This window comes from Coffea arabica, chromosome 4c (genome assembly GCF_036785885.1).
Source record: "Coffea arabica cultivar ET-39 chromosome 4c, Coffea Arabica ET-39 HiFi, whole genome shotgun sequence".
In the NCBI taxonomy this organism is placed as follows: Eukaryota; Viridiplantae; Streptophyta; class Magnoliopsida; order Gentianales; family Rubiaceae; genus Coffea; species Coffea arabica.
In genome coordinates this window covers 32,554,316-32,626,404 of record NC_092316.1, presented here as the reverse complement: position 1 = coordinate 32,626,404, position 72,089 = coordinate 32,554,316, and the positions used below count along the sequence as shown (strand labels likewise).

Here is a 72,089-nt window from a genome sequence, read left to right as displayed (position 1 = left end):
AGAAGGCTCAGCCGTGAAGGGAGAGGAAGAAAATTTGGAGCTGACGGCTAAGAGAAAACTAGAGAGAACTGGAGTTGGAGGTGGAGTGAAAGAAAGGCTGAGAGAGTGAAAAAGGAGAGATCGAGAGAGGAGCATACGGAGGAGAGAGAAAGAGTGAACGGCAAAAGTAAAAAGAGAGGTTTTTCATCAAGAAAAAGGGGTACGGCTGTAGAAAATTTCAAGGAAGCTGCGGAGCTTGAAAGGTGACGGTTGAGAATAGAACAGAGAGAGAGGAGAGAGATTTCTGGGTTGACATCTGAACCAATAGAAAGGGACGACGGCTACAAAAGAAAAGATTGAAATCTGGAAGCAAGGAGGGGAAACGCAGCGAGAGAAGATTGAAAAGAGAGGGTTTTCAAAATTCGGCTGAGGAAGAAAGCTTTGGATAGGAGAAGATCCAGCTGTCGCAGTAGCAAAAACAGGTAACCCTTGATCCATTTCTGGTCATATTGCTTTCTATATGAAGATCATGAGGATAGCTAAAAAATTTGAAGAAAGCTTTTGACTTTGTGTGATTTATATCTGAGTTTGGGGTGGGGGGTTGATATTTTACATATGGGTGTTTTGGCCGAGAGAAGATGGTTAAAGTTTCCAACTTTGGTTGGTGGTTTAGGTTGAATTTTGAGTTGCAAGTCTAGATTTTTCTTGTAAGTTAGTGTCATAGATTCTTATTTTGAGTATTGCTGCTGTCCATGTGAGGAACAAGAACCAAACCAGAAAAATGGCGTGCTTCTTCGGCAAGTTGAATTTCTGACTTTTAATTCATTGATTTCCCTTTTCGTTCTGTGAGTTTGTATGCTGTTTTTGGGTAGTTATAGGTATAAAATGCATGTTTTGTATGTTTGGGGGCTGAAATACCTGAATTGAGATCCAATGCTTGCTGGGTAATGAATGAAATCTGCTTGTTGGTTTTGCTAGATTCCTGTGTTGCACGCATGCTTTCCAGAATCCTTCTGTGATATTTTTCTGAGTTGCCTGCTTGTTTGGATCATGGTGGTGGTGTAGTTAGTGGCTTGGTTTAGGATTGTGATGTTGAGTTTAAAAACATCTAATCAAAGTTGAGATAAAAATCTGAATCTGTAGGAAAATTGCAGCAGCTTTCAAAAGTCAAATGTTTGCATGTTTTTCCAAATTTTTTTTTTATATAATATTTTGCTAAAGTTTTTTTAGCCTGTTTAGATGCTCAACTTCTTGATTTGGTTGCTTAGTTTAAAGTTTTGATGTTTGGTGGATCAAGTTTTGATCAAAGTTGTATTAGATTCTGAAGTTCATGTTCGAAGATGAAATGCAGCAGGCTTGCACCTTTGACTGCCGAAGTTCTTTTGGTGTTGTTTGAAATGTTTGCTTTGTCCGTTGTGAAAGTGTTGGGAAGCTTAGCAATAGGAGCCAGCAGGTTGCTTGGCCTGTGGTTGTCAAAATAAAAAATCTTGTTGCGGTTTCCTTTCCTTCTTTTGTTACTGATCAAAACAGATTTGCTGTCTTAATCTTGCAAACAAGTTTTATGTTTTGATTTGGGTCAATAATTTATGGGTTGATGATCTTGTTTGTTTGATGAAATGGAGGTAGTTGCACCTGGAAATTACTGAAGTTTTTGAAAACAAAAGGGCCGCAAGCTTCATTCTCTATGTTTAGTTGCTGAAGTTCTCAAACTTTGGCTGGCTGCTGAAAATCTGTTTTGAAGCCATGCGTTCCTTGATGCAAAATGAAAGGATTGTGTGTTTGTTTGCTGGGATCTAATGTTATTTGAAAGCTGATTTTGGTGAAGTGATGGTTGCAGAAGCTCTTTGTCTACGTAGCTTGCATGAAGATTGCATGAATATTTTCCAGAAAAATTACAGTCCAACCCCCCAAGTTTTCCTTTGCTTCACTATGACCCAACAAATAGAATAATTCCTTCAATTGGATCCCTGTGATTTTTGCAGCAATGCATTATGGCCCAATTACATTCCATGTTCTTGCAATTAGGTCCTAAGGTGTTTGCATTTGAATCATTAATTGATCTTTATTATTTTGGGGACCTTTGAAGCTCTTTGATGATTCATTTTGACGTTGATTGTGATTGATTAGTGGTCATTATTGGGTCCTAGAAATGCAAGTTTAAACCATTCATGGACCTTCATTCACTATTGGATTCTTGAGATATAATGTTTGCTTGGACTTTATTTTTTTACTTGGGGACCTTTGAGTTTTTTAAATGCTTCAATTAGGTTCAAATGATTTGAGTAGTGCTTGCATTTGGGTCTTAGTAGATGTTATGTTTGGAGGTTGGATGATCATGCCTTTGCTTGGTCTTTAATTAGCTTTTTACTTCATTAAGTTGCAATTGGGGGAAAATTTGATGATTTGGTGGATTCCAATTGTTTTGTTTATATCTTATAACTAAATTGGTGCGTTAATCCTTTGCTTTGAATGGTTTTAGCACATGTTATCCCGTTAGTTGGTGACTAGCCCAGTTTAAGTCTCGTCCATTTAACACTACAAAAGGGAGCGGTATAATTCCTTTTATCTTTTTTTGTTTCTCTTATGTGACTCAACGTGCTAAGTGAATTGCATGTCTACTTTGCTTTCTTAGCTTTTCTTTAATTCCTTTTACTTATGTCATTTACTTTTTGTTTTCATTAAGTTATTCTTTTAATGGGGTATGTGTACACCTCTTGGCTTGTAATAGATAGGGCTGTGGCGAGCAATTTGGTCCATTTTCCCCTTCCCTTTTTGTTTTAGTTAGTGAATGTAATAGGTTCATTAGTTTGGTTGCATGCCTACGTGTTAAGTGTTTAATCGCTTTATTAGGTCCTTGCATCTAGTCAAGCATGCTAAGTGTTATGTGCTACGTGTTTATAAGTGATTCGCATGTCTACTCGCTTTTTTATAGTGTGGATGAATGGAATGGATGAATGTACGTCACCACACTAGTCCAACGCTAGTTGTGGCTTCTTTTATCGTTTCCACTAGTCCAACGCTAGTCGGAATTCATAGAATGGGCTAGTCCAACGCTAGACCCTTAGGGTTTTTCCCTTGTTAGTACATCATTTGCTTGTTCACCACATATCACGCATTTTCCTTAGTTTTATCATTTGACATGAGCCTCGAACCCCTTTTCCCCTCACTTTAGGTTTTGCATCTCATGCTAGCTATAGGGTTCATTTTGCTTGAGTGTCCCCTTCCGATAAGGAAAACGAGCGAGTGTGGCTACTCGATAGCCTTAGCACGCTAGTTTTGCCTTCTAATCAAAGGGAAAATAGAAGTCGAAAAGTTAGGAGTCAACCCCCGTACCCGACTTGTTGCATTCCCCTAGGGTCATACTTTCATTTTTATCACCTACATACTCTTTTAACCACATTTTTCACATTTCTCAAATCATACTTTCTCACTACATTTTTCCTATCACGTGATCATTTTCACCTCACAAATGGAATTCCACTTTACCTTATATATCTATTATTCTATTTTCACACACTTGCACACAAAAAACACTTGAATTTTATACAATTTCACACATGCACCTTTTTATACATTCGCACACTTGCACTTACATTTCTTACATCTTTCATATACTTTCACACTTGCACACTTGAATTTGAACTCTCACTTGCATTAATCGACCTCTATGAGGTTTTCCTTTGTTGGCCGCCACAATTCATGTGGTTTGGGACCAAAAGCCTCACAAGAGACATCGTAGAATTTAGGATTGCATTTTCCTTTCCGTTTTGCATTCATATAGTCATATCCAACGTGCGATACATACATTGGGTAGAAGATTAGGAAAGGTAAGGTTAAGTCGCGCAACTAGCCTTGGCTAGGTCAAAGGGGTGCCTTGGATTCTATCCTTGCCTTCCCCTTTGTCAAACGTGACTCCCGAACCTTTTTCTTTGGCTTACGTGGACTAGGAGTCGTTTTTAAAAGGGTTTTACTACTTTGTCTTTAAAAATATATTTTTAGGTGACTTGGTACATCTTAATCATTACCAAGTGGCGACTCCAATTTCTCATTCAAAACCCTTTTTAAAAACTATTTTTTGGGTCAAATCGTCGCTTTCTTCAAGTCCCATATTAGACCCATATCTTTTTCAACTCACAAAAATCATTTTCCAATCAAAATTGAATCACAAAAACATCTTTCTCAAACCATTTATTTTTATTTATCAAAAAATGGGGCGCGACAGTTGGCGACTCCACTGGGGACTTCCTAAGTGGGTCCAAGCATTTTTGACTTAACCATTTGTTTCCTTTTTCTACCCTTTCTATGCATGGCATGTGGATATTAGGATGGCATTTTTCATTTTTAGGACCTTTTGTCTTATATACGTAATCAAACCAATCCCTCGACTCACGAATGTATGTTTGAATGAATGTTTATTTGTTATCTCGCGCTTGCATTGCATTTTGGGAGGTATGGGTCACCCTAGAGCCTCGCGTTGGTTCTTGACCCTTCCCCTCCAAACGAGCACTAGCATACGAGCATACGCTTTACTTCTTTTATCCCTTTTATTTTTCTTTAGTGGCTTGTCACGCCACTCTACCCTACTAGGATTAGGAGACCCACTTGAACATGTGATCACGACACGATGTGTGCGTAGCATGATCCAATGGGTCACTCAATCTTCCGCTTTAAGCTATGGGTTGATAGCCTTTAGCTTTTAGTCGAAGGTTGGGGATTTTGATAGATTCACTCAAACACGTAGCCGTGACACGATGTGTGCGTAGCGGTGTTTGGGGAATCGCTCGAGCCACCGACAAAGAACCTTGGGATTGATGACCCTTGGTTTCTAAGTCTGAAGGCTCGGGGGCCTATAACCTATCGAGTCTAGATGCATTAGTAAACCAAGCCTCATGCATCCATATTAGAATTGCCTAGGGTAGAGTCGGTCTTATCCTAAACTAGGGACACTATTCACGAGGGGAGGGGTCCCAACCCTCTTTCCTTATTTATCTTTATTGCCTTTTATATTATCTAATTGTCCAAATGTGTTATGTGATTATGTGTTGAGCTCACGTTTCCTTGTCTTTTGTCTTTTGCATTCACAAACATTAAGAGATAAAAGGTCTGGCATGACCTTCTTTTAGGACCTACCCTTGTAGATAGGCTATTGCACGTTTGACAAATTATGATTTATTTTGTTCATAAATTCATAATGCCATACCATTTTAGGCCTACCCTGGCAAAATAAAGGGTTCCTTAGGTCACGTTTCATTTCAAATTGCATATTTTATTGTTTTAATAAAATGGCATCATGCATAAACCCTAGAAAGGGAACGCCACGTAGGGAATCCCGTTTTAGGAATAAAACCAACCTTTTTGTGTCCCATGGGTATTTAACCCTTCAAGAGACTGCACGTTTAAGTTATCGCATAACTGGAGGAATGAGACTCGTAGGTAAGGTAATTGACAAACTACCTTCTTCATTATCAGATGGCTTGCCCTCGCCGCATCTACCAATTGTTAATACCGTCAACTGAGGTTCAACAATGGCCCACCTTCATGTTACCTAGTGAACTGAATCAAGTAGCCCAATTTTTAGGATCAATTGGAGACTTTAAGCAGATCAAATCCAACAATTATTTGGTAGAGGCTTTAGTTCATCTTTGGGACCCCGAGTGTACTGCTTTTAGAATAGGCAATAGGCAAATGACTATAACACTCGAAGAAGTAGCTGGCCTCCTTGGTTTACCCACACGTGGAACTGCCTTGGTGTTTCCATTTGCTTCCGACAAGGCCGAATTTTGTCAAATTATAGGATTGAAAGAGTTCGTGCTACGAGGGTCAGATCAGGGCGTCGCCGTGAATATTCTGTTTGAACGATTTGCGCCACGCGATGGATTCGAGAGGCATGTGACGGATTTTGTGTTCACTTCCAAAGCCGTATGGGAGCGCAAGAGGCTACTAGTATATGGGGTAGTTATGGCTGGGACCTATCTCTTTCCGCGAAAAGATCAAAAGATAGCCTTTAAATCAGCAAAAATTGTGAATGACCTTTTCTTAGGAATTCAGGGTAAGCAATGTTCTATAGTCCCGACCATTCTCGCAGATATTTTCTTAGCTTGTACTGGTTGTCGAAAGGGAGAAAAGTTTTTCCATGGGGCGAACTTGGTTTTATACATATGAGCTACGGGACATTTTAAGAGACAAGCATCAGTTGCCGATAGTTTGCCGGTGGTTGGATATAATTGGGTAGTCACACATCCCAAAAGAGTCAACGAGGGAGATCTACCAAAGAACGCATCCAAATGTGTGGACTACTTGGAAACATTGCAAGATTTCAACATTAGGTGGGTATTAGATTGGACAGACTGCTTTGAGCCGATACTTCGCACTAAGGAATCCGAACGTGTTCTCTTGCTGGGTACTCAAGGAATCATCTCATATACCCCGAAGAGATTTCTCAGACAACTAGGTCGCATTCAGGGGCCGCCACCGATTTCCGAGTTTAGTGAAGTCACCATTTTCTTTGATCAGGGGGTATGCCCAAAAGAGATCCCTATGAAGAGCCAAATCACTGAATCTTGGAGAACAATATCCGACGATAGAAGCATTCGTTATCTTCCGGAGCTCAAACAGAAGGGGGTAATGACCGCACCATACGAGGATTGGTTGAAAGATTCCACCACACAAGGGCTGCAACATGAGCCGTATGAGGAAATTGAGAAGCTGAGAGCCATCATTAAAGCCAAGGACATGGAGGTGGTACAGTTGAAGAAATCCATCGAAGCGCACAAAGGAAAGGCAGAAGAAAACAAGAGGTTATATGAGAAGGAGCGAGAAAGGCGCCAAGAGATGAAGCGGAAATGTGGGGAATTATATGATCAAGCCGAACGTGTCAAGATACCATATGCTAGAGAAAGTAAAGACTCTGTACTAGATAGGCTTAGGAACTTTGGTGATCTTGTACGAAATCGCCTTCGCGATATGATGTAAACAGATGTATCTGGTTTCTGCAATGAAATGAATCTCTTCCCTTTTTCACAAAGTATTTGTCAAATAACAGGTTTGATTAACGGGTCTCATTCCGAAAGTGTTGCATCATGCTAGGCCTACCCTTGGCACAAAAAGGGCCCCCCATAGGACATGCATCCGAATTGTTCGAATAGTTACTAACTCATGTCTTTTTCTTTTTCTTTTTCTTTTTTTTGAATAAATTGCAGAAATTCAGTAATCATTGGTTTATCTAAAGAAGTCTTTTGCATTCTCAGGTAAATTTCAAAATAGCTTTTCGGAAAAGCCCCATTATTACGCGATCTCGAAGTAAAGCCCAAGAGAATCGTGTAAACATGAGTACTAAGCCTCAATCATCTGATAAGACCATCGCAACTACTCAGCCGGAAGCCACAAGTCCTGGAATTCAGTTGGCCGAACTACTTACCAAGTTTGAGGAAATGGCATCTACAATGGCCGCCCAAAAAAAATTGATCGATGAGCTCGTTAGTAGTGGAGTGCAGCCTGAGCTTGCGCCCACTAAACAACTGGAATCCGAACCATTTATCATTCCTACAATTCAAACCACTTTTCCCACACAAGGTCCACCCGAAGGAACTTTCACCTACCCCACCATAAATTTGCCATACACTTACCCTCCTAATCCTTCATTTTTTCCTACTTACATGCAAGGTCCACCACCTCCAGTTACTGCAAATATACCACCTAAGCCACATACCTTTTATTACCCTATAGCTGAGCCTTTTCTGCCAGGCCATACTGTTCAAACTAAGCCAGAAATGGGAGAATCTTCCGCTCCCATTGACATGAAACTGCTCAAACGCCTTAACCGTTTTGATGAGTTTATGAGGAAAAGTCAGGGGTTGAACAAACAAGGAGTCCTGGATTACGATGAGCTGTGCCTTTTCCCGAATGTGCAATTGCCTGAGGGGTTCAAAACCCCTAAGTTTAACAAATACGATGGGACGGGTAATCCCAAGACCCACCTCCGACTATTTGCTAACAAGTTGGGAAAGCCTGTAGACGACGAAAATTTGCCTTTAAGGTTGTTCCCCGAAAGTCTGGAGGGGGATGCACTTGACTGGTACTCCAACCTGAAGCCTGAGGAGGTAAAAACTTGGATTGACTTGTCCAAGGCTTTTGTGAGGCAATACGAGTATAACTGTGAGCTGGCTCCGACACGAACCACGTTGGAAGGAACGAAGAGAAAACCCTCTGAGGATCACAAGACTTATGCCAAGAGGTGGAGGAAAATAGCTGCAAAAGTTGAGCCACCAATGACTGAGGATGAAATCATACGTACTTTCATTAAAGCACATGATCCGCCGTATTTTGAAGAAATTTTTCGTATGACTGGATGCTCGTTTGCTGCCATTGTCAATAAGCTTGAAGAATACGATGATTTCGTAAAAGCTGGGAAGATCGTTAATGTCTCTGCTCTCAAATCGCAGCTGGATGCCTTGCAAGGACAAGGGAGTAATGGGAAAAGCTGCCATTTAAAAAGAAAGAGGGGGAAGCTGCCTTCATCCGGGATCCAAATCATGTCCCAAGACCCAGACCTCGACAATACCCTACCTACTCAAACCCTTACTATTCAAACCCTCATCCTGTTTATCACACCAATATCATTCATCCTCGACCCCGGCCAAATTACCCAAACACACCCACTACACCATATCATACTTTTCCACCTAACTTTCAAACTAGACCTCACCCTCCTTATCATCCAAAATCCACTTTACCCGTCAACCCGAATTACAACTATCACCAAACCACTGGCACCCAAGACCCGGCTCGATATAGAACTTTTACCAATCTAGGTCGGCCCTTTGATCAACTATATGAGCAGCTCAAGGCCGCGGGGAAAATTGGTACAATACCTCCTAAAGTCTATACTAAAGGATTTCCCCTCGGTTATGATCCCCAATCTTTTTGTGCCTATCATTCTGGAGCACCTGGACATTCTACTGCGAATTGTCGGGTTCTTAAACATAAAATCCAAGACATGATTGAGGCCGGAGACATAATTTTGAGAGGGAGAGAAGAACAAGGACCAAGTGTTAGCAAAAACCCTTTTCCTGCGCATGAAAATACTGTAGAGGCTATTATCATTGGTGAAGAGTTTTGAAAAGTCTGTCAAGTACACTGTGAGGGAGAATGAAGTAATCCAAAAGCCTTTTGCGCTTGGAAAAGCTGTCTAAAATTGGATTACAACGAAGAAATTGGATTGCCGCCCAAAAGCTATCTAAAAGCTATCTAAATTTGGATTGCAAATCACATTCCCTCCCGAAGGGAATTTTGGTAAATCTAGGGGATTGCCATTGATTATGAATTATGGGAGAAACTGTTTTCGGAATCATTTATGTGGTTCAAAATCATTTCATATTCAAGTAGATATTATAAACTTCATGAAAAAGAGGAAGGACAAAAATACTCAAGAAAACCCTAAACCATTCCTCTTTATTTGGTAAGAGTAAGTAAACATTTGAAGTTTCCAATTGAAGAATGATCATGTTTTAAGAAGGAAAAACGGTTATAGTATTTGCCAAACAAAAATATACAAGTTCAAATAAAAACTTAGCCCTCGAGCGAAAATTTGGGCAGCACGCCCTTTGTATTTTCCTATTTCCAGCCATTTGTGGCTTCATTCTTTTTCTCAATCAAACCAAGGTTACCCACAACACAAATTCATTTCAATAGCTATTCCATAGGCTCAAAACAATACAAGTATAGAAATCGAGCTAATAACAAATGCGAAAATGAAAGTTAACAAAAGACAGATTTGACGGGTTTTGCGTAACGGACACATCCGACGCTACACTTATCGGATTGGAATGTAATTTATACCGCGTCGAAGCTAAAACAGAGGGCTAGAATTTTGATAAAGACCACTTAGATCAAATTGTGATGCCCCACATCTCCCTTAGGCGGACCAAAGGGTATCCGCGGACGCCTGTCCAGCTCTCGCCAGGACTCAAGCAATACCATTCAATTTAAATCCGAACTAAACATTTCGAAGAGAGTAACATGAATACAAACAATGCGGAAGCATTCGAACTTACCAAGTCACTTAACATGTAACCAGTACATCGGGTAATCATAATACGACTTAAATTCAAAAATACACGTCAAGGCCCAAACTTTTACATTTCAATTCCAAAAGTACAACTCAAACCAGGGCCTAGTCAAAATATAGCAGGAGTCTTAACAAAAGTACAACGAAGGGTTTCTCCAAACTTCTCCGAGATTCGGTCCTGTTAAGGAAAACAAAACTATAGGGTGAGCTAAACGCTCGTGAGGCCAAGAACACACATGCAAGCACTTTGTTCAAATAGCAATCCCAAATTTTATAAATAAAACCATGTCCTTACAATAATCAATCATTCGAACAGGAAAAGTAATCATAAACAATTCAAGGATATAGTAGCTCTCAGGAGCTAAGTTCCACTCGCTCTGCCGATGTCATTCGTATACCTTCCCGCGTTAACCCTCCTGTCAACCGGGTCGGTATTTCCATTTCCGTAGATCACCACTTACTTCCCTCCGTCCACCGTACACCACAAGGGCCCACAAGTCATTTATAAGGCGATACTCCACGAGTATGCCAAGCAAGACCTCTCATTAGGTCGAACTTATATATATCTCATGGCTCGCCCCAGTCCCCGACCAAGCCCATTGCCGGCGCGAGTCCAAGGTCGGCCTATGAGTTTGGGCGTCCCCCATTCATTTGAAAGTCGAGGAGGTTCACTCCAACGACATATGTAATCATAACATAACATTGCATTTCATTCATTCATTCAGTACATTTCAATCATTCAGTTGAAATTAGAACGAGTGCGATAAAGTACGCACCCGCCCTTATTTTTTTTTAAACTTCCAACAATTACCACAAATAAGCAAGTATTAAAGATCCACACACTTGACACTCACCGAGCAATTCAATAAGAATTATTTTCTGGGAGTTCAAGTGTCCACTGTGAGATCCTCTTGAAGGTCTCATTGTGCGCCTGGCAATTAATAGCGGATAATCACACAAATAATCCACTTGTCAAGGAAGATTGTACACTAGTACAATCTAAGGGATTTTTCACAAAATGAACCTCAATTACTCATAAATCGAGGTTCAACTTGCCTTTTATTATGTACAATATTATTTGAGTTTTTATCATGAAAATCGAGGGCAAAACGTTTGAATAATACTAAGAGAATTAAGAGTTTTGGAAAAACTCCTTTGCCTTGAAAATTGAGAAATTTCAGTTTTATCCTAAATCTTTGAAAATTCGAATCTCTCTCGATATAAGCCCAAAACTGGAAAACTTTATACCGTTGGAAACCTTTTGGAAAGTGGTAAAAGTTCTTAGAAGATGCCTTTCCATGAATCTAAGTGGAAAGTACTCAAAAATGAGCTTGAAGATACAGACTCGACGTACAAAGCAGAATTAAGTTGGATTTCGGCCAACTTTGAAAATTCGGCACGATTCACACGTTGCGAACCGGCCTCTGAAATTTGTAACTCAATTAGTGTTGCAAGTGAGGTTTACAAAAAAGCAAGTGGATCAAGAATCGGAGTTTCGAGTACCGAGATACGGTAGCTCGAAGTTGGGGAAATTCAAGACTGGAGAAGAATTTTCAGATTTGAACCTCCAACACTAGAAATTTAATTAGGTATTGAAACGAACTTGGATTGGTACCAAAATTGGCAGTATTTTACTCCTATATGAAAGGTACCGTTCTATCAAATTTCAGGGAAAAATACCTTCGGAAAGATAGATAATTGGTCAACCAAAGTTCAGGAAAAATTCTAAGGCAATCTGCCTTTTGACTTTCATATCCCAATTTCAAATCGTTTAACCAAGAAAGCTATCCAACCATGGTTCATTGGTGAAATAAAGGTCTAAGATATATCCATGATACCTTTGGTAATGGTTTAGCATCAAGAACTTCAAGTAATAAAATCATTCCCAAGTTTTGCCCCAAATCAGTCCAAATACTACGTTTTTCCAAAACAGGGCAGTACTCTTGTTTTAGTCACAACTCAATCAATTTAACTCGGAATGAGGCATGGTTTATGGCGTTAGAAAATACATTCATAGGAGTAAAAGTTCACAGAAGAAAAATTCTGAAATTTGGCAAGCAACCAGCTCGAAATTGAGCCTCAAGTTGCTGCCTCTACAAACCATTCCAGCAAATCCGAGAGACAGGACAGCTATCTTAAAACGTTCGGTTCGGCTCACTCACAGAGAATCAGAACATACATTTTATCTCAAATTAAAGCCAGGAATGTCTAGTTTCAAACGCCGCTGACGGCACTTGATTTCGACACCCGAGGACAGAGTTATGGTCAAAATGCTACCGCTGGACAGGGTTACCCGAAAATAATTTTCCAGCTTGTCTAGTTCACAAATAAATTCATTTGCCCATCCAAACATTAATGTTTTCAAATGAAAATTTTTACATATATAACATATCATATAAAAATCAGGTTCAAACCAATAAATCACCAAAAATGGGCCTTATCATGGCCGAACAAAACAGGGGCAGTTTCGAAAAATTCTTGTCATGACCTCAACTTTGAGTTTCCAACAATAATACTCCATAAATCCATCATTATAACCACTAAACTACCATTAAATCCAACATTAATCCTCTAATCAGCAACAACAACCCAAGTGTGGGAATACAAAGAGCCCACTTTCGCAATTTCCAACTATATCAAGCCATCCATACACATGCAATAACTTAAAGATGCATTTCTACCATCATAATCCAAGTTTAAGGTGTAGGATGAAGTTATACCTCCTTAGTGCCTTAACCCAGAAATTTTCGGCCCTCAAGAGCTCCAAGAAACCGTGAAATGCAGCCCTTTTTGTTAGCTAAATCCAACCTCCAAGTAGTTTGCTAGATGATCTCCAAGTTTGGTGAAGATTGGTTGAAGTTTTGGGTTGATTTGGTGAAGAAAAATGAAGAGCAATGAAGCTTAAGAGAGAGAGATGTTGGCCGGCTGTCTTGGGAGGAAGAGAGAGAGTGATCAGATTTCTTTTAAGCTTCCAAGAGAAGATTAAATGAGTGGTGCACATTCACTCCAAAGTCAACTCTTATTAGGGCTCGTTTGGCACGTTTTAGGCTCGATTTTCTCGCGCGTTTGGTTCACTAGTGCACTGAACCTCCAATGCATTTATATTCATGTAAGTATTATTCACTCTTAATTGTCCCGAAATAAAGGTCTAAAGTCCCTCAAATAAAGTCGCGCGTGTGAAAACGCGTACCGTCAATTTTAACGCTATAACGCGAAACTTCCGAGAAATTCTTATAACGATTGTACTACTAACTATCACTTGAGTATTTATTCATAAGATTACCTATTTTAGGACCATAGTACAAGTCTCCAATATTCCAAGCTTATTGTGCTCCTACGCGGATAAAATCTCCAAGTACTATTCACTATTTTTACTAAACGCGCTCCAGGAAATTAATTTTTGAAACGAATCATTTTAAAAATATAACGAAGTTATATTACCATGTATTTAGGTCTAATAAGACTAGAAAATATTCCTCATGGCAAAAATCTAATTAAATAATTTATTAAGCCATAAATTAGGCATAAAATAATAGTTTTTACGAGTCCTCACACAAATTCCAGTGTAACCTAGTCAAATTCCCAATTCCCAGAACCAAGTTCCAACTAATCGGCTAATTAACCGTACTACCTTTAAATGGCCATATCGCAGGATACCAAAGTCCGTTTAAGGCTTTCCTGGAGGCGTTGAAAAGCTAATACAAAGACCTACAACTTTCATGAAGACCACTCAGTCTAGTTCTCACCCTAACTAGGTCAAATTTACCAAAAGAAACTCCAGATTTTCCAGTTTGAAATTCACTGCAGAAATCAACTAGCAGTCCTGCTTTATTCACTCATATCTCAGCACACACAACTCCAATTCAGGTAATTCCAAAGCCATTAGAAATCTAAGACACAAGGCTATAAGTCTTAAGAAGACATCAACAACCAAATCAGTAGTATTCCTGGTCAAAACATCCAATTACAGAAGCTGATTATCAGTTTCGGATAAATACAGGGAAGCAAGGGTATTTTGGTCTTTTCACAGGCTAAGTTGCTCTGATTGAGCTGAAATTTTACAGGAAACTATAAAACATCATTCCCTACAACTTTCATGTTTTGTACTATGGCCAAATCAGCTCCCAACATGTTCGAATTTTCAGACTAATTTCGGACAGAAATCTTGACAGAAAAGGAACACTTGAAGTTCATTTGAATTTCCGGCCATTCAAATCAGTTCCTAGCCAGTTAGATTCAACTTCCAATCATCAATCATATGTTTTACCACAAGAATCAAGAGTTGGGAAATCGGTTTACCTCAAATCCTTAATCATACCCCCTAGCTGGCCGATTCTTTGAGGAGATGTATCCTTGAGCTCCAACTCTCCAACAAAGTTCCCTTGGTTGGTTGCAAGCAAGGTTGGATGAATAACCCCAATGATTCCCTTTCTTTTTTTTTCTTTCTTCTCCTAGCTCACCCGATGCTGCCTTTCTTCTTCTCCAAGCTCACGATAACTTGTTCTTGGTGTTGGCTTTGTTTGTTTTGTCTTATGTCCTCCTAACTTAATAGCTAAGTCTATTAATAGTAAAACAAAACAAGAGATGGGTCATGGGCTTGGGTAATTAATGGGTTTATGGCATAGGCTTCTAATGAAATTAAAACTTAAAGGCCCAACACTAAAACTCTACTTGATCCAATGTAATTAACCCATTGGTTTACTTAGTTTAATTAAAACTAACTTAAGCCCACCAACCCAAGGTACTAATCACTCAAACCCCCGTACTAAACATGCATGGATGCACATACAATCACGAAAATATGAATTGGTTGAATTTAATTTAAACTTAACGGTTTAGTTTTGAAAGTAGGATTTTAATGATTCAATTAAATTTTTCACTTTTTGTATGTAAAATACTCTTTGAAAATTAAAAGACATGGTAAAATACATTTTTCACACAATAGCTACTATAAATATCCATATTTAATTTATTTGAGACAATTTGGAATCCAGGATCTCACATCCATAATGCACCTCAAATTTAACATGTATGCACTTATACTAAAACAAATGATTTAAAAACGATACTCACTTATAAAATCTCTGAAAATTAAATGATTAATTGATTGAAAGCAAGGAAAATACAAGCGGAAAAATAAAATAAAATAAAACAAGGAGAATTTTGCGGGTCCTCACACAGTGATTGCAAATGTTTGATTTCTTCGTTGCTCCAAATTCAGTTTCGATTGCTGATTTTTGTGTCCAACTCCCCGCTTTTTTTTTTTTTTTTCCAGATTTGCAGGATATTTTTTCTAAGTTTGTTTTTGTTTGTTGGGTTTGTAGTAATTATGTGGTTGTTGCTCAGTCTAAGGCTCGGATGTTGGTTGAAATGCTTTTGTTGTGTTTGAAGTGAAACTTGTGCGCGAAATGGAAGCTGCAGCTGCATTTTTTTTTGGATGGCAGAAGGCCTTCATTAGATGCTTCAATCTTTGTTGCAGAATGTTTCTCACGTCATTTTGCGTGAAGATTGCATGAAAGAACTTTCAAATTTGCCTCTTAACCCCCTAAGCTTCCATTTATCTTATTACGACCCAACCAATTGAATAATTTCATCAATTTGATCCCTTTAAGCTTTAACAAGTTTAAACAATTTTGAAGAATTTATGTTTTGATTTCCATTTGGTTAAAGTTTTGGTTAGTTTTGTCGTTTATTCATAATAAATGGGTTTTATCTTGAGTTATTAAGTTTTTTTTCTTTCTTTTCGATACCTCTAGTATTTAAATTAACCTCTCAAATATTTTTTAAAAATTTTTGCAACCAAGTCATTGCTTGTTTAATTTTACATGGGTTGTTCACCTTCCTTTAAACGCCCTGGATTGATTCAATTTCATGCTCATCCCCGTTTCATGTGATTATTTATTGATTAAAGTGATGCCTTGACTCTTTTATTATTTTGGATGGTAAATAAGTAATTTCACTCCGTTAGAGCCCCAACTCCAGGGAGGTACACCTTATCCCTTATTTTTTTTTCTTTCTTCTTTTCACTTTATTTGACCCTATGTGGCTATGTGATTTATGTGCTTAATTGCATGCCTTTTGAATGTTTTCATTTTATTTATTTATTTATTTATCCACTTTATTTGTTTTAGTTTTGTATAGTTATTTTCAATTTCGATCATTTGAAAGGCACTTGAATGCCAAAGTTGTAATAGCTAGGTTATTATTTTATTCATTTTATTCCGTTTCCCCCTTAGATTGTAGTAGGCTTCCCTCGAATGTAATAGTTAGGGCTTTATTTGCTTTATTTGCCTTATGTGTGTTTTGCATGTCTATGTGCTATATGTTACCGCTTTCTTAGGGTCTTGCATCTAGATATCATGCTTATGTGTTATGTGCTATATGTGATTTATATGTTTACATGCTTTTATTAGGTCTTACATGATTTATTTGATTGTAACCGATGTGTGACGTCACCACACTAGCCAAATGCTAGTTGTAGCCCTTTGTTTCGACTTTTCTCACTAGTCCAATGCTAGTGGGACATTGTAGCCATGGGCTAGTCCAACGCTAGACCCTTAGGAACCCCTCGAGCATTAGATTATGGTTGTGTGATAAAATCACTTCATCTCATGCATGTTTTCATTTTTTAGGATTTTTACCATGTTGCATGACACTTTCTTATATATGTACATCCTTTATCCCATATTCCCTTCTACTTATATCCCCTATTCCACATTTTCCCTTATATATATTCCTTACCCCTTTGTATGAAAACATAACATTAGACTTGCATTTCATCTAAGCATTAGAACTAGGCTAGTACATTTGTTTGATTAGATTAGGGAATAACCCCTTGGATATGGGATATGGACGAGTTTGGCTTCCCTAACCTTAGCACGCTCGTATTCCCTCTATTAAAGGGAACATTGAAAGTCACGAGTATAGTCCCCCGCACCCATTATGATGCATTCCTTTAGGTCATACACATTTGTATATTATTATTTTCTTTACTTTTCCTTTCTTTCGAGTCTCATGACTTACATATTCGTTACCCCTCCAAAGAGTCCGCATTGGGCGTCACAATTAATGTGATTGGTACCAAGTAAGCTTTGAAGAAACATTTCGACCCCCCGACACCCTCCTAGGTCTACGGTATGCATTCATATAGTACATCCAAATGTGATAAATCTTAATGGTAAAATAAGAAAATCATTGACTAAATCGCGCAACTAGTCTTGGCTAGGTTGAAAGGGTGCCTTGGATTCTTATCCTTGCCTTCCCTTTCTTCAAATGTGACTCCCGAATCTTTTTCTCTGATTTTCGTAGATTTGGAGTCGTTTAAAAAGGGTTTTCTACTTTTTTCTTTAAAAATTCATTTTTTGGTGACTTGGTACACCTTAACTCTATACCAAGTGGCGACTCCATTTTCATTCAAAAAACCCTTTTTAAACTATATTTTGGGTCAAATCGTCGCATTTTCAAGTCCCATTTAGACCCATGTTTTCATTTTCTTTTTAAATCAAAAATTCATTTTTTAATCAAAAAATTTTTTTGAATCAAAAGCTATTTTTCTAAACCCGTTTTTATTTATTTTTATTTTCAAAAAATGGGGCGAGACAGCTATGATAGCACGATAATTAAGAACGGGAGATGGGAAAGATCGTAACCCAGAAGATCCTTGTGTTGGGATTGAAGTTGAATGTGTTAGGGAACGGGAATCATCTAATTCCAGTTAATCTAGTGAAGCTCTACTTGTAATCTTTCGTAGTGGGACGATAGGAGTAGAACTTAAGAATTTGTGCCTTAGAGATGGATGCACTTTTAATAATCACTTGTTCATTTTTATTTATTGACTTTGACTTGGAATGTACTTTACTTGACTTGTTTATGACCTCTTGATTCGTATTATGACTTTTGATATATGTAAAGAATCATGCTTCTAATTCTAAATGTATTTGTAACTTGTATATGCTTTAAGTTCTTCTATGCCTAATTATTCTTTTTTTTATGCATATAGACTTATATTAAGTATGGCTCGGCAAGGACAATGAATGGGTTGTGGTATGGGTTTAGGCAACCCGTATTCTTGAGAAAGAATGATAGCCGGTCTTATATAATCCAATGGGATCTTAGTGATAGATATGAATCGGAATGAACGAGAAGATTAGACCTACTAGTGATATAAAAGATTGATCTAGTTGGGTACCTGGAGAGGTTCTCCCCTGTGTAATTTTAATAATTGTTCTACCGTATCTTGTGGTTGGTCCGGTGGACATGTTTCAACCTTTTATGAATGTTTGAACTTTCAAAGTATTTCATTGGTTATTTGTGAAATGACTTGAACTCATTACTTATCTGCTGTACTTAAAAAAAAAAACCTTATTTTTGTCTCGCATATTATGATTGACTTGATTTGAACAAAAAATTTGAGTGGTCATTTGGGACCAAAGAAATCCGGTTATTTCTAAAATTGTTAATTTTGAAGATCGAATGCCAATAAATGATTTTTAGACAAATTGAGTCAAAAATTTTGGTAAAGTTAGTTTTCTATCGAAAATATATCTTCCTATTCGAGTTTCAAACCACCAGATGGAATCATTTAACTAGACTTTTAATTGACCCTGGAGTTGACTATTCGTGTGAAAATCCTATTTTCGTGAGTGGTACAAGTAAAGTGTGATTGTCGCCCTATAGTTTGGAGGGTAGGAGTCCTATGAAGAAATCAGTACTTAATTGTTAGTACGAATTATAGAAGTTGTGAATTTTGGTAGATCTAGTGGACCTGGCAAATAAGGGGTACGATATTGTCGTAAGTGTGAATTTCGAGGACGAAATTCTTTTAAGGAGGGGCGGTTGTGAGGACCCGAATTTTTCTCATTTATAATTCTATTTTTATGGCTTAATTAATTATTTGCCCTCCCGTTTTCTTCGAATATTATCTTCTAACCTCTTTAGACCTAATTTCATAAATCTATAGTCTTGTTATATTTTTAAAGTGTTTCATTTCAAAAATTAAATTGTGGAAACCGTTAAGTGAAAATAGTGCACGTGCGTTTGGAACGATAACCGATTTGAGGATACACTGAGCTTGAAAAAAAAAATGTAGAGATACGTACATTAGTCTTACAATAGATATTTTTATATTTAAGTATTCAAGTATTAGTTAGTGAAGTTATCGTTATAAGAATTCTTGGAGATTTCGCCGTACCGCACGAAAATTGAAAGTTCACATATACCGAGGCGGAGCGGTAAATTGGAGATTTGAGAAATTATTCTAGACTATTAAGAGTGAATAATATTAACATGAAAACAAGTGCATTAGAGGTTTAGTGCACAAGTGAAACAAACCCGAGGGGAAACGAGCGCTTACGCGCGCTCTCCTTAGTTGACTTTTGGAGCATTTTGGGCCACACATTCTTAGGCTTCTCATGGGAGCATCACACCAGATCAAAACCCTCCACTTTATCACCCCAAACAGCCGTACAACTCTTTCTTTTCCTTCTTCATTCCAGCCGTGCAACTCCAAGGAAAACCAAGACCAAGTTCTTCATTTTTCCTTCATCGATTCTTGCTTCAAATCTCCACCAAATCACCTCAAATTTTAACTACACTTTACTAAACACTTGGTGATCATCTTAAGATAGAAAAGAGGCTTCATTTCCACGGTTTTCTTGAGTTTCAAAGTGACCAAAAATTCTGATCTAGTCATCAAGAGAGGTAATGAACGATCAACCTCTTAAACCTTTGTTTATGGAAGTTATCTAGCACTTATAAGTTCATAATTTCATGTGGGTAGCTTTATTTATGTTGAATTTTGTTGTGTGGGCTCTATGAACTCCCACTTTTGATGGAAGGACTGATTTGATGATTGATGATGAAATTAATGGTGGTTTAGTGCTTAAATTAGTGGATTAATGTTGTATTGTTGGTACAAAATCAAAAGGAGTACTTGGACCAAAAGTGACCATTTTTCCCCTGCTATATTCGAGCACTTTGGTGCACATTTTTGGGGTTCTAATGGCTTGTTTATGTTATTTATACATTATAGTGAGTGTGTAAAAGGTTTCAGTGAAAAATAACATGATTTGGTTGGTCAAATGTGTTGAATTCCAAAGTTCACCAAATCTGGAAAATTTTCCCGGATTTCCCAAGTAGTCATTTTGTTTCGGCTATATCTTTTTACTCCGATGTCAGAATCGAGTGCCGTTTGTGGCACTGGAAACTAGACATCCCCAGATTTCCAAAAGTATAAAATATGAATCCTGATTCCACCCGAGGAAACTGTACCACTCATTTGAACTTGACTGTTCTGTTTCTTGGGTTCACTGGAAGGCAGAACAGGAACTACAAGTTGATCCTCAAATTGGAGCTAGTTGTGGACAGATTTCGAAAATGGTTTCTTCTGAGAAATTGTAACTTTATGAATGTGTTTTCCAACGCCACCAACCATGCTCAATTCGGAGTTGAATTGAGTGAGTTGTGGCCAAAGTTTGAAACTGACTCAGTTATGAAATTCTTCATTTTGGACTGATCCTTAACTAATCTTAGTTTGGGGTTTGTTATCCGAAATTTTTGGTGTTAATCACCTATCCAATGTAACTTATACATTATCTACTGAAATGAACCATGTTTGAGGTGTTTTATTGGCCAAACGTTTTGAAAACGGAAAAACGGAAGTCCAAGGCAGATTTGCCGAGGAACTTCTTGGGATTTTAGTAATTTTGTTAACCAACTTTCCGAATGAATTTTCCTATGAAATTTGGTAGAGGAATAGCCCTTATATGTTAGGATAATACTGCCAAATTTGGTGCCATTTCGAGTCCATTTCGATGTTCAATCAAAGTCCCAAAGTTGTGAATTAAACCTGGAATTTACTTAACAGTTTCACATTTTCACTAACTTTGAGCTACCATATCTTGGTGCTCAAAACTCCGATTCTTGCTCCGCTTGTTTTGTTTTAAACTTTGGTTGTAACTCTAATTGAGTTACAAATTTCGGAGGCTGATTTGCAACGTGTGAAATTTAACAAATTTCCAAAGTTGCCAAAAACCAACCTTGAAACTGTCTTGGTATTCTAAAGCAGTAACTTTGAGCCAACTTTTGAATGTCATCCATTTGCAATCATGGAAAAGTGTCTTCTAGAAACTTTGAGTACTTTGGATTTAGTTTCCAACGGTACCATGTTTTCCAATTTTGGACACGTAGAGAGTGAGATCTGATTTTTCAAAATTTGCTTGTCGAATCTGAAATTTCCGAACTTAAAGGAAATTGAGGGTTTCAAAATCTCAATTTTCCTCCGATATTCCTAGACCATTTTACACTTGATTTCAAAGGCGAAAATCATATTTCTCTTGTGTTTTTGAACGCCACTTCCGAGCCTCGATTATGAATGACTAAGGCTCAATTTATGAATTCTCCTTAGAGTGAACACTAGTACAATCTTCTCGATAAGTAGGGAATTCTAAGTGATAGTGTATAATAGTTAATGGTTATTTGCTCAGGCGCTCAAGGGGACCTTCAAGAGGAACTAGAAGCAGACGCCCAAACACTTGTTCGAGCACGTACTCACTTGTTTGGAATAGGTGGGTGTTCCATATAGGAGTACGTAATTTGAAAAGTCCATGACGTGCTTATCCCATGATCATTAAGTGTTAAGTGCTACATGTTAAGTATTGACCACACTCATGCATATTTAAGTAAGGCATACTTGAATTACTCAACATGAAATACTTGAAGTGCATATATTTCAATTACTTAACATGAAATGCTTGAAGAGCATATTTACCTGATTACTTGAATTACTCGATAAAAAAAATGCTTAAAGAGCATATTTACGTGATGTGTTTAAACGATTAATTATGATATGGCAGCATAAGTCGATTGGAGTAAATTTCCTCGACTCTTACATGGTAATAGTGGGACATGGCCAAAGACAGCCTATTAAAATGACATATGTCTACCAATTAACCGTAATTACTACCGTTTACCGTTAACCGTGTTTACTTACCGTTTTCTAATCTATTTGACTACCTGCTTACTTGATTACTTGATTACCATAAATTACATGTTCACATGAAATTATCAAATATTGTTTACGTGTTTATGTGTTAATTGTTGCTAGTAATTGCTCATATAAAATTGTCCACCATTTTAAGGCAAGTGTGTACTTTATCTCACTCGACCTACGAAAAGAATAAATTTTTACCGTTCGCCAAGTTATTTGATTACTTGTGCATGTGTTTAAGCTGTAAGCTGAACTTGGGCCCTGCCCTTAGTTACTGACCTCTCGAGCCAGGACTGGGCTCGGTCGGGGAGGTTGGGACCCTGGGCCACCGTTTCTGTATACTCGAGTACTACCACTGGAGGGATAAGGTGATGGCCAGACAAACCGAGGGGATCTGGAAGTTATAAGGTGCAGATGACCGACATGGTTCCAATGGAACACCGTATCCTTCAATGTGTGTTTATTTTACATAATGATAACCATTTCATGCAAATGTGCTATACTTGTGATGTGCTCAAATTACTCGTAGAATGATAATTGTCTCATATTCTTATGTCAACGTGCAAACTTGAACCATACATGTGGTATGCTCTCCTTACTTGATTTAATAGAACTGCTAGAATGTCTTGGAACCTCACTGGGCTATGTAGCTCATTCCACGTTGTGGATTTCTTTTACAAGATTCGAGACCAAGAGTGCCTGAGAATAGTACTAGATTGCTTTCTTTTGAAGATCTTAAGTTGTACTACAGTGGATGGTTGTAGTACTTATTTTGTTGGGTTGTATTTAAGCTTGAAAGTTAACTTAATGTAAGTGTGAGATATTTTGGAGTACTTTAATTATGTATTGAAGTTATTTAAAGTATTTCGAGTTTTTGAATTATGGATTGTACCGAGTCCTGGCGAGAGTTGGGCAGGCGTCCCGCCGATACCCTTGGGTTCGCCCTTGGGAGAAGTAGGGGTGTCACAGATATGCTACTTTCCCAATTCTCTGGAGAATTTTGAAAGGTCCAACAAACCTCGGTTGAAGTTTCTTTCCTTTACCCGCTGTGACGCTTCATAACGGTGAGATCTTAAGGAAAACATGATTCCCAACTTCGAACTCCAGATCCTTTCTTCGATTGTCCGCGTAGCTCTTTTGTCGGTTTTGAGCTATTTGGAATCTTTGTCGTATAAACTTGACTTTTTCTCGTGCCTCCTCTATCCATGGAATAGCCGTTGGATCTAAAACCTTCCTTTCACCGACTTCATCCCAATAGATCGGTGAACAGCACTTCCTCCCATACAGCGCTTCGTATGGTGCCATTTGAATTGACAAATGGTAACTGTTATTGTAAGCAAACTCTACTAATGTCATATGTTGACCTCAATTACCTCCAAAATCCAGAATACAAGTCCTTAACATATCCTCGAGAGTTTGAATTGTTTGCTCCAACTGTCCATCCGTCTGGAGATGATAAGTGGTACTTAGGTTGAGTTTAGTCCCCAAAGTCTCTTGAAATTTCTGTCAAAACCTAGACACAAAGCGGGGATCTCTATCTGAAACTATGCTCACAGGAACTACATGTAGTCTAACAATCTCATCCATATACACCTGAGTCAACTTATCCCTGGAATACTTCATGTTTATCGGTAAGAAATGAGCCGATTTGGTTAACCGATCGACAATCACCCAAACGGCATCATGTCGTTGTTGCGTTCACGGCAAACTTGAAACGAAGTCCATTGTAATGTTTTCCCACTTCCATTCGAGTATCTCAAGGGGTTGTAACAATACAGATGGTTTTTGATGTTCCGCCTTAACTTGTTGGCAGATGAGACATTTTTGAACGTATTGAGCAATTTCCTTCCTCATGTTGTCCCACCAATAGGCTTCTTTTAAGTCCTGGTACATCTTGCGACTACCCAGATGGATTGTATACTTGGACCAATAAGCTTCCTCTAAGATCTCCTTCTTTAACATTTCATCTTTGGGCACCACTACTCAGTTTCGGTATTTCAAAACTCCCTCGGGACTAAAGTTGAAATTTGACGATTTCCCTTTTTCCACTTTCTCTCCCCACTTCCGTACCATAGAACCTTCTTTCTGAGCCTCTTTAATCCGCTCCAATAATGTGGACGTTACTTTAACATTACCAAAAATCACCATATGACTTCCAAGATAGGGTTTCCATTCACAAACCGATTCTAACAGGTCCCACTCCTTAATCATTAACCCCGCTACTTGAACCTTTCGACTTAAGACATCAGCTACCACATTAGCTTTTCCCATATGGCAGTTAATAGTACAGTCGTAGTCCTTCAGAAATTCAATCCACCATTGCTGCCTCATATTCAATTTCTTCTATGAGAAGAGGTATCTAAGACTCTTATGGTCTGAGTAAATCTCGAAAGTTACTCCGTATAGATAGTGTCTCCACTTTTTCAGAGCAAAAACAACTGCGACTAACGCTAGATCGTGGGTTGGGAAGTTCCGCTCGTGGGGTTTCAATTTCCTAGAAGCAAAAGACATCACATTCTGGTTTTGCATCAGTACACACCACAGACCTTCCCGCGAGGCGTCGGTATAAACGGTAAAACCATCTATTCCGTTAGGCAAAGCTAGAATCGATGCCATGGTTAATCTTTTTTTTAGCTCTCAAAAACTTGCTTCACGTCTAGCATCCCACAAAAAATGACCATTTTTCTTCGTCAGGTAGGTTAAGGGACCGGCCAGTTTGGAAAAGTTTTTAATGAAATGCCTATAGTACCCAGCCAACCCTAGAAAACTACGAATCTCCGTGGGATTTTCTGGCCTCTTCCAATCAGTTATGGTCTCTACTTTCGCCGGGTCCACCGAAATGCCCTCTTGGGAAATTATATGTCCTAAGAAAGAAATTTCCTCCAGCCAGAACTCACACTTACTAAACTTGGCGTACAACTGATGCTCTCTTAGGGTTTGTAAAACGATTCTTAAGTGCTACTCATGCTTCTCACGAGTCTTTGAGTAAACCAGAATGTCATCAATAAAAGCAACTACAAATCGATCCAAATAGGGCTTAAAAACCCTATGTATTAAATCGATGAAAGCAGCAGGGGCATTGGTCAGTCCAAAGGGCATGACTGCGAATTCATAGTGCCCATATCTCAAATTGAAGACAGTTTTTGATATGTCCTCCTTCTTAATCAGCAATTGATAGTATCCTTGTCGGAGGTCTAATTTCGAAAAGACAACTACTCCTTGCAACTGGTCGAACAAATCATCAATATGGGGCAGTGGATACTTATTTTTAACCGTTACATTATTCAGCCCCCAGTAGTCTATACACATCTGCAAATTCCCGTCCTTTTTCTTCACAAATAACACAGGGGCTCCCCAAGGAGACCCACTCTCTTGAATGAAACCCCGCTCCAAAAGGTCTAGTAACTGCAATTTCAATTCCTCAAACTCAGCAGGTGCCATCCGGTATAGGGTTTTAGAGATAGGTGACGTTCCCGGTAACAGATCAATTTTGAATTCTATCTCTCTCTTCGGAGGTAGGGCTACTAACTCATCAGGAAATACGTCTGGATATTCCTTCACTATGTGCACATCCTCTACCTTCAATTTATCGGTGGGGGTATTGATTAGAAAGGCTAAGAACCCTTGCACCCCTTTACTTAGCAATTTCCTATCCCGAATACCTGAGATCAAGACAGATGAGGCTAACCTACCCCTTATATCTAACCTTAACGTTGCCTCCCCAGGAATACAAAACTCCACTATTTTCCTCTTACAATTAAGTTGGGCATTATACCTAGCTAACCAGTCCATGCCCAAGATTACATCATACCCCTTAATGGACAGGCTTATCAAATCTCCCAACAAATTTCCTCTCTCCTACCCAAACTTCGCAATCCTTATAAACCATACTAATGATCAAACGATGATCCCCCGTAGAAATACTAACTTCCATATCATAGGGTAAACTAGCAGGTTTTATATCTATTCCGCACATAAAGTTGGGGTTGACAAATGAATGAGTAGCACCGGGATCTACTAGGACTTTCGCAAATCGATGGAATACAGGAATTGTACCTTTTACAACTTCAGAAGAATTGGGAACTTGTTGTGGCTCTAGTGAATACACTCGAGCTGCTACCTTGGGTTTGGCCCCTTCCACCTTATCCGGTTCGGAATTGGTCCTTGTCGATTGCTGGCTCCCCTTTCCATCTCGTGATAGAACCGGACAAGTTGCGAGCTAGTAGTCTACACTTCCGCAGCGCAAACATCTTCCCTCATTCTTCCAGCAGTTGTCCTCCACGTGGTTTGGCTTTTCGTAATACCTGTAGGGTCCACGAGATGTAGAAGCCGAGCCTCTTTGGAAACCTCCTCTTTGGCCTCTCCCAACTTGGCCACCTCGTGTCGGGGCCCCTTGTGACATTCCCAGCATCCTTCCTCCTCCAGTCCCCCGTCCAAACTTAGGAGGGGTACTCTTATCCACCTGCCCTGAACTGCTTCCAGGAAATCCTCGCTTATTCACCTGGAAGTTTCTCACCTGTAGCCTAGCATTCACTACTTGTTGTGCCTTCTCCACAGCATCACTGAAGGCATTAATTTGGGCTATGGCTAGATCCTTCTAGATCTCCACGTTCAGACCCTAGACAAAGCGCCTTATTTTTCGTTGTTCGGTCATGATGTGTTCGGGCACAAATTTGGACAGTCGCGTGAATTGGCTCTCGTACTCGGCGACCGTCTGGGTCCCCTGGCAAAGCAGGATGAACTCGTCTTCCTTCCACTCTTGAACCAGATGGGGAAAGAATTTAGCATTGTACTCCCTGATAAAGTTCACCCATGTCCTGGGCATTTGCTCTCGGTCCCACTTCTGTCTTATTACGTTTCACCAAGAACGGGCTGCCCCTTCCAGTTGGAAGATAGAAAAAGTCACCTGCCTCTCTTCCGTATAATGTAGGGCAGCAAATATGTCTACCATCTTTTCTATCCATCTTTTGGCCACATCCGGATCGGGCCCTCCAATAAACTTCGTGAGGGAAAACTTTTGAAACCTTTCGAGGGCCCTATCCTCGCTTTCCACGTGATTATCAGGGTTTCCAGGGTTGGGATTAGGGTTTTGACCTTGTTGCTCCACCACATGAGCCAACAAGTTGATCATTCGTTGAATGGTAGTGGCCACTTGCACGTTCTGAGTCAATCCTAGGTTCAGAGTTTGGTTCAGACGTGGTTCCCCTACTACCCCCTTCAGTCGTGGGTTGCCTAATTTAGCGACCACGACCACGTCCACTACGGGTGCCTTTCAAGGAATTTAGTCAATCTAGGGTAAAACGTAAATATAACATTAAAGATAACAGTAAACATAAGTAAGGAACCAAAAGATATTCACAATCAAGACATATATATATCACACAACAGTGTCAAACAAGTCACACATTAACAGTCAGTCGAATATAAACAAAGAAATCCCATGAGATAACGGAGTCATCCAAAAGATATATAAACAAAGTTAGTCCAAACATACAAAAACAGCTAGCTAAGGGTCTTTTCCTGATATACTATCCCTATGGAATCAAAAGATAGTTCAAAAGAGTTCTAGCCTAGTTCCCTACTAAGGTCACAGACTCTCCCTCTTGGCTAGAATTAGGGGTACTCCCTTTACCAGATGTATCATCACTAGGAGCCTCCACTTGCCCCTTGGCGCCAATCACACCATGGATTAGCGCCTCGCACTCATTAATAATGCCGCCAGAACAGTCTCTAACCTCCCGGATGACATTAGTAAGACGATGGTTGACCCCTTGCAACTGCTCCCTAAGAGCATTAGTTCATTCTTACTCCATAGCTATGTCTTCTCGGAGCTCCCTTATCCGGTCCGCTTGCATCTTCATGATGCCTTTCAGCCTAAGCATCTCCATGTGATCCTTGGCGGCGGCACATCTAAGCTTCATCTGTTCGCCTAGCACCGCCATGACCACATGGTCGACGTAGGAGTGGTTCCGGCAACGGTTACAATGACGAGCCGAACTAGCGGTATACCAAAGTTGGATCGGACCTCCCGGCCTTGCTTGATAATCGACAACGCGAGGGTGTCGCGGAGGCAGTTCATCCCCGCCCTCTCCACTTGCTCCAGCCATAGCCTACAAGAATAGCAAAAGGGTTCATATCTTAGACAACGTAAGTATAATCACACTTAACGGTACCTTAACACTTCCCTCACAGGTCCTAAGGAACAAAATTCAAACTTTCCTAGGTCATTTCTAACCTAGGCTCTGATACCACCTGTGACAGCCCCACCGTCCCCTAAGGCATACCAAAGGGGTTAGCGGACTGCCTGCCCAACTCTTGCTAGGACTACTAAGATCGTTATATACAATCTAAAACGTTCTAGAAGATAATGGCACTCTTAAACGATTCAAAAATTGTGAAACGGGAAAACAAAAATCGGAGCCGCACATGAATAGTGCCGGCCACGTCACAATTCGGCCGGAATTTGGCCAGATTCTTGGCCGGATTGGAGGCAGTGACCAACTGACCCCTGTGTCCTTTCCCGCCAAATTTTTTTTCTTTTGTCGTTCAAAGTCCGCACCTGTCCGAAACCCAACCGATTACTATCAAATCATATAAACCTTGAAATTAGACCTTTACAAACTAAAGTAACACATGAACATTACCAAACATATTTATACATGTAAAGTTGTAAATTTACAACTCAAAAGAGATGTTGGATCAAAATACACTTAAGGTTTTCCAACCATCGAGGAGCTATACAAAAGAATATTAAACTTGCTCAACTCGGCTTCCAAAATCACAGTCTTCCAAAAGGTTATTCATATCCCTGTAAGGAAAACAAAGGTAATAGAGTGAGTTTTCGCCCAATGAGGTACCATCACGCAAGTAACAAAGTTTCTCAATCCAAATACATTCAACAAGTACACCGAACTAACACCATATTTCAATACAGATTTTTAAAAGGATACAGACGGCTCTCAAGAGTCCTTTTTCACTTTTGCCATACTTGATCTCACCTCATTGACTCTTCATCAATGTATAAAGAGTAACCAATACCATAGACTCCACTTTTCTCCAATTTCCATCCACTTCACATACCCCTACTGGGCCAGAACTCCAATTGGTTCAGAAATGGTAATACTCGAGTATACCGAAATCAAGAGTCCTCGTGGCTTGTCAATCTCCTCGATCATGCCCTTGCTAGCTCGAGTCAATCGACCACCAATGGGGTTGAGTTCAGAGTCAACAGTACAAGTCGTTGGATACACGTCCAAACGACACCAGTTCAAGTATATTTAAGAGAAATTCAATTGATACAGTAAACAGTCACATAAACCATAGAGTACGAGAGTGATAAAGTATACCTTCATCTCAACCAATATCATTAGTAAACACAAACATTCCAATCATAGATTTCAAGTATAACAAAACCATGAAGTAACAATCATGTGAGTAATACATTCACCAATCAAACAAAGAGAGTTTTCACAAATTTCCGTCCAATGAGCGCTTTGAGTCACCGGCACGCCCTAAAACATTCAAGAAAACACAATGAGACTCGAATATGAGTCACAACCCAAACCACACATTACTAATGTAAAGCCATAAGAACTTGAAAGTAATATAAGGAACACTTTGTGCTAAAAGTTTAGACCACCCTAAGGTCCCTCATTAACCCTCAAAACAACCCAATTTCAAGAAAGCATATGGACCTAGAATTTGGACGGCATTTCCTCTTAAGATTTCAAATTTCCATCCTATAAATAATCATTCATATTTAACCAACACAATCACAATGTGAGAACCCTCATTTTTAAAATACAATTTTCCCAAACTACATGCCTTGCACCAAGATTTAAACTACCTCTTATATGCCCTAGCATTATATTTTACAATGTATTACAACAAATCCCTTGTATTGACCCTAACTTTAAAACACAGTTTTCTTATTTACACGCCTTATTATAGGATCTAGACCATTTAATATATGCCCTTACAATATATTTCTTATGTATTATAATAATTTCCATGCATTTCATTTCAATTCATTTTACTTGAAGTAAAATATTTCCTTGAGTTAGGTTGTAAATAATTCACCACTTGTAATTGTCCAAGTGTTCTTTTATTAGTGGTTCGAACTTTAGATGTAGGATTAGAGGTGTTAAATATGTATTGGTACATTTGGAAAGATTAGTATGTCATTAGTCAAAGATTAAGAAAGGATTGGACAAGGATGGAGCCAAGTGGCAAAACCCTAGCCATGGATCTTGTTTGACCAAGGGATTAGAAAGCATTTAAACCAAACATTGGCCCTTTTATTTCCTCCTTGTGGCTGACTTTCATGAAGCTTATAGAGGAAGAGAGAAACTCCATTTTTCCTTGCTTTCTATGTGACGGCCCCACTTCCCCCTAGGGCGTACCCCAGGGTTCAGCGGGTCGCCTGCCCAGCTCTCGCCAGGACTCACTCACTATGGAACTCGAATCATGTATATACATCCATAGACAATAGATGCTCAAGTAAAAGATAAGAAACTTCTACACACCAGAAGTCTTCAACGTTTTTTTTTTTACCATTCAAGTACAAACATCGAATATACAAGGGTTCTCATTCCTCATACAACCAGCCCGTGCCAAGCACTAGGGCGAGAACCATTACAAGGCCAAAGAACTAGATCAACTAGACTATACAGAACGCTCGTCCTTGCTCGCCTTCCCCTGCTAAGGAAAACAATTGACGTGGTATGAGCTAAAAAGCCCAGTGAGGTTCTATATATATAAACAAGTAATTAAACAAGGAACATTAGTCATGTAATAACATTTAATCCAGAAAACATGTCCAATATAAAGCAATGATAATACATTCATTAAAAGGATACAGGCTCACGAGGAGCTATTTGTTTGTTCGTTCGTTCCCCTGACATTTCCCCTTATTCCTCCAATCGTTTGAAAATACATTTTTTTGTAAGTAGAATCCCTCGTTCATCCTTTTGTTCGTTCATCCCCTTTTCCGGACGTTGACCGGACTCCACCCATCCGGACGTTGGCCGGACTCCACCCATCCGGACGTAGCCGGACTACAAGGTAATACTCGAGTATACCAAATTCACCCAGGGTCACCATATCGCCCGACCGAGTCCGCTTCTGGCTCGAGTCGATCGGTAACGAAGGGCAGGGCCCAATTCAGCCAAAAGGCTTACATCATGCGCAACTAATGTTTCCATCATTAAATCATTGAAAATTTCATATTTATTTAGGTCGAGTGCGATAAAGTATACACTCACCTAGAAAAAGTTCATTTTAGAAATCATAGAAAACAAGTAACATTTAATCAAATAGTCACAAATAATCACATAGACCCAACAATCCACATAGTCATAGAAACAAAACGTATATAGAACACTCACCTATTTACGCACAACAACGTGCAAAATATCCTTCCGAATATTATCTTTAGTCACTGAGAAAACCTAAAATTAAATGAAAAGAATATTACCACTCATTTATCACAAACAATTAGGTGCAATCAAAGAAGCTCGACAAATGATGAGTAGAACGTATAAAAGACTTTAAAGTGGAACGAGGACATTTGGACCTGTGGACAAAAATAACTAGGGTTTCCTAGACCATACGTAAAACCAAACTCAAAAGGGTTATAAAATTTTCTAATGGAAACACTTGAACTGAAGACAAGTCAAAATCCAACTAGATAGACTAAGAAATACCGTTTTCGGAATCGTTTATATGGTTGAAACTTATCTCATTTTCAAGTAGATATTATAGACTAATTGTCTTAATGAAATTCATGAAAAAGAGAGGACAAAATACTCAAGAAAATCCTAAACCACTCCTCTTTATTTGGTAAGAGTAAGTAAACATTTGGAGTTTCCAATTGAAGAAGGATCATGTTTTTAAGATGGAAAAACGGTCATAGTATTATACAAGTTCCAATAGAACTTAGCTTTCGGGCGAAAATTTGGGCAGCATGCCCTTTGTGTTTACCTAATTTTTCAGCCATTTATGGCTTCATGATTTTTCTCAGCCAATCCCAAAGTCATGTACACTACAAACTCATCATAATAGCCATTTCATAGGCTCAAGACAATATAAGAACAAAAATTAAAGTAATAACAAGTGCGGAAATGCAATTTGACAAAAGACAGTTTTGACGGGTTCATGCATAACGGTCACAACCGGAGTTACACTTATCGGATTGGGATGAAACTTATGCCGTTTCGAAGCTAAGACACAGGGCTACAATGTTGAAGAAGACCACTCAGTCCAGTTTACCCTGTATCTAGGTCGAATTTATCAAAATGATCCCAGATTTTCTAGTTCAAGGTTTACTGTGGTAGTCTTGATTCATCCACTCTGATCTCAGCACACATAACTCCAAATCCAGTAATTTCAAAGCCATATGAAAACTAAGACAAATGTATACAATTCTCATGAAGATGACTCAGTCAGATTTACAATGCAATCTAGTCAAATTCCCACTTTACAGATTCAAAATCCAACTAGTCGGTTAATTAACCGCACTGCATTCAAATGACCATATCCCAGTCTACCGAGGTCCGTTTAAGACGTTCTTGGTGGCGTTGAAAAGCTAATACAGGGTACTAAAACTTTCATGTTTTGAAAATTGGCTAAATCTGAACGGATTATAGTGATCAAACACAACCAAAGAGACAGAACTGTCCACGCGGAATTCTGGAAAGTAACCTAGATCAGTGAGGGTATTTTCGTCTTTTCACAAGCTACGTTGCTCCGATTGATCTGAAATTTTGTGGGCAACTATAAAATACCATTGTCTACAACTTTCATGTTTTGACCTAAGGCCAATTCGGCCTCTAACATGAAGAAACAAAACCGGACAGAAAGGGGAAAGAAATTTCCAGAAATCTGGAATTTTTTATTGTTAATGGAACCTTTCTTGATTTCTTGCTCCCATCATCACTACAACCACTTATCTAAGCTTAGATACAACATAGATCATCCATATAGCAAGTATAGACAGTACATACCTCAGAACAAAGCTTGCAAGAGTACCACTTCATTTCCTCTTGAAAATTTTAGCTTCCCTAGCTTCCCAAGATCACAATTCACACTTTAATCGGTTTAGAATTTGTTTCTTGCACTTGGATGGTGCAAATCAAGAAGAAATTTTGTTTTCTCTTGCTCTCCCTTTCCTTTCTCTCCTAGCCCAGCTATGCAGCAGAAAATTGGGGAAGAATGAAGCTTAATTGGTCTTATAAGAAGACAAGAAGATTAGAACAAATTGTGTCCACAAGTTTAGCCAACACTTGGCTTGATTTCCACCACAAAATTTTCTCTTTCCTTTCTTGCATTTTAGCCCTTTAATTTCGGCCAAGATGTCATCATGAGAGAGGAGATATTTTGCTCCATTAGTAATAAACTTGTATGGCAAGAAAGTGGTAGTCAAGTGGTGGTTCAATCGGTAGTGCACAGTACACGTCGGTGTGACGCGTTTTCTCTTAAATTGCACGTACTAGGGTTTTTTTCTTCCAATTCACTAACTTTTTATCATTGCTTCTAATCACATATTATTTCTCACTTAAAAGTCACTCTTAAGCACCAAATTTGATCCTTACTCGGTACCGGATAATTATACTGCGGTTACACGAAAAATCCAATTTCACCTTAAATTGAAAACGAATAGGAAAACCCTAATTTCCTATGGTCATTGGCACTTTTCTAGGGTGATTGAACTATGGATAACATGAAATAATAATTTCCAAATAATTTTCAAATAAAAGGGAATTTTTGAGAAATATGTAAGGAATTTGCGAGTCCTCACATTCTAACCCTAGTAAATCAAGAGCAAAAATCAAAAGAGAAAGAACTTAAGTGGGTTGAGAAACTTCCCTTTCATTCCTAGTGGTTGATCCAAGCTTGAAGCTTCTATCTTGGTGGATTGTTTGGTGACCTAAGCAACTTGTAAGAGAGGTAAATGACCTTTAAATTTGGGGGTTATGATGTTATATCATCTATTTTAAGTTTTTATGGTGAAATACAAGTTGTTTTGGTTGAGATTTGGGGTTAATTCCTTCAATTAAACAAGTAGTAGTTAAGCTTGTTAGTATGCCTACCAAGTGTTTGATGAAATGCCTAGCCCTTGGTCATGTGTGTGTATGAGGTTTTAACATGTTTTTGACCCCCTTTTTAGTAGATCTAATACTTGTTATGTGATTGGAGTACAAATCATGAAAGGTTGAAAGTTAGAAAAGTTGGGGAGGTGCTGTCTGAAAATTTCAAGGGTTTGTTGCCCTGTTTTGCTTTGATAATTTTGTGGTTAATTTGGCTACAAGTGTGAGGGATATATGTTGGGTTATGTGTGTGGAGGTTGTCTACAAAAAAGTAGCCAATTCGGTTGGATAAATCTTGAGTTATGAGCAAAAAGGAAAAAACTGGACTAGGTCCAGGAATTTTCTGACCAGTGATCTTGTTAAGATCATAACGTTTTACTCAATGATTGGATTTGAGTGCCATTTGTGGCATTTGAAAGTAGGCTCTTAGAGCTTTAAAACGGTACCAAGTTCATTTTCTGGTTCGTCCCGAGCGATTCGTGGCGAGTCTTGAAAGTTGGCTGCCTGGTTGTTACTGTTCATCCGAGACTGTCCAGAAAATTCTTTTAGTTGCTTAATTTTGAACCACGTATTTGGAAATGGTTTCTTCGACACAAATATACCCTTGTGAACCTAGTTTTTAACGGCACTGACGGAACCTAATTTCGACTTTCTACAGTGAATTATAACCGTTTTCCCGAGACTGCCGGGCAAGACTATTTAATCCGAATAAGGAACCTTCAAGTCTAAATGAAACATTTCTCTTGCCGAGCTTTCATGTATACACTAAACTTATTTTCTCATGAACTTTTACCATGTTGGATCCTATTGCCTGCAGAATTAAGTAGTCTAGACTACTCACTCGGTTTCTTAATGAACCTATACTTTAGTAAAGAACGAATCCAATTGTTAGTGATTTCACTCGTTGACCTAGGTTTGGGAAACGAATGTGATCGTAACTGAAACGTTTGATGTCGATTGCTACTTTTGTTTGACAAGTGAGTGTTCCACTATCTGCTACCTGTTATCTGAATATTTGAAATACTTGATTTATGACTGTTGGAGCCAAATACTGTTTTGATAAAATGGAGGTGAGTGTGTACGTTTTCACACTCGACCTCACTTGTTTTCCAATGAGGCTCTGTATACTGTTATTGTGAGAACCCCGAAAATATATATAAGCCAGTGCATATTTCATTCGCATTTCGTTTATTCCTTAATAATTTCTAGCATTACCTTCACTTGATTGCAAATAAGTGCGTAGAAATAAATTTTATGTGCAAAATAAAAGAATTGTGCTAAACTATTAAATTTCCTAGTTTTGTTACATTAAATTCATATTTCGAAGGTAAATTATTTCATTGATTTAACAAATAATTTCTTCGAATTTCGATAGCTAATCTTAAGCGTTAATAACGATTAAGTTAATAAGTTTTGATATAAAAGGATAAACGAATATTAAGAATGTTAAATTTATATATTAAGGTCAAACTTGATTTTTATAGTTTAAATATTTAGGTAATAATGTTAGGAATTACTAGGAACCTTAATATTAAATTGTGATCGATAAATATTCGATAAAAATGGTTTAAGTATACTAGTGTATAATTAGGCGTTCAAATCACACTTGGGGATAATTTTTGGAGCTAAGTTAGAATGGAGAATTTAAGTAGAGGTTAGGAAGTAGAGTGAAAAGAATAAAATGCCCTTACAACCCCAACGTTTCCATGCAAAACCAAACAATCCCTCTGATAGCATTTCAATCACCGCCCCAATCGACCAATCACATTTTCACCAATTCTATACGCAACTATTTCATACACTCCAAAACCGTAAACCATTCTTTCTTCCTTCTCCAAAACCGCGGCACCATATTTCTACCTCATTCCTATATCACAAACCACCATTCCTATTTTCTCTGCACAAACTCATCCAGACCACAACCACAAACATTTCATCTCCAGCCTCCACCTCGTGAATATTGACTGAGAGAGTGTGAGAGGCCGGGCTGCACTCTGCAAGCCGAGAGGAAAGGAAAGAAAAGAAAGGAAATCGCGCGAGCTGCAACCAAACCGTTATGTCCGTAAACTAAAGAGGAGAAAGGAGGGAGGCTACGTGAGCTTCATCCCTTGCTGCAACCTCAACCAGCTACCAAACAACCTCAGAACCCAACACCATCACAGCAGCAACCAACCTGCAGCCACAAGCGAGCCGAGAGCCGAGAGGGAGAACAGAATTTTTCTTTTCAGATTTCTTGTGCGTGAGCTAAGTTGTTTCAGAGGTAATTTCTGGGCTATATTAAGTTAACTTTTAGTAGATGAAGCCATATCAGAGCTGCATGTGTTGCTTGTGAAGTCGGTTGATGAAACCAGGACACCAGAAAAATTCTGTTTTGATTAAATGTTACTGCCGAGAAACTGAGGTGATAATGCAGCTCCATTTTTGTTTTCCGTGGCAATCTGAACACCTAAGTGTCATTAGCTGAGTGAAAACTTGAAGATTAAGACCATGCATGTTGATTTGTGCATTCGGATGATGTTGTTAAAGCATAAAAAAATTCTGTTTTGAAAAGAAAATGGTTGGCCGAGAATCAATTAAGAAATGCATGATGTAATCTGCTTTGTTGTGGTAATCAGAACCTGAAATTATGATTAGCTAACTTAAACTTGGATGATTAATATGATTAAGGCCTTGCATGTTAACTCTGTGCAGCCGGATGATGAATCAAGAAACATAAGAAATTCTGCTTTTATGAATTGCTGCAGCCGAGAGCTTGTCCTGTATTTTACAGCTTCATTTGATTCAATTTTGTTGTTTTGAGTTTGTAACCATGATTAACTAGTTAATAACATGATAATTGAGCTTTGCATGTAGCTAATTAATGGGTTAAAATCAGAAAAATAAAATGAATTAGAAATCTGCTACACGTATGTTCAACTGAGGCCAAGCTAAACAGAATTTCTGGATTTGTTTTAGATGAGTAAAACTGTTGTTTGAATCTAATTTTGAACTGGAATTGTTAATTGGCTAGTTAAGAAATTGCATGCCAAAATTGAGTACTTAATATCATGTTTTAGCCGAGTAAAAAGTTGGATTATGACCAATTAGCTGCTGGAAATTCTGTTTAGCCAAGGACAGATTTATTGTGGTGGAATTAGTTGCCAAAATCACATGCTATTTGTTTTGTTTCATGTCGGAAAATTTTGATGGTGGGCTCTATGAACTCCCACCCTTGGATTGATGATGGATATAATGCTAGTTTAGTGTTTAAATAGGTAGATTAATGATACCTAGCTAGTCTAGACTCCAAGAGATGCATAGTTCAAAAATGTTCAGATTTGCCCTTTTTTAATCGCAACCCTTTTGCAAAATTTTGAGGGTTTCATGACTTGTATATCATGTTGATATGTTGAATATATGGTGTACAAAGTTTCATTGAAAAATATTGAGGTTTGGTTGGTCAAATAAATCGATTTCACAAAGCTAGTAAATCTGGAACTATTTCCGAAATGCTCTGACCAGCTTTCGTATTTCGGCCATAATTTTGATCACCGATGTTGAAATCGAGTGCCGTTAGTGGCATTTGAAACTAGACATTCCAACCTTTCTGACGGTATAAAATGCATGTTCTGGTTCCATGTACGTGAGCCAAACCAACCATTTTAAGTCGGCTATTCTGTTTCTCTGTTTTACAAGAACAAAATGCTGAGGCTGCAACTTGTGGCTCGAATTCGAGCTAGTTGCAGGCCAAAATTCAAAATGAGTTCTTCTGTGAAATTATAGATTTATGAATGTATTTTCCAACGCCTTAAACTATGCCCAATTCCGAGTTAATTTGAGTGATTTGTGATCAAAATACGGAACCTGCCCTGCTCTTGAAAACCCTGATTTTTAGACAGATTTGATGCAAGGCTTGGTTTAGACTTGATAATTAATTTCTTGGTGTTAAATGTGACAGCCCCACCTTCCCCTAAGGCGAACCAAAAGGGTTACCGGACCGCCTGCCCAGCTCTCGCCAGGACTAACGGATCAGTTTACGTCGCTCTAATAAGTTCCGGAACAAACCAACATATATACATTGAAATTTAACATTTACAACCAAATGGCATGCCACAAAAACCATTCATCATGAATATACATATTCGGTTTGCCAATCCAAAAGAAAGTGAACCCATTACACATTAGGGTTTCATTCAAAAGCTATTCAAAAGATACATGTACAAAAGCTCAATTTGGCAACCGACAAGTATGAACTTTTCCCCAAAAGTGATCATTTTCCTGTAAGGAAAACAAATGGAACGGAGTGAGCTAAAGTTCAGTGAGTTACTACCACATAAGCATCTAAAATCACATAAGTGTAACCGTTCAGTTCAAGTATGCAAATAAGAAGTAAATCAAATCAGTGAAAGGATACGGACGGCTCTCAAGAGCCCCTTTCCACGCTTGCAATCTTGATTCAACCTCATTGACCCTCCGTCAATGTTTAGGAATACACGACCGTAGACCTCACTTCACTTCCATTCCTTCCACCCAACATACCCCAACCGGGCCCGCACTCCAATTCAGTAGCTTTTGGTAATACTCGAGTATACCGGAACCAAGAGTCTCATTACTACAGGGTTCCTCAGTACAGTCCCCGTGGCATGACAATTTTCACGACCAAGCCCTCGCCGGCTCGATCCAATTGACTACCTAATGGGGTTGAGCTCAGTGATATAGTAAGGCCGTTGGATATTCATCCAAACGACACCAAATCAGTTTTCCAAGAATGCAATTCAATATCTCATATAGCCAGTGCAGTATTTCAATATAACAGTAAACAGTCATGAATGAAATCACAAGGGGGTGAGGGCGGTCAAGTACACCCTCACCTCTATCAATTCCAATAGCCAAGTAAGCCTTCAAGGCATCAAATTCACATATAACAAAGCCACATTGTAACAATTAAGTGAGTAGTATACTCACTAATCACGTAGGTGATATTTCATGCACCGACGTTAAAAAAGTCGCCGTGAACCCTCGTCACGTCCTAGAACACATAAACAAAGACCATGAGACTCGATAACGAGTCATAAATCCATGCCAATCACAACCCCAATAGGGTTTGACATACATATTTAAGCATAATAGCAAACCAGAAAATCAGGAAATGTAACTCATTTGGCCCAACAACAAAAACAGTTTTGACCTCCTAATGCGGTAATGGCACAAAATGCGCTACGCTTATCGGATGAGGGTACAAGACCCACCATCTCGAAGCTAAAAGATAGGGCTACAACAATGTAGAAAGCCACTCAGTCCAAATCCTAGCACAACTAGGTCAAAAATGCAGAATACCAAACCAGAACCGTAATTACAGGTTCACAAATCACACTATGCTGTAATCAGTACAACTCAGCCTATACAAGTCCAAATGCCGACATTCCAAAGGCATATGATAGCTAAGACATCCAGCTACATTTCATCAGAAGACACCAACATCCAAATCCAAAGCAATACCAGTCAAAACAACCCATTTTAGACGCAGTTTGCACATTCTGATCAACCCAGAACAGCAACAGTAATATCGACATATCTCACTCTACACTACTCCAAATGACCTTAAATTTTACAGGCACCCCAAACACATCAATACCTACAACTTTCATGTTTTAAGAAAAGACCAATTTGGCCTCTAACCCTATGATACAAAACCAGACAGAAAAGGGGGTTATGAAACCCTAACTTTTCACATTTCAATCCAAACCCAAAATTGGTTGCAATTATCAATTATTCACATCCACTAGAGTCATAACCCCTCATTATCAACCATCATAAACAACCACAAGACCATGATCACATTAAACCAGAAAATTCCTCAAAAAAATAAAAACTTCACCAATTCATCACAAACCAAGAAATAAATCACATAATCCATCACTTTAGCTCCCATTAGGCACAAATTAAACATCATTAAGTATAGGAGGAAGTTTAAGCATCACTTACCTAGTAAACAAGAGAGAGGAAGTTGTAGAACACCTTAGCTCTCCAAAAAAAACTTCACCAAAACACTCACTAGCACTAACTAGAGGGATTTTATGGATTAAAAGCAAGTTTAGTTGGTTGAGTTGTTGAATTGGAGCAAGATGAGATCAAAACTTGAAGAGGTTTTCTCTCTTCTTGAGCTTAAGGTGGCCGGCCAACAAGGAGGTAAGAAATGGTAATTTTTTTGTGAATTTTCAAGATATTTAATCAAATGGGTCAAAAGTCAAAAAGTCAATAGTGTTCCATAAGTCAAATCCAATAAAAGGTTGACACTTGTCACTCCTTAAATGCAATTTTATCTTTTCTTTTTCCTCTCACATCAATCACTTCACATCCTCTACTTATCTCTTAACACCCGATAAATTTTACACAGTATCCAGAATTTAACCTAATTGGCCGAATTTTTCCGAACTTTTCGCACTAGTGGGTCCCACGTCCATTATATACCCTTAATTTTCTAAAAACTCTCCAATGCTAGAAAAATCATCTAAAAACTATAATTACTCATAAAATTTACCAGGAGAATTTTCCTAAGCCAGAAAATGCAGAAAACATGTCTTTAAAGGGGAAAAACCCTAGGAAAAATTATTAGGGATTTACGGATTCTCACATTAAACACCCACCAAAGGTACCATGAATGTTCTTTAGATTTTGCCTCAACAAATGAACCATGTTTAGAGGATTTTCTCTTGGTCAAAAGTTTAGAAAAGGAAATTTTCATACACAAGGCAGCCTTGCCTTAAAATTTTGGAAACTTGAGTGATTTTGTTAAGTGACTTTCCGTGCATATTTTTCTATGAAATTTGACAGAGGAATAACCCTTATATGGTAGTATTATACTGCTAATTATGGTGTTATTCTGAGGCCGTTTCATGGGTCAAATAAATTACCAAAGTTCGAGACTTGATTTTGGAAAACCCTTGTTTAACAAGAAACTTTTAGTAACTTTGAGCTACCGTATCTTGGTGCTCAAAACTCCGTTTCTCATTCTACTTGTTTTACTGTAAACTTGGATTACGACTCTAAAAGAGTATCAAATTTAAAAGGCTAGTTCTAATCAAGTGAATTTTCCCGAATTTTCAAAGTTGGCCAAAAACCAACTTAATTCTGCCTTATGAACCAAAATAGTAACTTTGAGCCCATTTTTGACTATCTTCCATTTAGAATCATGGAAAAGTGTATTCTAGGAACTTTTAGTACTTTCAAAGAGGTTTCCAATAGTACCAAGGTTTTCCAATTTTGGGCTTGTAGAGAGTAAGATATGATTTTTCAAAGATTACTTGTTAAATCTGGAATTTTCTGACTTAAAGGAAACTAAGGGGTTTCGAACTCTTCATTTCTTTCAATATCATTTGATTGTTTTACATTTGAATCCAGAGATGGAAATCAGATTTGTCTTGTGTTTTAAAACCCCACTTTTGAACCTCGAGCTACACGAATTCTTAGGCTCGTCTCCGCGTTAATTTCTTAGATTGCACTAGCGTACAATCTTCATCGAAAACTAGAGAATTCGTAGCGATATTGTGTGAGGCCCCAGCCCGTTCGTAAGTTGACATTAAGGTTTTAGGGCTAAGGAGAAACCCTAAGCTCTGCTAAGATTGAAAACCCTGACTTTGCTTATGATAAAACCCTAGTTTATGCAGTATTCTAGTGTCTGTTTTAGCACAAGAAAAAAATAGGATTCGTTATAGTTTACAGAGGTTTAACAAGTTTGAAAATGGTTGGCAAACTCTGGATTAGCAAACCTCTAGTGTTACAATATTAGAAAGCTTAAGTGGAGTTTTATTTATCGCCCGCCTTTTTCCACATTTTCTTTATTAGAAAAATTCCCAGGATAATTTTTATGAGTAAATATGGGTTTTAGATGATTTTTCTAGTATCGGTTAGTTTTTGAGAAATTAAGAACGTATATCGGACGTGGGACCCACTAGTGCGGTAAGTTCGGAAAAATTCGGCCGATTAGGTTAAGTTTCGGATACTGGGTTTAATTTATCGGGTGCTAAGAGATAATTAGAGGATACTTTATGGATTAGAGTGAGAGGGAACAAAGTGATAGACTTGCATTAATGGAGGTGACAAGTGTCACCCTTGGATTAGTCCTTAAGTAAGACTACTATTCATTGTCTTACCATTGACTAAATAAATCATAAAAATCACCAAAAATTCCTCATTTCTTCTCTAAGCTTGGCCGAACCTCTCTCTCAAGAAAGGAGAAAGAAAACCTCTTCAACTTCTTGATTCTTTCTTGCTCAAATCCAAGAATACAACCACTTAACCTTGTTTTTGTTCCATAGAAATCATTAAGTGAGTGATAGTGAGTTGTGTGGTGAAGTTGTTTGGAAGCTTAAGGTGCTAAGTGGTCTCTCTTCTTTGGTTCTAAGGTGAGTGACTATGGAACCCCTCTCTTCTATCTAAAGATGCTTAATTAATGACTTGTGGTTGTTATAAGTGTGATTTGGTGGACTATTTCTTGATTTTAGTTAAGATTGATGAAGTATTCTATTTATTTGGGATTTTTGCTGGTTGCATATGATTAATATTATGTGGCTATGTATGATGATTGGAAATGATTGAGAATGAAGCTAGTTGGTGTGAATGGTAGTTAATTGCAAGAAATTTCTGTTTTGGAAGAGAAATTGGGAATTAGGGTTTCATTGTTCTTCAATTCTGTCCGGTTTTGTATCTCCTAGTTAGAGGCCGAATTGGTCTTGGATTAAAACATGAAAGTTGTAGGGAATAACATTTTAGAGGTGCCTACAAAATTTCAGGTCAATCGGAGTAGCGTAGAATGAGAAAAGATGGATTTACCCTTGCTGTCCTGTTTCTACCCGAACCTGAGAACTGCGATTGTAATTGGTTATTTTGGTTTGGAATGCTTCAAAATTGGTTGTTCTAGTCTTCTAATGAAATGTATCCCTGTTTCTAAGCTTTCATATGGCTTTGGAATTTCTAGATTTGGACTTATGTAGGCTGTTTTATGATGTTTGTACTGGAATACAGTTTGTGAACCTGTTTTGCGATTCTGGTGTAGTATGTGACATTTTTGACGTAGTTACACTCAAAATTGGACTGAGTGGCCTTCTTCAACATTGTAGACCCTTAAGTCCTGAATATGTCTGTAAACTTTCAGGTCAAACGGATTAGGGTATCATGAGTTATAGATGAAATACTCAAGCCTGTTTTGAACATCAGGTTCTGTGCGTTTTTAGTTTAGCTTCTGCCCGTGACTTTTTCGGTTTTGATACCGTACGATCTGGGTGGTGACTCCTTCATAAGAAATGTAGATCTTGGTTTTGGCTTCGAAACGGTATAAAGTGCGTCGAAATCCGAGTTCTGTAGCTTCCGTTATGACCCAAACAAGATCGATCGTCACAACTGCCTTGTATCTGGACAGTTCTGACGGGTATTTTGACACTCAATTTTCGTTCTGTTCTGAGTGGATTCAGGTCTTGGCCAAAACATCAAAGTTTTAGTCTTAGGTCTCAGATTTCTAATGCCTTTGGAATTTCCTGATTTGGATTTGTGAGCTGGGAGTTATGGTCCAGCAAACAACCCTGTTCGTCACCCTAAGAGGTAAATTTCTGGTATTGTTTTCTACAATTTTGACCTGCTTCCATTCAGATCTAGATTAAAGTTTCTTCAGGAGATTTGTGGCCCTTTCTCATAGCTTGAAAACAGTATCTCGCTCACTTTCATCCGACTTTCCTAGCCTAATCTTTGATCAAAACGGTTTGAGATAGCAGATTTGGCCGTTTCCTTTTGCCGTTCCGCGCACTTGCATGTGCCAATTTTGCCATTTCCGTACTTGCGTGTGTCGGCTTTTGCCGTTTTTCTTGTTTTGGGTCTGTTAGTAGCCGTTTGTGATATTATGTGATAAAATCTTCTATTTCAGACAGTGGTGAGCTAGGCGGAGCCGGTGGGGCCCACTACTAGCCAACACACGAAGTGATTTCCGCTTTTGTACTACTTTTGTATTTTGAGTAAGTATTCAGGCCGCTCTTACGTGTTAGTTGCTTATGTGTTTCGATATGTATGAAAAGGGTACCTAGGCGAGGGTGTACTTTATCGCACTCGACCTAAACCCTAGTTTGCGCACATATTTGTACATGACATATGTATATGAATCATTTTGGAACTAAACCCCTTGAGCTTGTGGCTCGGGGTGACTTTTGAATAAATTTTGTGAAGTTTGTGAGTTTGGGGCCCGATCTCATAACCTAGATGGACTATTCGAGCCGGTTAGGGCTTGGTCGAAGTCAGTCCAACCTGGTTGAGGGCACCAAGTTTGTGAATCCGGTTCACCGATTATGTGGACCAAGTTTGTGACCCGAGCTTGTGAACCAAGCTCAATTTCATTCGCTCGAGCAAGTTTGTGAGGTGCCTAGCCAGAGAGGGTGATAAGGTGTACGGTGGGAGTACAAGTGATGTTCTACGGACCATTAATTGTAGTCGACGGAGTGTCGGCAGGAGATCATACATGGCACATGAATTGGCTTTGGAGCCACCTGTATCCTTATTATGTGATGTTACTTTTCTGCTTTTGCTTTACTCTTACTGTGTAACTGTTGTTACGTGAAATTTATGCTTTCGCCCCTGTTTACTTACTAAGCATATAGCTTACCCCTTTCCTTTTGTTTTCCTTAGCAGGGGCCGATGCGGGGACCTTTGGCTCGTACACTAGTATAGTTAGGTTTGATTGTAATAGTTGGACATATAGTATGTTTGTTTTTGTTTTGGTGGTTTGTATAAGGACCCTCCTTAGGGTCTATCTTCTGCTGGTTGTGGTTATAGTATATTAGAGTGGTTTGACTCGATACTTTTGAAGATGTAAATAGAACTTTTGGTGGTTGTATATATTATAAACAGTTCTCTTTTGGTTTAATATAGTTTTATTAGTTTTGTGTTTCGAGTCCTGGCGCGAGCTAGGCAGGCATCCCGCCGATACACTAGGGTTCGCCCTTGGGAGAAGCAGTGGCGTCACATATTGAGTGGTACTTGAATTATTGTTTGCTCAGGCAATCGAGGAGATCTCCAAGAGGAACTCGGAGCGGACGCCTAAAACGCTTGTTTGAGACCTATTGCGCTTGTTTGACTAGGTGAGTGTTCCATATAGGAATACGTAATGGAATAAGTCTAGGACATGCTCATTTCATGATTTCTAAGTGTTAAGTACTATGTGTTAAATATTTACCATACCCATGCTTGAAAATGCTCGAATAACATGACTTGGTATGCTATGGTTGCATACATCGTTGGAGTGAATCTCCTCGACTCTCACATGGTAAAAATGGGATAACGGCCAATGATGGCCTATTAATATGGCAAATGCCTTCCAAATAACCGTCATTACTCAACCGTTAACCGCCAACCGTTAACCGTTAACCGTGAACCGTTTACCAACCCACATGACTACCTGATTACTTGACTATTTGCTCACATGATTTCTAATCTATATGATTATTCGATACCCGTAAATTACATGCTCCCATGAAATCAACTTGTATTGCTTACGTGCTTACGTGCTAAGTATCCTCTTGATTACTTGATTATCATGAATCACATGTTATATGAAGTTGTCCATCATTGTTAGGCGAGTGTGTACTTTACCTCACTCGACCTATTCAAATGATGAATTTTACTTTTTGTCAAATTACTTGATTACCTGTGCATGTTGTAAGCTATAAGCTGAACTTGGGCCCTGCCTCGGTTACTAACCTACTCGAGCCAGGACTGGGCTCGGTCGGGTAGGTTGGAACCCTGGACAACCGTTTCGGTATACTCGAGTACTACCACTGGAGGGATACGGTGATGGCCAATCAATCGAAGGAGTTACCGATTGGAGTTATAAGGACGGGAAGTGGACCGAGTACTGTATCCTTTTGTGCTTGCTTTGCTATTAATAATGTTATTGCTCTCCTAGTTGACACTTCTCGGGTAAGACTCCTCATGAGCATTAATCTCTGAGATGAAGCAATCCTTGTAATGTTCTTCTAGTCAGACGAGCCACTATTTGTTTGACTAAAAATTCATGAAAATATATTTATATGGTCATTCATTCCAAAAATACGTTAGTGATTTTAGATAATTTATGAGTTGTACTCATAGCAAAGTTACCAGCAAAAGTACTACTACTACATGTGTTTTCAATGTAGCAATTACTCGAGTAATGATTATCACCTCATGATAACTTGCCATTGTGTAACCTCGAACCATGCATATGACATGCACAACTTTCTTGATTTGTTTGAACTGTTAGAGTGTCTTGGAATCTCACTGGGCTGTGTAGCTCATTCCACGTTGTGATTTTCTTTTACAGGATTTGAGACCAAAGGTGCTCGGAAGTAGTACTAGATTGTTTACTTTCATGAATGTAATTCGAGTTAAACATTGTAGTTTTGCCTTAGGTTGCCACTTGAAGCTGGAAAAGTGTAAACCCTGGATTTGTATGTGGCTTGTATGAATTTGTTACTTGGCTTGTAAGGATGTATTTGAATTGATGTTTTGTTTCTTGGGTTGTATTCGAGAAGGTATTTTAAGAATCGACGTTGGCTATCTTAAGGCACTGTTATCTCTGAAGTTAATGTGATTCTAGAAACCGGCTTATTTGGAGGGAAACGATGTTGTAATAGATTAGGTTATACTTCGGAAGGATTTTTTTTGCTAGCTTGCTTCCATGAGTCCTGACGAGAGCTAGGCAGACGGCCCGCCAACCCTCTGGTTCGCCTTAGGGGAAAATGGGGTCGCCACAGTTATTATGAGTTGTGATTTCTCTATATATGACTGTGTTTAAGTTGTTTGGGTGATATCCCATCAACTACTGCTACTGTTTGGGTACCCAACCTCTTAGGTGAGTCGGTTGTATCGAGCCAGCAAGGGCTTGGTCGAGAAGGCCGATAAATCTTGGGGATTGATATTTGGAGCTCCCTGGTGAAGTATAGCCGTTGTGCTTGCTTGTTGTGTTGTCCAGCACCACCAGTGGTAAAATCCTCGACTTGATCTTGTTTCTTTGGAATCTTGGATTCCTGGTATACTCGAGTATTACCAAACTACTGTTTATGGAGTGCGGGCCTGGTAGGGGGTTGATTGGTGGATGGTGAAAGTGGTGTTCTACGGACCCTATATACTGTGCATACAAGTGTTGACGGAGTGTCAACAGGAGACAATTATGATCAAACTCAAGTGGATCTTTAGCTTTTGAAAGCCACCCGTATCCTTGAATTGAAATGTGATTAAACTGTTATTCTACTATACAGTGTTTATTTGGTTATTTTGTGACCTTATGTGGCTATGTGTTTATTTGCTTTATTTGGAACCTCACTGGGCTTTAACTCACTCCATTCCCTTTATTTTCCTTAACAGATCGGGAAGGGACTTGATCAAGAGTTTTCTTAGCTTTATTTTGCTTGTACTTGTGTTTTGAGGTTGTAACTTTTGTTTAAGCAGACTGGTAAGCTTGTACCCGTAAGTTCGACTTATGCTATGTAATTTTGAGTATGGAATGGTAGTAGACAATTAGTTATCTGAATACTAAGCCTGAACATTGGATTAGTGATTATGTATCAATCAGGGTTTCATTCCCTTGCTTGGAAGAAATCTCGTCCGTTTCACCGGTGTTATTAGTACTTTGAACGACTGAGTCCCGACGAGAGCTGGGCAGGCAGTCCGCTGATATCTTAGGATTCGCCCTAGGGAGAGATGGAGCTGTCACAGTTGGTATTAGAGCCTAGGCTTCAGATCCTTGTAGTATATCCTAGACTTAAACGTTTGGGATGCTGGACTATTAGATTGGTCTATAAAGTTAAGTGACCACTAAAAGGGATAAGAATTAGAGCCCAGGGTTGAATTGGCCTGGACGAGTTGGGTATTTTCGACTTGAGGATTATATGTGATTATTTTTCTCTTAAGAGTACTTACGTTTTATCTACACTTTATGTAGGATGGACGGATTTTGTGGCCTAAGTGATAGGTCGGTTGGCGAGACGCCCTATGAGGACTTACCGATGATTAGATACCAGACCAGGCCCGGAGGAATTAGAGCATATTGGAGCCCATCTGACCGCTATAGGCATTGCGAGTGCCGGCATATTTACACTTATCCTAATGAAGTAGTTTTGGCCGTAGTGAAGGAGCGGAAGGTCCTAGCGAGGGACAATACTAGGCTTGGATTTGAAATGAATTACCTGAAGAAAACTATTGAAATGCAAGCTGAGTGGATTAAGGAACTTGAGTATGATGTGGTCAAGGGCCGAGAAAGGGTTGATGACCTGAGTGCGTAGCTTGGCGAAGCTCAAGAGCACATGGTTAAGAGAGCCAGGAAAGTGAGGATTAGAGCAGAGTCCATTCTGAATATTTGTGATGATCTGCTGGAAGAAGTGAGTGACGAGGCTTCTTACATAGGGGGCGAGATTAGAGACGAACCCGCCCAATCTGGGGAGGGTCAACTAGTCCTACGATGGATTAAGCCTCTACTCCTAGGCTACTACCTTGGACGATTTTGACTATTGCACATAGAAAGGATAGGGGAGGTTGTGGCTCGGTGGTTGTATAGTTTTCTTTTGACACTTGTGCAAGGTTTTTGTTTGATATGACTGTACTACTATATCTGTACTTTTGAGGCTTGTACTTGTTACTTTTGGTCCTGTTATCTTATAAATGACTGTTAAGAGCCTTTATGTACGATGTTTTGATTGTTGACTTGGATTTTTGACTTTTGACCGTTGACTTTTAGCTTTGACTTTTGACTGTGACTGTGACTTTATTTCGACATTGGCCTTCAACTGCTTTGTAAATTCACTCGCCTATTGTGACTCTGATTCCATTTCTTATGTGACTTTTAAATATGAGTAAGCACATATTGTTATACCCCGATAGCTATAATACTTGGGCCCTAGACTAGTGAATAATAATGGAGACTAGACGACAATATGGTTGGGACCATGGGTGTGGATCTAGGTAGATCCAGGATTAAGAGAAGGAATAAAGGTCTGTAGCCAATTAGAACCAAGAACCCGAATGTGGAGAAGGAGACCAGGTGGCTACAGCTATCAATCGTATGACTGATCTACTGTTTACTGGCCCGTTTGATTGACCATCGAGATTAAGCACCCGGTAACTAGTAAAGGAACCTTGAAGTAAGTAAAGATAGGGCCCTGAAACGGTTCCAAAGTTCTCTTCCCCAAAATTTCTTAGATGACCAGATCCCGAAGCTGACGAGAATTGATTTGAAAGAATGGAAGATATTTTTACTGTTTCACGTGGTCTCTGCGCGGAGTGAGATTGGGATCAGGTGGTGTTCTTGGACGTAAGTTATGAATCAAGACTGTTATAAGCATAAACCCTTTATCAGGATATTTGGGAGAAATAGATATGTACGTTGGGTAGGAATCTCTAATATGGGTAATTTACTGTTGGGATCGGCCGGCTCGAGTTGTGAATTACCTTATTGTGGATTCTTGTACTTGAGTACCAAAAAGAGGAGAGCACTAGAATAAGGGTCTGTATTTTGATTGCACTTGAGATAAGTTTTAATGGCAAAAGTCAAGGTGCGCAAGATTCTAACACTTGACCTAGTTATTGGACTGATTGAGAGAACGGATCCCGAAAGGTTATCATGGACTAATCTAGTAATAGTCTGACTAGGGTTTCTATAGACGGTGACGAAATTGTTGTGTACGTCAAAAAATTTGCACTGAAGATCTGTTTCCTTCTCTTATGACTATGAGGACTTGATAAGTGCTTATTGGATTTTGAGGCGGTTAACTGTAACTATATAGGTATTTCTACCTCTCTTGTAATATCTGATACCTGTAGCTTGGTCCTCAATGAGCTACCCTTGCCTATACTTCCTTGACACCTATCCACTAATGCCAAAGTATGGACTTGGCTTAATTATTACCATGTTGAGATCGAGAGTTTTGGAATTATGTATGGGATTTGAGAAAAAGAGTTGGCTCCTATACCTGTATGCCAAAGGTTGAGATAGGATGTGGAACTTTTGACATACAAAGTATGCTTTAGGATTTCATTATGTACATAAGTGGTAAGGATACTCCTTATATTAAAATCTCTGGATAAGAATAAGTGGCATAGTGTTTCGAGATATTGCTCTAAATGTACCCTACTTTCTTGTCTATCTCATCTGAGAATAGTTACGTTTAGCTTCTCGTGGTTGGATTGGAAGTGAATGAATTAAAAAGTTATATGGTTAGAATTTCCAATTATAATTAGTTACTTATTTTGCTCCTTTGATTTGCCTAGCAAGTTATCGTCAAGTTAAGTGGATCGACGAGATGACAAATATGACTAATCTGCACAGGAAAATAGAGATTATTCGAAAGGACGTATAGTTCTAAAAGGGATTAACTGAGCACTGGGAATGACGATGAGCACAAGAATACTTGGAGAAAAATTGGACTACTGCACCAGAACATAGACTTGAAAAAGAAATATGAAGGGATTCCAGAAAGGGTACGCAATAAGTTTGAATTAGTGCATTTGCCTAGTCAAATAGCATGTCAAAACATCCCTTGTCAAGTTAGCCATTAGTGAGTGGTTGGGCAGTATTGGATCCTTGCCCATGAGTCTATTGCTATAATTTAGTCTTTAAATTAGGTAAAGATTTTCGTTTGTTGTTCTAAAGGAATAAACTTAACGTATAGTGTATGGGTTTGAGAGTTAGCAAGAATAGTAGCCAAGTTTTAACTCTTCTTTTATCAAGATTAAAGTTTGTGTCACATTCTTCACCTTGACTAAATCAAAAAGTTGACCAAATTGTTTTCATTTTTTCTCTTGCTTGGCCGAACAAATGGAGAAGAAAAACCAAAGAGAGATTCAACTCTTTTTCAAATTTGCACTTGAATCTTGAGTTTCAACCAACTAATTTGCAAACTACTCTATAGAAATGATAACTAAGATGGATTTCTAGGTGTTGGTGGTGTGATTTTGGAGGAAGAAACTCTAAGTTTTCATCCTTCTTGAGGTTACAGGGTAACTTTGGCAATAAACTTTCCTTTATTGTCTAACGGATGAACTGTCTAAAACGGATCACTGGAAACATCCTAGGGCAGCGGGGGTATTTTGGTCTTTTGACAGGTTACATTGATCCAATTGATATGAAATTTTGTAGGAAACTATAAAATATCATTCTCTACAACTTTCATGTTTTGTGCCAAGCCTAATTCGGCCTCTAACATCACGAACTGGAACCGGACAGAACTGAAGTCCAATTTTCCAGAAATCTGGAATTTTTTCGTTTTCAATGGAAACTTTCTTCATTTCTTGCTCCAATCATCACCAAAACCTCTTACATAAGCTTAGATACAACATATATTATCCATGCAACAAGTTTAGGTAGAAAATCATCAAACCCTAACTTACATTCATCACCTCAAATTCATCCCAACAACTTGGATAACTACTAATCTAACCAAAATATGAGTTATATAACAACTTAAGCAAAAATAAAAGGACCAAAGCCATGGTTAGACCTTATACCTCAACAAAAGAAGCTTGCAAGAGTAATACTTCACCTCCTCTTGAAAATTTTGGTTCCCCTAGCTTCCCAAAGTCACAACTCACCAATTAATCGGTTTAGAATTTTGTTTCCTCACTTGGATGGCTCAAACTCAAGATGAAGGAAGGTTTTTTCTTGCTCTCTCTTTCTCCTCTCTTGTCTCGGCCAGCCAGCAGAAAAATGAAGGGGAATGGTGCAAAATGGAGGATAAGAAGGTTGGACTTTTGGCATGGTCAAGTGGCCATAGGTGAGTGACACTTGTCACCACCAAAGCCAACCAAAATTTCTTTTTCTTTCCTTGCATTTTTAGCCCTAAATTTCGGTCAAAGCCAGCTGGAAATAAGGAGATATTTTGCTCAAATATTAATGAGTTTGTATGGTAAGAAAGAGGTGGTCAAGTGATGCGTTCAATCGGTAGTGCACGGTACCCGTCGGTTCGCAACGTTTTTCCTTAAATCACACGTACTAGGGTTTTTACTTCATATTCACTAACTTTTTATTATTGCTCCTAATCACATATTATTTCTCACCTAAAAGTCACTCTTGAGCACCAAATTTGATCCTCGCTTCGTACCGGATAATTACTGATGAGAATATAAAGACCAAGGCCCATTCAAGCACATGAGGAATGGGAAGATTCAAGTGAAGACTAGTTGATTGCACGAATGCTTGAATTTAGTAGGATTATTTGATTTTCCTCATTGATTTTGGTTATTTCTCGCTTTAGAAAGTCTAGGTAATTAAGCTAGTTTAATTGCGGCCCATTTGTTAGTAAGTAAGGCCCAAAATCTTTCTTAAGTATGTAGGGTAGTTTGGTCAACTTTTGGATTAGGGTTAATGCTTGTAAGGGCTATAAATAGCCCCACTTCCTCTTTGTTTCAGATCAGTTTTTGGCTATTAAATACAATTAGTGAGTTTTCACTTTCTCTTTGGCAAGAGAGTTTCCTTTGAATACTTGAGAATCTTCTCAAGTTATTCACCCGAACTTATCAATCGAGTATCTCCTTGATTGTGGCGTTCTACTACCTCCAATTTGGTTCGTTAATTCGAGTAGTTACGAGTTGAGATAATATCAAAATTGTTCGTGACTTCTAGGGATTAGTTGGGCCAAATTTCCGCTGCCTAAGCCATGGTGTTTTGGTCGTCTAGATCAGGGTTTCACATCAGTTGGTATCAGAGCTAGTCGACAACCACCAGGTTATACCTTTTTTTTCGTGTATTTCGAGTCATATATGTTTATCCCAATCTGTTCGTTTGTTTAGAACCAAAAAAAAAAAAATTTTCTGGTCATTGTTAAATTTCTGGTCGTGGAGTTGTTGAACAAAATTCTGTCCGCACTTGCTTCTCACCTTGTTGTTGAAGTCGTGTCCAGGTCTGTCCGTTTGAGCCTTCATTCCAAAAAAAAAAAAACAACAACAAAACAGAAAATTCTGGTCGCTAATCTTGTTGAAGAAAAGTCGGATTTCTTCAACAAGAGGGTTGGGAAAATTGTATCTTGCACGGCTGTTTTACCTTGTTGTTGATATTCTTGAAACTCTTGTATCAAATCTGGAATTGCAAACAAATTTTGGACCTAGCTCTACTTGGAATCCCAATTTCTGATTGGCACTTGAACAGCGTAGGAAACTCCTACACCAGCCGCAACTCCTACCCAAAAAGGTCCAAGAAGTCACGTGTTACACCTTCCAAAAAAAAAAAATAGCCAAGTGCAAGATCGGGTAAGTCCTATCTAGGATCCAAAACTTCCGCCATTATTTCCTTGCTTTATTTGAGTCAAGTTACGTCCCTCATTGAGTCGCATCAAGTCCGCATCAAGTCTCGTGTGTGTTACTTGTCTTAGTTGAGTCGAGTTCCAAAATCAGTTTTTGGCTATTAAATACAATTAGTGAGTTTTCACTTTCTCTTTGGCAAGAGAGTTTCCTTTGAATACCTGAGAATCTTCTCAAGTTATTCACCCGAACTTATCAATCGAGTATCTCCTTGATTGTGGCATTCTACTACCTCCAATTTGGTTCGTTAATTCGAGTAGTTACGGGTTGAGATAATATCAAAATTGTTCGTGACTTCTAGGGATTAGTTGGGTCAAATTTCCGCTGCCTAAGCCATGGTGTTTTGGTTGTCTAGATCGGGGTTTTACATCAGTTCCAAAATCAGTTTTCAGTCTCTAAAACTCATCCCACCTGCTAAGTGATCTTACCCTTGGTAAGCCATTGAACAACTTTTGAGCTAATCTAACCTCTTCAAAGGTGAAATCAATGCTTTGAGAATATTTGGCAAGCTTATAATTAGAGAGTTTAGTGTGTGAAAACACGAGTGTGAGTGAAACACGTAAGGGAGTGAGTGAGGTAGTTTCTACTAACGGTTTGTTGAGCCTTGCAGGTACTCTATAAACATGTCTCAAACTCATGCGACAAGTGACCCTTATGACATGAAACATGTTCTTGAAGCATTAACAGTCGCCATTGATCGCATGGCTCAGAGAATTGATACACTGGAGGATAAGGTGGAGCAATCAACCCTAGGCAAGAATGCCTCCAAGAGACCACCATATGTGGAGGAGTTAGGTGATTCGAACAATGAGGAGGACATGGCAGATGGAAATCGATTCCGGCATTATAAACGCATCTCTAATCAAGGGGATGATGAACTAAAGGGAATCAAGCTCAAAATTCCTACCTTCCCAGGGAAGTCGGACCTCGAAGCATATTTGGAATGGGAGAGGAAGATTGAGATGCTCTTTGACTGCAACACTACTCAGAGTCCCAAAAAGTGAAGTTGGCAACCATTGAGTTCACTGAATACGCAGCCGTTTGGTGGGATCAGATTCGCACCAGACAAAGGAGAAATGAAGAACTACTCATTCGCACTTGGGAAGAACTCAAAAGGATCATGAGGAAGCGCTTCATACCAGCGTATTACCACAGGGATTTGCACCATAAATTGCAAACTCTTACCCAAGGAAGTTTGACAGTTGAGGATTACTTCAAGGAGATGGAGATGGCCATGCTACGGGCTGATGTTCGGGAGGATATAGAAGCAACCATGGCACGTTTCTTGAGAGGACTACACGCTGAAATTACCGATGTTGTGGAGCTCCAACATTATCTTGACATGGATGAATTATTGGACAAATCTGTGAAGGTGGAAAGAAGGCTCAAGAGGAGGGGTATTCCCCACCAAAGCTCCAGCGTCCAATCTGAAAATTGGAGAACTCCACCGTATAAAGGCGAGATTACCCACACGAGCGAGCAAAAGTCAGCCACGGCAAGTGGGGTTTCGAATGGAGCATGGGTGCCTGGTTCATCATCTTCAAAACCGACCCAAAGGGCCGAATTTAAGGCTGATCTAGGGGCATCTAAACCTAGAAACAGCGAGACTAAGTGCTTTAAGTGTCAAGGTTTCAGTCACATCGCGTCCCAATGCCCAAACCGAAGGGCCATGCTCATGCTTCCAAGTGGTGAAGTGCTAACGGATGAGGAGGATGAGTATGAAGGCATGCCACCATTGGTTGAGGAAGAAGAGATAATTGCCCCTGACCAACCAGTTGGACTAGGCCTTGTTACAAGGTTGGCATTGAGTGCTCAACGCACAAATGAAGAAGAGCAGCGTACCAACATCTTCTACACCCGATGTCTAGTTAACGGGAAAGTGTGTAGCTTGATTATCGACGGGGGAAGTTGTACCAATGTCGCCAGTGCCTTATTTGTCAAGAAGTTACACCTACCTGTCCAAGATCACCCTACACCATATAAGCTTCAATGGTTTAGTGATTGCGGCGAAATGCGAGTGTCCAAGCAGGTTTTCGTGAAGTTTAACATTGGGAGATATGAGGATGAGTTGGTGTGTGACTTGGTTCCTATGCAAGCTGCCCATCTTATTCTTGGAAGACCTTGGCAATTTGATCGCGAGGTTACTTATGAAGGTCATTCCAACAAATACTCGTTCATGCATAAAGGGACAAGGGCCATACTTGTTCCACTCTCACCTACACAAGTTCGAGAGGACCAAAATGTTTTACAGAGGGAATGGGGGTTGGATCGATTAGAAGGCAAGGAAAAGAAAGGGCGAACATTGATCATGCTCGCTAAACCTGAGGACAACATCGGGCACTGGGAGCTGGATCGTTCCACCTTTGTGGTATTTAACGTGTTTTCATTTGTGCAGGTTGTTCGTGGTCAGATATCCTTCATCTTGCAGTGTGCAATACCCGCAACCATAGAGATCTGCGAAGAGAGTGCTGGTCAAGTAATTCCAACCAACACTAGTCGAGTTACATTGGCCTTTGATGCAGTTTTTGCACATCTTGATGTGTACAACTCGCAGCCCAACCAAACCTTGGTTCACCGGGCGTCCGCTCACGATCCACCCATAGGGTTGAGACGTCGCTTGTGTGACCATTTTCATGGAAATCTTGCTGTCTGCAACATGTATCTACCACCACCACGAGTTGTCCTTGTTCCACACAAGGATGTCATGATCATTCTTCGCTTAAGACGGCGACATGCAGGCTGCTTGGTGACTATACACATGCTCTCATCACTTTTGTTTTGTAAGAGAGTCATTATTTGGGGACAAATCGCCTTTAAGAGGAGGGGAATGATGAGAATATAAAGACCAAGGCCCATTCAAGCACATAGGGAATGGGAAGATTCAAGTGAAGACTAGTTGATTGCACGAATGCTTGAGTTTAGTAGGATTATTTGATTTTCCTCGTTGATTTTGGTTATTTCCCGCTTTAGAAAGTCTAGGTACTTAAGCTAGTTTAATTGCGGCCCATTTGTTAGTAAGTAAGGCCCAAAATCTTTCTTAAATATGTAGGGTAGTTTGGTCAACTTTTGGATTAGGGTTAATGCTTGTAAGGGCTATAAATAGCCCCACTTCCTCTTTGTTTAAGATCAGTTTTTGGCTATTAAATACAATTAGTGAGTTTTCACTTTCTCTTTGGCAAGAGAGTTTCCTTTGAATACTTGAGAATCTTCTCAAGTTATTCACCCGAACTTATCAATCGAGTATCTCCTTGATTGTGGCGTTCTACTACCTCCAATTTGGTTCGTTAATTCGAGTAGTTACGGGTTGAGATAATATCAAAATTGTTCGTGACTTCTAGGGATTAGTTGGGTCAAATTTTCGCTGCCTAATCCATGGTGTTTTGGTTGTCTAGATCGGGGTTTCACATCAATTACACTACGGATACACGTGAAAACCCTAACTTGCTCCAACTTGAAAACGAAAAAATGAAACCCTACTTTCTAGGTTCATTTGCACTTATTGTGGAATGATTGGGTAGTAGGGCTATAGTAAATGAATAATTTCCAAATAAAAGGGCATTTTTTTAAGAAAACGTGAGGGATTTTACAATTCCATAAATTGAATTTAGGGTTTCGATTGAAATATGAGAAATTTGAGAAAACGGTCAGTCACAAGTGAAACTAGGGTTTTGATTATACTTTATTTCTAGAATTTAGGGTTTCTAGTCTGTATAACAAAACAATAAAATAAAGAAACCTTAATATTCTCTTTGAGGCTAACAAAAGATGGTCCTAAAAGTTGGGGTATCACAGAGTGCTAACTCCTCGACCATATGGTATACTTGAGTATTACCTTTTGTAACTCTGAGGTGTTCGGGCCCGGTAAGGGGTGAACGGTGGAAGGATTTGGTGTAAAGAGAGGTCTACGGTCTTGTTTCTTTTCTACGGTTGACGGAGTGTTAACGGGTACGATCAAGTACGGCAATTGGAAAACGGCCCTTGAGGGCCGACCGTATCCTTTTATATATGGTTGTTATGATGAAAGCATTCGTGTGTTTGTTGGCCATGCATAGTGTGCTTATGAGTTTTGGTACCTCACGAGCGTAAGCTCACCCCCGTTGTTTTGTTTTCCTTACAGGGACACTTTCTGAACCAAGTTTTGAGAAAACGAGTTGAGCTGGTTAGGTCCTTTTGTTTTGGAATCGCTCCTCGAAAATTTGGAAAAAACCTTGATGTATTGGAATTCAAGTATCTTTTGAGTTGTATAATGTAAATATGGGTTTAATAATTGAATCTAATCATTTGTATATGACATGGATATGTTGTGACATGTATATATCAAGTTAGTGTTTAATTGCTCTATGTGTTTGACTTGATTTGAGACGAGTACCGAATTCGAGCGAAGTAGGAAAATGTTGATGAAGTTACTGTTCACCGAATCTGGTCAAGAATCCGGCCAACTTCTGGCCGGATATGCAGGGGAAAGGAAAAACATTTGGGTTTTTGTCCTTTGGCCGCAATCCGGCTAGGACAATCCGGCCAGTGTTTGGCCGGATTGACAGGGGATTTCGACCCCTTTGGCATTGGCCTCTGCCACATATCCGGCCAGATAGTGACGTGGCTGTTACTGTTCATCCGAGGCAAATTTTCATTTTTCGTTTTCACGACCAATTTGAGTGCTCGAGCGCTGTACTTTCATTTGTGGTCCCAAATTTGGAAGAAGAGCAACGTTGTGATGCCCCCACTTCTCCTTGAGGCGAACCAAAGGGTATCCGCGGGATGCCTGCCCAACTCTTGCCAGGACTCACTACAATCCACAATTCAAAAGTTCGAAATATTTCAATAATACTTCAATACGTAATAAAAGTACTCCAAAATATCTCACACTTACAATTAATCAGCTTTCAAGCTTAATACAACCCAAAAGAATATTTACTACAGGCATCTGCTGTAATACAGCTTAAAGTCTTCAAGAGAAAATAATCTAGTACTATTCACGAGCACTCTTGGTCTCGAACCCTGTTAAAGAAACCCAAAATGTGGGATGGGCTACACAGCCCAGTGAGGTTCCAAGACATTCTAGCAGTTCTAATAAATCACGTAAGTTGAGCATATCATATGTATGGTTCAAGATTACACATTGGCATATTAACATGAGACAATAAACATTGTACGAGTAATTTGAGCATATCACAGGTATGGCACATTTGCATGAAACGGTTATCATTATGTAAAATAAACACACATTGAAGGATACGGTGTTCCATTGGAACTATTTCGGTCAACTGCACCTTATAACTTCTGGTCCCCATGGTACTGTCTGGCCATCGCCTTATCCCTCCATTGGTAATATTCGAGTATACCGAAACGGTGGCCCAGGGTTTCAACCTACCCGACCGAGCCCAGTCCTGGCTCGAGTAGATTAGTAACCAAGGGCAGGGCCCAAGTTCAGCTTAGAGCTTACAACATGCACAAGTAATCAAATAACTTGGCTAACGGTAAAAATTTATTCTTTTGGTAGGTCGAGTGAGATAAAGTACAAACTCGCTTTATAATAGTGGACAATTTCATATGAGCAATTACTAGCAACAATTAACACATAAACACATAAGCAATATTTGATAATTTCATGTGAACATGTAATTTATGGTAATCAAGTAATCAAGTACCAGGTAATCAAGTAGATAGGAAAACGGTAAGTAATTACGGTAAACGGTTAACGGTTGACGGTTAACGGTAGTAATAACGGTTAATTGGTAGACACTAGTCATTTTAATAGGCCGCCATTGGCCGTTTCCCACTTTTACCACTTAAGAGTCGAGGAGATTCACTCCAACTGACTTATACAGCCATAGCATAATTAATCATTTAAACACACACATAAATATGCAATTCAAGTATTTCATGTCGAGTAATTCAAGTATACATTACTTAAATATGCATGAGTGTGGTAAATACTTAACATGTAGCACTTAACACTTAATGATCATTGTGACGGCCCCACCTTCCCCTAAGGCGAACCAAAGGGTTTAGCGGACCGCCTGCCCAGCTCTCGCCGGGACTCAGTCGTTCACTACAGTCCTCAAATAGATTACAATATAAATCTCAAATATTACATCAAATTCTCCAATAATTACATGTCACAAGCGAAGCGGAAACAATTCCCAACTATACATAAAATGATTTCCAAATCCAAACTGTACAAGATATATGCCATCCAATCACGTGAATAATTACTACAAGCCTTCCTTCGCCACGAGCCTTGTGGAGGGGAACAAAATATTTTTGGAGTGAGGTAAAAGCTCAGCGAGTAACCAGTAAAATCAGTAATCAAATCAGTTTCACAATAGTTCATTTCAATAATGTCATGAATCAGTAATCAAATATACGTTTATTGCTCTCGTGAGCCAGTGAAATCCTTGCACTTAAACATCCAATGCTCAAAATGATCCAGTAACAGTAAACAGTGAGAGAGGGAGCCATTTGCTCCAAATAAACAAGAGTGGAAACGTTGGTGTTCAGCACAAGACTTCCCAAGAATTCAGTGAAGTCAAATCATGTCATGAACTCACATGCAAGCACGCATGATATGCAATCGAGTAAATAATGCAAGAAAACAATTCATAAGTAGCTTTGGAAATAGTTTGAGGTCACTCACCAACCACAGCTCTTAATCCTCATCCATCATAGATAGTTTTCCTCGATCAAGTCCAAGCTCTTCATTCTACCAAGAATTAACCCAAACTCACAGCGATTAAACGTTCTCAAAGATTGGACAGCACTTCCCCTTAAATTCCTTATTTTCCATCCTACAAGACATTACAAATCACATCTCAACTCAATCACAATAAAGCCCCAAAGTCATACAAGTACGAAATCAAACTAGGAAAATGTCCGGAAATGAAGTTTAAGTTATAAACCAAACGACAGATTTGCCGTCGCTTTGCATAACGCCCACAACTAAAGCTACACTTATCGGATTGCGGTGAAATTTATACCGTTTCGAAGCTAAGACAAAGGCCTACAACTTTGATGAAGACACCTCAGTCCAGTTTGTAATGTATCTAAGTCAAAAGTCCGGATTACAGAACCAAAATCTCACATTCAGGCGAGTTAACCTCATTATGCGTAAACAACCATAACTCAGGCTACCAAAGTCCAAATGAGGTGATTCCAGGGGCGTTGGAAAGCTAAGATACAAGGATATAAGTCTTAAGAAGGCAATGACAACCAAATCAGTAGTATTCCTGGTCAAAACAACCAATTACAGAAGCTGATTAGCATGTTCAGATAGAAACAGGGCAGCAGGGGTATTTCAGTCTTTTGATAGGATACGTTGCTCCGATTGATCTGAAATTTTGTAGACAACTATAAAACACCATTCTCTATAACTTTCATGTTTTGTGCTAAGGCTGATTCTGTAACAGCCCCACCTTCCCCTAAGGCGAACCAAAGGGGTTAGCGGACTGCCTGCCCAGCTCTCGCCAGGACTAACGGTGCAGTACAAAGCGATCTATCACGTTTTGAAACTTATAATGCGCGCAACAAGGCAAAAGGGCAAAATAACCCAAAATAAAAGAAACGAAATCCAGAGTCGGCCACGAATAGTAACCGACCCGTCCGAAACCCAACCAAATCTCGAAAACATATACAACATAACATTAACCATTTACAAGCCACAATGGCCTTTAAAAGTGATACAAAAGTCACTACATATGTGGGTTGCCAAAACAAAAGTGAAAACGGCCCTAATGAAACATTTAGGGTCCCATTTTATATACAATACAAAAGAGGCATTCATCTAGTTCATTCGGCAACCATTTAACCAAAATTCATTCCAAAAGAGTCATATTCCTGTAAGGAAAACAAAAGAAACGGGGTGAGCTATATGCCCAGTGAGAATACAACCACCATAGCAGCTAAGATCACATAAGCACAACCGTTCAGTTCAAGTATGCAAATAAGCAATAAATCACATCAGTGAAAGGATACGGACGGCTCTCAAGAGCCCATTTCCACGCTTATGTCTTGATCCAACCTCATTGACCCTCCGTCAATGTTAAATAATAACCAACCGTAGACAACTCTTTACTTCCATTCCTTCCACCCAACATTCCCCAACCGGGCCCGTACTCCAATTCAGTAGCTTTTGGTAATACTCGAGTATACCGGAACCAAGGGTCTCAATACCACAAGGTTCCCCAGTACAGTCCCCGTGGCAATTCAATCTTCACGACCAAGCCCTCGCCGGCTCGATCCAATTGACTACCAAACGGGGTTGAGCTCAGTAATACAGTAAGGTCGTTGGACATCGTCCAAACAACACCAAATCAGTTTCCATAAAATGAATTGCAATAACTCATATATCAAGTTCAGTAAGACAGTGAAACAGTGGACAATCAGTGATACTATCAAAAGGGGTGAGGGCGGTCAAGTACACCCTCACCTTAATCAATTCCAATATCCAAGTAAGCCTTCAAGGCATCACATATACATTTAGCAAAGCCACATAATAACATTTAAGTGAGTAGTATACTCACCAATCAATTAAGTGCTATTTCATGCACTTCCGTCAGGAGAATGTCGTGAACCACCGTCACGCCCTAGAACACGTAAACAAATGCAATGAGACTCGATAACGAGTCACATAACAATGCTGAACACAACCCCAATAGGGTTTCATATGCATATACAAGCATTATAGCAAACCAGAAATTCAAACAATGGCATTAGCCTTGGCCCCCAATAGAAAACTGTTTTGCCCTTATTATGCGGTAATGGCGTCAAATTCACTACGGTTATCGGATGGGGGTGTAAGACCCACCGTTTCGAAGCTATGGAACAGGGCTACAATAATGTAGAAGACCACTCAATCCAGTTCCTAACACAACTTAGTCAAAAGTGCCAAATACTAAACCAGAATCACCAAAACAGGTTTGCAAAACACAGAAAACTGTAATCAGTATATCTCAGTCCATACAAGTCCAAATGCCGAAATTCCAAAGGCATATGTTAGCTAAGACATTCAGCTACATTTCATCAGAAGACACCAACTTCAAAATCCAAACCAATTCCAGTCAAAAGGGCCAATTACTAACGCAGTTTTTGCATTCTGATCAAAACAGAACAGCTACAGTAAAAACGGCATAACTCACTCTACACTCATCCAAATGACCTGAAATTTTACAGGCACCTCAAACACATCAATACCTAAAACTTTCATGTTTTGAGAAAAGTCCAATTCGGCCTCTAACCCTATGATCCAAAACCGGACAGAATTGGGGTTTTATGAACCCTAACTTTTCAATTTTCACACCAAATCCAAAATTGGTTGCATTTTCTTATCCAATACACCTCATAGAGTCATTATCAGCCATAACCATTAATCATACAAGGCCACAACCTTCCATTCATATTAAACCAGAAAAATTCCCAATAAAATAAAAACTTCACCAAAACTCATCAAATCAAGAAATAAATCATATATTTCATCACTCAAGCCACCATTAAGCATCATATAACCATCATTAAGTATAGGGAAGAGGTTGAAGCATCACTCACCTAATAACAAGAGAGAGGAAGATGATGGACACCTTAACTCTTCCAAAAAGCTTCAATAAACCAACCAATATCACCAAAAGGAAAGATTGTATGGAGTAAAACTAACTTAAACTTTTGTTTGTGGAAGATTGAAGCATATGGAAGCTTGAAGTTGAAGATTTTTCCTTCTTCTTTGAGCTAAGAGGGCCGGCCATAAGAGGTAAGAAAATGGTGATTTTTGAGCAATTTTTAGATATTTAATCCTTTGGTCAAAAAAGTAAAAAATGTGAATAGTAACTCTTAAAGTCCAACCAATAAGAGGATGACATGTGGCATCTCCATAAATGCATTCCTATCTTTCTTTTCTCTCTCACATCAATCATTTCACACACTCTACTTATCTCTTAACACCCGATAAATTTTACACAGTATCCGAAACTTAACCTTATTGGCCGAATTTTTCCGAACTTTTCGCACTAATGGGTCCCACATCCAATATATATTCTTAATTTTCTAAAAATTCTCCAATGCTAGAAAAATCATCTTAAAACTATAATTGCGCATAAAATCCACCAAGAAAATATTTCTAAGCCAGAAAATGCAGAAAACATGCAATTTAAGGGACTAAAACCCTAGGAAAAATTTAGGGTTTTTACGGGTCCTCACACTCTCTCCCCCTTAAAAGAATTTCGTCCTCGAAATTCCCTATCATTGACTACTCTGGGATTAAATTGAGCATTATACTTGGCTAACAGATCTGTGCCCATTCACTGGACAGGTTCAGTAAATTCTTACCTTCCACGTCCTCTAATGGGTCAAAGACTTGATGTTGTTCTAAGGAGTACACCCGAGAGGACACTTTTGATCCATCCTTGTCTCCCTTCAACTGGTCAGGGTGGGTTGTAGCTGGTGGCAGAGTTCCTTCCCGCTCGCGCAGGCGAGCTGGACAGTTAGCAATTTGGTGTTCGGCACTCCCACAGAGCAAGCATTTTCCTCCTTTCCTCCAGCAATTGTCCTCCGAGTGGTTTAGTTTCCCGCAATACCCGCAGGGTCCACGTGCTGCAGAAGCTAAGCCTCCTCTTGACGGCCTCTCTGGTGACACTCCCGGCATCCTCACTCCTCCCGTTCCTCGTTCAAACTTGGGAGGGATACTTTCATCCTCCAGTCCCGAATTGTTTCCAGGAAATCCTCTCTTTTTTGTCTGGAAAATTTTCACCTGGAGCCTAGCATTTTCTACTCGTTGGGCTTTTTCCATTGCCTCGATAAACGTGGTGATTTGAGCCGCCGCGAGGTCTTTCTGGATCTCAACGTTCAAACCCTGATTGAAGCGCCTGACCCGTCTTTGCTCAGTCATGATTAGCTCAGGCGCGAATTTGGACAGGCGGGTAAATTGACTCTCGTACTCCGCCACAGTCTGAGCCCCTTGCCGGAGCCGGATAAACTCGTCCTCCTTCCTCTCCTGGACTAGAGGAGGGAAAAACTTGGCATTAAATTCCCGGATGAAGTTCACCCACGTCCTCGGTGTCTGCTCCCGTTCCCATTTCTACCTAATTACGTTCCACCAGGAACGGGCTGCCCCCTCAAGCTGGAACACGGCAAAAGTCACCTGCCGTTCGTCAGAGTAGTGTAAGGCTGCAAATATGTCAACCATCTTTTCAAGCCACCTCTCGGCAACGTCCGGGTCGGGTCCCCCAACAAACTTTGGCGGAGCGAACTTTTGAAAACGTTCGAGAGCTCTATCTTCGCTCTCGATATGATGGCCAGGGTTTTCGGGGTTTCCAGGGTTAAGGTTTGGGTTCTGGGCTTGTTGCTGCACTACTTGTGCTAGCAGGTTTGTCATTTGCTGCATAGCAGCAGCTATTTGCACATTAGGGTTTACTTGCGGTTCCAAATTGGGTCCAGTAGAGGTTTCCCCCGTACCCCTAACCGGTGTGGGTTGCCTACCCCTGCGTCCACGGCCTCGACCACTTCGGGTGCCTTCCATCAAATCTAAGTCAATCTAGGTCATCAAATAAATACACTGTTAAAGGGCACCTAACCCTCCTTTCCGTAGCACCAGACAGGAACAAGGAAACAAGAATAAACAACTCAAACATTTACCGCGAAGAGTATTTAAACACATAACACATATACATAGATCACATAACCAGGTTAAGCAATCATACGGAACAGTCAGTCAAGTACATATGAAGTCATTCCATGAACCAAAAGGTCATCCAAAAGTACTTTGAACAACTAGGTCACAAGTGCAAAAGAACTCACGAAAAGCTTTTTCCCTTCTAGGGCTTCGTCCAAATATTTATATCTTAATCAAGGTCGATCACGCTTAACCACACCCGAACAAACCACACGAAGTTCCATAGAATCGCCTTTCTGGTTCACCAAATCCTTTCTAACCTATGTCTTCATATCTTTCGTATCCGGGCGCAAGAATCTCGTTTAAGATAATTCACATCTCGAGCCGGCCGGTCCCAAGGGTAAACCATCCTTATTTAAGATTCCTACCCGACATACATACCTAACTTCCTCGAGTCCCATAATAATGATTCATACACTTATCACATGCCCGGTTATAACTTACGCTCAAACGAGCACTTAGACATATTCATGAAATTAGGACCACAACACCACTTGGCCCAGTCTCACTCCGCGCAGAGACCACGCGACGTGGCTCTGATACCACTTGTAACAGCCCCACCTTCCCCTAAGGCGAACCAAAGGGGTTAGCGGACTGCCTGCCCAGCTCTCGCCAGGACTAACGGTGCAGTACAAAGCGATCTATCACGTTTTGAAACTTGTAATGCGCGCAACAAGGCAAAAGGGCAAAATAACCCAAAATAAAAGAAACGAAATCCAGAGTCGGCCACGAATAGTAACCGACCCGTCCGAAACCCAACCAAACCTCGAAAACATATACAACATAACATTAACCATTTACAAGCCACAATGGCCTTTAAAAGTGATACAAAAGTCACTACATATGTGGGTTGCCAAAACAAAAGTGAAAACGGCCCTAATGAAACATTTAGGGTCCCATTTTATATACAATACAAAAGGGGCATTCATCTAGTTCATTCGGCAACCATTTAACCAAAATTCATTCCAAAAGAGTCATATTCCTGTAAGGAAAACAAAAGAAACGGGGTGAGCTATATGCCCAGTGAGAATACAACCACCATAGCAGCTAAGATCACATAAGCACAACCGTTCAGTTCAAGTATGCAAATAAGCAATAAATCACATCAGTGAAAGGATATGGACGGCTCTCAAGAGCCCATTTCCACGCTTATGTCTTGATCCAACCTCATTGGCCCTCCGTCAATGTTAAATAATAACCAACCGTAGACAACTCTTTACTTCCATTCCTTCCACCCAACATTCCCCAACCGGGCCCGCACTCCAATTCAGTAGCTTTTGGTAATACTCGAGTATACCGGAACCAAGGGTCTCAATACCACAAGGTTCCCCAGTACAGTCCCCGTGGCAATTCAATCTTCACGACCAAGCCCTCGCCGGCTCGATCCAATTGACTACCAAACGGGGTTGAGCTCAGTAATACAGTAAGGTCGTTGGACATCGTCCAAACAACACCAAATCAGTTTCCATAAAATGAATTGAAATAACTCATATATCAAGTTCAGTAAGACAGTGAAACAGTGGACAATCAGTGATACTATCAAAAGGGGTGAGGGCGGTCAAATACACCCTCACCTTAATCAATTCCTGTGACGACCCCACCTCCCCCTAAGGCGTACCAAAGGGTTCGGCGGACCGCCTGCCCAGCTCTCGCCAGGACTCACTCACTATCTTAATCGAGTCACGTACACACATCCATGAACCATAAATAACATTCCCAATTCAAGCTTATAATTTACATTAATAGAAATCGAGGTACAAAGTCTCAACACACCCAACTAGTTCAATACGTATACAATCCAAGTACAACATGTTCCATTCGAGGAATAGCGCGAGTACAAGACCAAAAAGTCAAAAGTCAAAACAAAAGGCTACGCTAGTCTTTTACAAGTCTCACGCGTCACTCGTACCCCTGAAAGGAAAACAAATGGAGTGGAATGAGCTAAAAGCCCAGTGAGGTTCCAAATAGCAAATTGACCATTATTTAGAAGTACAAGTTTTCGGTATAGCAAAGTAACAAGTATGAAGAGTTCATAAAGGTGAGCAATAACACGTCAAGTAGCAATCTTAAAATGAACGAATGTAGAAAATTTTTCAAAAGAAACAATAATCCAATAAACAATAATTACTCCAAAGTATAAGGATACGGATGACTCTCAGGAGCCAAATTCCCATTACATTACCAGAAGCTTGATCCCGTAGTAGTTGACACTCCGTCAACTTTCAAGTAAGTAACCAATCCAGTAGAACACCACTTAAACGACTCTCCGTCCACCGTTCAACCCCCAGCTGGGCCCAAAATCCTCAAGAACATGGGTGGTAATACTCGAGTATACCGATTAGTCGAGGAGATATCACTCCACTCGACAATACAAGGGACCCAGGGTTCGTTACCCAATCGACCAAGCCCTTGCCGGCTCGACTAGAGTAACTCGCCACAGGGTTTCTGGAATTCCAGGAAGTGCGCGCATCATAATCAAGTATATCAAATCAATTGCAACAATAAACAAGTATATCACGCAAGGGCAAGTGCGATAAAGTACACTCTTGCCCTATCAATTCACGTATATAACATGTACTCATATTGGTCACGTATCAAGTTCAAGTATCTAGTGCAATTCGGTATTTGAAAGCACTCACCAAAAGATATAGTGCCTTTACTGGTCACTTTCAGGTTATACTCCGGGTTCGGAGTCCAAATCTGCGATAAAACTCAGTTTGAGAACTTTGAAACATGACTAAGATTCGAAACTTAGACGTTTCGTTCAATAAAATCAAGAAATTGAAATTCACTCGGATGGTAGTCGTGAAACACTTGCTCGCTTTTTAAATGGTAAAACTTTGTAACATTTATACTTGAAAATGCCATGCAAGTCGAAAGTATAAGGAAAACATACTCCGAGCAATCATTATTTCCTTTCTCAAGGGTACAAGTTCGGCCAAGTCCTTCCTTATATACCCCGGAACAAAAATACTCAAGTACCCTAGATGGTTCAAGCACTATTCATATCAATTCGACCCAAGTCGCAAGTGTATTTATATAGTTCTCGAGCGTAAATTCGGGCAGCATGCCCTTTGTGTTTACCTAATTTTCCAGTCATTTAGGCTTCATTATTTTTCTCAACCACAACCCAACATCACATATGTCAACAATTCATGTCCAGAGCCGTTCCATAGGCTCACAATATCATAATAACAAGAATCACAACAATGACAAGTGCAGAAATTCAACTTAGCACAAGACAGATTTGACGTACGAATGCGGAAATAACATATGCGAGACTACGCTTATTGGATTGAGGCGTAACCTATGCCGTTTCGAAGCTAAGATATAGGGCTGCAATATTCATGAAGGTCACTTAGTCCAGTTCCTAATGTAGCTTAGTCAAATCCTCAAATTACTAAACCAGAAACCAATTCGTCGGCTATATAACCGCATTACCCTGTAATGGTCATATCTCAGAGTACAAAAGTCCGAATCAGGTGTTCTTGGAGGCATTTAAAAGCTAAGTCAGAATACTACAACTTTCATGTTTTGGTCCAGAGCTAAATCAGTACGGCTCCTAGTCAAAAAATGTGACAAACTGGACTTAACTGATGAAACGGACTGCTGGGAAATATTTGAAACAGTAAGGGTATTTCGGACTTTTCATAACCTACGTTGCTCCGATTGGGCTGAAATTTTACAGGCACCTACAAAATACCATTCTCTACAACTTTCCTTCTTTGATCCAAAGCCAATTCGGCCTCTAACACATAGATACAAATTCGGACAGAATGTAAGCTAGAATTTCCAGAAATCTGAAATTTGTAGTTTCTAGTGCAAGTTTCCCCAATTTCTCACCTCTCACACTACCAAAACATCTTATACAACATTAATTGTAACATACAAGCATCATACATCAAGTTGGGCAGAAATTCCACAGCCCTAGTTCATCAAATAAATTGGGGAAAAACTTCTACACATGCTAGCATCCATGAATCCACCACCAATCAAGCTACTAAGCTTACTTTAACCATGATTGAAAGAGAAAGTTAGAGAGATATCATCCTCTTACCTTGATTAGAGTTCACCAAGTGTAGCCCAAGCTTTCTCTTTCCAAAATTTCACCAACAATCACTAACTAATCACTCAAAGGTAAGTTTAATCGGTTTAAAAATTTAATTTGTCACTTGGTTGGTTAGAATCAAGAAGAAGGAATTGTTTCTTGATCTCACTTTCTCTCTCCCTCTTGGTCGACCAGCTGCTGGAAAAATGAAGAGGAAAGTGCAGAAAATTGGTTTAAGAAGGCTAGTTAATCACTTGGCCAAGAAACTCTAGGGTGGCGACACTTGTCGCCACCACCACCTTTCATTTTTCTCTTTCTTCCTTGCTATTTTCTAGCCTCAAATTTTCGGTCAAAGCAGCTGCCAAACAAGAAGATATTTTGCTCAAAAGTCAATAAGCTTGTATGGTAAGAAAGTGGTGGTCAAGTGGTACGTTCAACCGGTAGTGCGCGGGACCCGCCGGTTCGCGCCGTTTTTCTTAAAAACTCACGTCTACTGTTTTTTTTTCTTCCCATACTCTAACCTTATATCATTGCTATTACTCACATATGATTTTTCACTTAAAAGTCACTTTTAATCACCAAATTGATCCTTGGTCAGTACCGAAAATTCATCCGGCGAAAAATCGCGAAAACCCTAATTTTGCTCAAATCTTGAAACCGAAGTGTAAAACCCTATTTCCAGGTTCATCTGCACTTATTGTTGAACAATTGGGTAGTAGGGCCTTAATAAATAATAATTTTCAAATAAAAGGAAATTTTTTAAGAAAACGTGAGGAATTTACAATTTCAATAATTAACATTAGAATCTCTAGTAAAATATGAAAGATTTAAGAAACCGTTTAGTCACAAGTAAACTAGGGTTTTTGATTAAAACATTAGGGTTTCTAGTCGTTTAAAATGAAATAAGGTTTTAAATCAAACCCGAAGAAATATACTTTAATATTTTCTTCACAAACAACCTCCTAATATTCGGGATGTTACAATCTCCCCTCCTTAAAAGAATTTCGCCCTCGAAATTCCAACGGGTACTAAGAGTCCTTTAAAATCAATCAGGTACTAGAAATCACTCCAATCCCTTATATATGACCTTATCATTTAGTAAAGAGCTAAGAGATAACCAAATAGATCATGCAAAAAGGGCTCAATTCACATAACTAGCCCTGAGTTGAAAGTAAAGTCTCAGATATTTGAAAAATTTAGAACATGGCTTAGCCTCAAGTCGAAAATTTCTCAAGTCGAAAATTTTACCCCTGGCGGTGCTTGGAAACACAACAGGCAAAGGCTCACCAGAGAGTTTTAGTTCAACCGCTACAGAGGAGAAGTAGCTGGTCTACAGCCCCACAAATACGAATAAGTTCAAAAGCAAGGTCAAAGCAGGGTTCAAACATATAAGTTCAAAAGTAGATTCAATTACTTCAAGTTCAAGAAGCACGGGTACAAATAAGAACTCACTCGACTAGCCTATACCCAGCAATTCACATTCTCAAACAGTCGCTGAATTCAAATCCACCTATAGGTCATATTACTCATGTGTAAAAATCAAATCAGGTCCATTACATGTACGTAAGAGCACACTCGCCAAAACAAGTTCAAGTCCCAAATGAGCTCATTTTAGTCTGTCTCAGACAGTTCAAGTATTGCAAACCCCTTTGATCGGTCCAATAGCAAGGTTAAATGTTAGAATCATCCACGCTTTAACCTTTCCATCAAAACTCACCTCAAGTGCAATCAAGATACAGACCCTTATTCTAACACTCTTCACTATATGATACCCAAGTACAAGAATCCACAATAAGACAATTCACAACTCGAGCCGGCCGGTCCCAAGAGTAAATCATCCATATTAGAGATTCCTACCTGGCATAACTAACTAAGGTCCCAAACAATAGACAACTGTTCCACACTTAACAAGTCCATTCCCACAGTCCGAGAACCTTCTCCCGGCACGAGCTCAAAAGGAGCTCTGATACCATCTGTGACGACCCCACCTCCCCCTAAGGCGTACCAAAGGGTTCGGCGGACCGCCTGCCCAGCTCTCGCCAGGACTCACTCACTATCTTAATCGAGTCACGTACACACATCCATGAACCATAAATAACATTCCCAATTCAAGCTTATAATTTACATTAATAGAAATCGAGGTACAAAGTCTCAACACACCCAACTAGTTCAATACGTATACAATCCAAGTACAACATGTTCCATTCGAGGAATAGCGCGAGTACAAGACCAAAAAGTCAAAAGTCAAAACAAAAGGCTACGCTAGTCTTTTACAAGTCTCACGCGTCACTCGTACCCCTGAAAGGAAAACAAATGGAGTGGAATGAGCTAAAAGCCCAGTGAGGTTCCAAATAGCAAATTGACCATTATTTAGAAGTACAAGTTTTCGGTATAGCAAAGTAACAAGCATGAAGAGTTCATAAAGGTGAGCAATAACACGTCAAGTAGCAATCTTAAAATGAACGAATGTAGAAAATTTTTCAAAAGAAACAATAATCCAATAAACAATAATTACTCCAAAGTATAAGGATACGGATGACTCTCAGGAGCCAAATTCCCATTACATTACCAGAAGCTTGATCCCGTAGTAGTTGACACTCCGTCAACTTTCAAGTAAGTAACCAATCCAGTAGAACACCACTTAAACGACTCTCCGTCCACCGTTCAACCCCCAGCTGGGCCCAAAATCCTCAAGAACATGGGTGGTAATACTCGAGTATACCGATTAGTCGAGGAGATATCACTCCACTCGACAATACAAGGGACCCAGGGTTCGTTACCCAATCGACCAAGCCCTTGCCGGCTCGACTAGAGTAACTCGCCACAGGGTTTCTGGAATTCCAGGAAGTGCGCGCATCATAATCAAGTATATCAAATCAATTGCAACAATAAACAAGTATATCACGCAAGGGCAAGTGCGATAAAGTACACTCTTGCCCTATCAATTCACGTATATAACATGTACTCATATTGGTCACGTATCA

At 39.4% G+C, this 72,089-nt stretch overlaps 2 long non-coding RNA genes across 2 annotated transcripts in view; both read left to right on the top strand.

Annotated features, from left to right (window-relative positions):
* LOC140005342 (uncharacterized) overlaps nucleotides 1-1,127 on the top strand; it is an 8,702-nt gene extending 7,575 nt beyond the window's left edge. Inside the window, exon 2 of the long non-coding RNA XR_011813165.1 lies at nucleotides 1-1,127. This exon is cut by the window's left edge and continues 142 nt beyond it. This is a non-coding gene — a long non-coding RNA (uncharacterized lncRNA).
* A 43,981-nt stretch (nucleotides 1,128-45,108) lies between these two features.
* On the top strand, nucleotides 45,109-46,640 carry LOC140004970 (uncharacterized). The gene is made up of 2 exons (XR_011812790.1): nucleotides 45,109-45,216; nucleotides 46,437-46,640. It is a non-coding gene; the product is annotated as an uncharacterized lncRNA (long non-coding RNA).
* Nucleotides 46,641-72,089: the final 25,449 nt, after the last annotated feature.